This window comes from Argopecten irradians, chromosome 14, assembly GCF_041381155.1.
Source record: "Argopecten irradians isolate NY chromosome 14, Ai_NY, whole genome shotgun sequence".
NCBI classification, from domain to species: Eukaryota; Metazoa; Mollusca; class Bivalvia; order Pectinida; family Pectinidae; genus Argopecten; species Argopecten irradians.
The window spans coordinates 11,566,985-11,639,073 of record NC_091147.1 but is presented as its reverse complement, the minus strand read 5'-3'; the positions used below and the strand labels follow the sequence as shown (position 1 = coordinate 11,639,073).

The window sequence follows — 72,089 nt, the reverse complement described above, 5'->3', positions numbered from 1 at the left end:
CCGGGAAAGGCTTGTGAGATGTTTTTGTTGTGATGGCGACGTCAGACATGTAATATAAGGGCCGAAACGATAACAAAATCTTCTGAGCTGCTAGCTGTTTCGTTTATTTTCATTTTTCTCCACATAAGTAACAAAATAATCGAAACCCGGAGAAACAATTCCGGAAAATGGAGATTGTAAAATTAGAACCAAACATATAACATTTTTATATTCCGGATTAATTTGTATTTTCCTTGACATGTACAAATACACGTATACGACAAGAGATATTAACTCTATCCATAAAACGTCACAATATATATCCACAAGATTTTAAAATTTGTCGTAGATCCGATGGTTTGAAATTTTTCCAATTTTTGTATCCTCGACACTCCAGAGGTTACTATCTCTGTCGTTATTGTGGCTATAACCATAGTGATAGTAAACCTGGGAATATCGAGGATGAAGTTTTGACGCATTGCAGCTTCACACACGCACACATATGTATTTTTATCGTCTCATTCACAAATTAGCCAATGTAAGTAACACTATCATTCCAGTTACATGTACGTCCAGTTCTTCGATATAGTTACATTACGTAGTGATAATTGACCATTACGAATGAAAATGATAAATGTGAGAGAAGCATTTGCTAACTCAGCTATGAAAGTATCGATAGGTCGCACCTGTTATGTTTGTGCTATAAAGATAAAAAGTATTGTGTATACTGAGGCCCCTCCCCATGACCTCCTGCCTAGGTATGTCAACAGTTTTAGCCCTCCGTCAATATCTATATGGTACGTCTCCCTCGACATTGGGGATCGCGTATCGACAGAGACAACGCACACACACTATCCCTTTTCCTCCCTTGCTGGAACACACGTCGAGATTACCTTATTTGTGCAGTTCGACCTTGGCAGCGCGTGCACACCTGTCTACTCGAATGCGCCAAAATACGGGCACTGCAGTACCCTTCTGTATAATACCTTACAAATAAATTACTAGATAAGAACTCATTTAACTAATAATAAAATTCTAATGTAATTTCCTTAGATGCAATTTTAGAAAATGAATTTGTTTTCACGTGGATAGCTATGACGTTATCTCTGAGTATGGAATTTGCATAGTCCAATTATAGATCTGTGGTATCATGTTCCTGTACATCAGTCCTTACACTAACGTCACTTCCGGATTAGAAACATTTTTACGGGTAAAATAGATTTACTCTCTCTAAAGTGATATTATTGAATAATGGCACACACGTGGCATATCATTAAATGTTTACACCCCGTAGCGTATCAATAACACGACTAGATGAGTTTGTCGACGTTTTCATAATTATTCATCGATGCAGATGTTGAAACCAGATCCGATGGAGCGCATGTACCACAACCTGCCTCCCCTCTGTCAGGAGTCGACTTACCCTATATATAGCAGTAGTAAGTACAGGAAAGCTCACGGCATAATAGCATTCCGGCTCACTAGAGGACTTACATTTTCACAGGCGGCAGCAAATCCGACAAACTATTCAAGATGGTGAGTCTTATTTAATACTAACAATGTAGCATCTTAGGGAAAATTTTCTCGGCTTTCTACTTAGTTCTATCTGTTAATTTGTATTTTATATTTCTCATTCTACACCGAGTACTGCATTGTTAGATCAGTTTTAACATTTCTTATTAACTTGTTATACATATATATCAGTTATCTATGCATTGTTTTATGTAGTGCCAGCAAGTCGTTTGTTTAACAGCCCTAGTCAATATTTAATACAAGTTGCGGCCTATTCTAGTTTAGTTCCGAAAGCTTTGCCATTTAGCGACGTAAATTGTCTTGAATATATCATCACAGAAAATAAATAGGCATGCCAAATGAAAGTGTAGATTTTTTCTATCAAGTATATACACATATTCATAGAATCTTAGAAAGGCTTGCTTATTCCAATGTCATTATAGTTTGGACTTGTTATATAAGAACAATGACTGCATTGCAATGTAACATGTACCTAATAATGACGTGATATGAATTGTCTTATTGCAGCCGAAGCTTTCACAAGACGAAATCGACGGTAACCTTTGACCTTTGTAGATGTGCTCCCTCATTTTTCCTTCAAAAGTACTAACTATATTCTATTCCGTCTATTGAACTCCTATAGTACTAGATCCTGGCCCTAACTGTCCCTTAATACAAACTGCCCTTACCAAACCCTCGCTCCCATCCATGATATTGTTGTCATATAACATTGAAATATACAAATGGACAAAGCAATGAAGAGGCTATGATAAAATATATTTTATCCCTAATATCTGTGATCCCGTCATAGGTTTGATTGATAAACCCATTGAGTAGTTATGGAATCCCATCTCGCCTCTCCTTAGTTTGACCGCATGTTCTGACGGGGAATACTCGCCCTCCCTTCCCTTCAGTCGCTGGTCAAGCTTACCCTAGGGGCTGCTGACTGACAATGTGTGGTGTTTTTTGTTTTAATCCTTTCAGCACGTCCTTATCATATTACTTGTGTAAAGTGGATTAGCACGCCAGTGTTTCTATAATGCCTGCTTTGGAATATTAATCATTTATAATGTGTGATGGATTTTATAATTTGGATGATTTTTCTTTTGGATATTGAAAATTAAGATGCATTCCTCTAGGACTTATATATTTATACATTCCTATCGGCAAATGTTAATACCATGGATTATAGCCTGTGATACATGTGATTTGGATTAATCTCGCACGCGCACAGAACTATACGACGTCTGAATATCTCATCGGAAACAATACAGATATAAATATACATTGGAATATGTGAAACATGAAGTCTTGAAGACACTTTTCTACTTTAAACGTGTGTCATTACACGCGTGTAATTACTGCACCAAAGTCTTGGCAGCGGTGCAAACTAATATTTGGCACTGCCAAGGTGGAACTAACAACAAACCGTTTCCTTAGCAACCGGCGCGTGCCAAAACGGAAATACGATACGCCACGGCAGGATTCCAAATACATGAGCGAAAGTTGTAGTGGGAGTAGGGAGGGGGGCATTGCGGAGAAATCAGTGTCAGTTGTCGATAGATTTAATGATAGACAATACTGATAATTACTACAGTCTCTTTAGTTATTACCATCGTATGGAATGTAGTACGCCATCTTGTTTAAAAAAAATCATTATACGATTGATTCTCTTCATTATTCCTTCTGTGTTCGGGTTACATTAATGAAATATCTATATTTATGTAAAAATAAGTTAGCGCACCTCTTAATTATTAATATATTGCTATAATATATAATCAATAATTCAACATTTTCTTTATCTTAACATTTCAAAGGAAATTAATTCGCACATCATAGGAGATCGTATTGAAAGATCATTGAATATAACATCTCGGTATAGTAAACGGTAACATATGTTCGATATAAACCTAATGAGTGATGCGGTTAAATAACTGACCCGCACGGAAAATTATGATTATATCTGCCGACTTTAAAGAAGCTGTAGTTATCAGTAGTATTTACTAGTATATAAAATATTGCTGCTAGTAGCACATTATGGATCGTTACTATATAAACGCCAGTTCTTCGTAAGTCGTATCAAAACCCGCCTTCATATTCGAAAGTTCTTTGTTCTTCGTTGCCCTAAGTCATTGATGCTAGCCATATATCCCTATAAAATATTTTATTTTTATCGGAAAAGTAACTAATATCATAACAAAACCTCAAGAAGTTGAAATAGTTCCAACCTTTCCTGTATCTCGATGATTTTTAGTTTAATTATGTCGCTACGATTTGTCGTTAGTAACATTTATATCAATATTTCAAAAAATTCATTTTGATATGATAAATTTGGAATGTAGTGTTAATTTAGTGACTTGTATATTTTTGCACTATAAGTCGTATGAACAATTGTTTTTAAAAATATAGATGCTATAATTTAACCATGTTGCTGCTACTTTAATATAAACGTTATTGATATGTAAAAAACTTGCAACATCAACTCTCTTCGCTCATGTCAAATGTCACATATGACGATGTGGTCAGGTACAAAAACTCAAATGACATATCAAAATTTCATACAAATAATCTGACTTGGTAACGGTTTTAATGAAAACCCACAGAACTCAAAATTGTTAAAAGCAGTTTATAAAGGAGAAAATAATGACTAGATGATTATTAAAGATAATGACATATTGTTAAAATATTTAATTTTGTAAATAATATTTCATGTGTCAATGTAGTCGTGCAATGAGAAACAAATCAGTTTCATGCGTTTTTGACGTTGCCGTTTGGTATTGTATGGTAGCAACCTATCTATAACATTAGCGTATACGTAGGAGGTGAGTTGTAGACAGACAAGACAGGATAGCGTTTTACTCGCGCGTGCATGATGGGTGCTACACGTGCTAATAATTATACCGACAGTGTTTGTATGTATGTACCTACACAGGGGATGTATGTATACACACACACTGTCATAGCAGCACCACATGCTAGAGTCCTATATCCATAAATGGCCCGGCGCGTTGCAGGCCACTTCACATACACACACGCGTATATATACACATGCGATATGAATCCGCCGAGAAAACATAGTGCACGTTATAAATGACAGATGGCCTAGCGTATCGTGGTTTATGGTGGATGGATGGCATCATTAATTAGCCTCTGTTTTAGATCTACCATAGTACTAGCAACACCAGTAGACAATTCCCAGTACCCTGCTTTCCACTAGAATACATACAGTTATGACAAACTCTAAAATTATAAGCAAACAAAGAGCCTTTAACGTCTGGATAGCGCTAGATTTTTGTTAATCTAATTTCCCGTTGATGTAAGTTTCCGAATAAGAGATGCCACGTTTATAAAAACATTATTGGATCTTATTATTCTTCATTTGACATAGCAAGGTCCTAAAATGTTTTAAAAATTGAGAACATTTTTGTGACATACCTGCTTTAATAATAGTTTTAAAATGTACCGAAAATCTTTATTTTTTCGTCTCTTACAAAACGCGCGTGCTTCTGCCATCCTATAAGCATCTGTTTCACGTAGTAAAATTATTATTATTAATTTTTTGTATTTTTTTTTCAAGTATTTCAGAATTAATATTTTTATCAATGTGAGATCTTCATTAAAATCACGAGTTAACGCCCTTTATTACAATATACCAGCTTAACTAACATGACCAGACCGCTATTGTTAACGTTGATGAGAACTAATGCTGTATCAGAATCCTTTGTTTATTCTCTGACATGTAAATATCTCTAACACCAACACCAGCGCTTTAGAGGTGGTCCTGGCGGAATCCAGTCCCTCACACTGACTATAGACACCTGATATACTTTAATTAATCTATTGGTAATTGGCATCCTATCAATCAAAGCACGTGGTATACTTGATATTATGACATCAACTTTAGATAAGTAAATATATGTATAAAAACTATGAAAGAGAAAATGGTAGACATCGAATAAGTTGTCTAACTGCTTTTTCGAAAACAATTTATATTGATATTCAGTTAATAAAAAGAAAATCAGTTCAATATTTGGTATCAACTTATATTTGAGTATTAAGTTTTGTCATATTCGAGTATGTAAACATTTTTATTGTCTGTGTTTTGGACATGACCAATTATTGGTCGATGATATCAAAATTTGTACAATTCTTATTACAACTCGCCACATAGGATTACTTTTATCGATAATGAAAAGATCGGTTTTTTTAATGTATGATGCAAAATGAAAACTGTAGTAGATATATCATTGCTATACTTTGTATACTTTGACAGACCTGAAGGATGTTTTCGAACTTTTTGACTTCTGGGATGGTCGTGACGGAGCTGTCGACGCCTTCAAGCTCGGTGATGTGTGCAGGTGTTTGGGAATCAACCCCAGGAACGAGGATGTATTCGCCGTAGGAGGCACACACAAAATGGGTACGTCATTGTTTTGTGTCTAGTCACCAAGAATACGTTTGATATTCTCGGGTAAATATAATGTTGATATGTTATGTGCAGTTACCAAGATTACTTTTGATAAATAACATTATCATACATACAGGACAACGTCAATATCAAATAAGAGATTACGTTAGGTAATATAGGATATATATTACATCCTTATATAATAGCGGTTCAAAGGTAATACTATTACCGAATTTGACATATTCAAAATGTTTACAAAATCACAATCAAATGAAACTGATGGCAACAATATTGTAGAAAAATGAAGGTATGAAGGAGTGATGCGATATCGACCATATACTTTCAGGGTTAAATAAATATAGCATCATTTCAGACTTAAGATGCTTAAGGTCCGTGCAACATTTTTCTAGAAAAAAAGGAAACAATTTCTATTTTGAAACAAGAGAATGATACAAATTATATTATAAGGACATTCAGTGTACTGTATATACTGTTCTGATGACAGGCGAGAAGTCCCTTCCCTTCGAAGAATTCCTCCCCGCCTACGAGGGTCTCATGGATTGTGAACAGGGAACATTTGCCGACTACATGGAGGCTTTCAAGACTTTCGACAGGGAAGGACAAGGATTCATCTCCGGAGCCGAACTTAGGCACGTCCTCACCGCCTTGGGTAAGATATCTGTCCATTATTTATTCCATAAAATGACATTATCAATAGTGGTTTGGGCTATGTTATGACTTTCGCCTTTTACAGTGTTCTTGCATTACATGCATAAACACTATATCATTATAAAACTAATTTAATTAATGTTGTGATAGATTATATTTTGAACGTTCTTAAAATTAATTGCAAAGAGAGAAACATTTACCATGAAGCAATAGTGTTAAATCGCTTAATGTTATGATCGGTCACATTTTGAACGGTCTTTCAAGATGATCCACCTCCGGCAAATGGTATTTTTTCACTAGCAAAAACAGGAGAAGACGATTTAGTATTTTTCTTCAGTTACAAAAGTTACTTACTTTACACCATTACCAACATTGAAAAGTATGAGCTTCTAATTTTACTTCAAGTTAAAAATATGAAAAATTAATTGAATTCCGAAAAAAATTCCGTGGCACTATATCCTATATGGAATGAAGTACTGATTGTGCATGCACCAAAGGCAAAATAAATTATTTCATATTATTTTTTGTGTTAATTAGACATATATATATATATACACGGTAATACACAAATTATTATTCAAATAATGAATATCATTTATGCTATATCGGCGGTGGAGCATCTTTAAATTATTTGGAAAGAGAGAAACATTTGTCATAAAGCAATAGTGTTAAATCGCAATGTGTCCAAAGCTGACATTTTCAATATAGACCGAACACAAAGAGCAATTGCTGAGAGCGTAATCAGCTAAATCACTGTATTTCCTAATTCAGGTTTAAGGCAAATATATCCATTTTCATCATATCTATTTTGCTGCTCTCTGTGAAGTTTCCCGTCAATGAGGGGTTGTATTTCGAATAAAGAGGGAAATTTTCTTGAGGCAATAGTTAAGCAAAACATGGTGTACAAAGAGACACACGTCTCGCCAGATATGTAGTTTTCACCCCGAAGTCAGTTAAGCATCGTTTTAATTTGCAGGTGAGAGGTTGTCTGACGAGGACGTAGACGAAATCATCAAACTGACAGACTTACAGGAAGATTTGGAAGGAAACGTGAAATATGAAGGTAGGCACCCTTGATAAAGGTTACACAAGACATCAATAACAGTTAATAATTTAGTTGAATAAATAATTAGTGATCATTGTGAAGGTATGTTTAGCGATATAAATAGTCAATTACCAAATATCTTATTGACAAAATGACTTAAAATGTATCTTAATCCTGACCTTAATTAGGTAAAATAATGATGAAATAGATATAGGACATTAGGTACAAGTACACCTTTAAATCAGGTATTCGGTGTTTCCGTATGTTTTCCGTATACAATTTTCATTTTGTCTAATGAACTTTATTTTTTTTTTCAGACTTCGTGAAGAAAGTGATGGCCGGCCCATACCCAGACAAATAAACAATTGACGCATTCGGAATTCAAATGTGAAGCCGTTTCCAAGATTAAAATTGACATTTTTTGTAAAAAGAATTTCGTTTCATCGATCAGTCAAAAGTCTAAGGGTAGGTCTTACAAAACGCTGCCAGCTTCCGAGTCATCCAAATGCTTAACAACAACGACTAAGAACTACAAAAGAAAATGCCGTCAGCTTTCAGTGCCAGAAATAAGATCATATAATAACATCAGAATGTACACAGCATCCCCGTGTTCTGTAAGACTTCCCCTTCACTTAACATCAATTTTGCCGTGTTAATAATGTTACAAATTTAAATGTTATTAATTTATATTGCATTTATATATATTATATATCAACCTTTAACCGGTACCGGTTAGATATGACATCACTTCCGGGTCACGTGGCCCGATTTTGTACAGTATGTTAAGGTTGTTTATTTGTAAAGAATGAATGAGGTTGAGGACTATGTGAACAGGATATTCCCTTTTGCATCCTCGAAGTGTGAACTAGTGCAATATTTATTATTTTCCCAAATAAAACTGTTTCTTCCTATATCCGTTTTCTGTTCATACCTCTGAAGTATTTTGTATAGTGATATACTAGATATATTCCTCACTTAAGAAATGTACATTTCACGTTCGCCTTTAGACTAGAAGTGTATTATTTCTGTAAGTATAGTCGTACTATGGCCACACTTCAGGAACACTAGACGTCTCATTCTACAGAAAATGTCGGTCTACTATTTAGGAAATGTGATACCAGGAAGGCTTTGGAATACCACCTAATAAAGTACACTTCCTGTCCTAAAATGTCTATCTTTTCTGTCTTCTTTCTACTTCCATATTGTTCTACTATAAAGCCATATTTCTCATGATCTTTAAAAGGCTGTGTATTCTGCCATGCGATTTTTTCATAATTGCAGGCTATAATACTGTAAGGCAAAGTCAACTTAAAGCAACCAAATCTACGAAAATTCAGTGATGGTTGTGGTTAAGAAGCAGTTGAAAATCGAAATTCTTGTACACCAAATTTCTCGAGTTTAAACGAATTTTACCTTTTGAATCATGACAGCCACGTCTGGAAGCGCCTGTTCATGAAACTTCACTGTAAATCGTTCGGAAAATGTTGAAATAATACCAATACATATGCATATTGTTGATGTATTTATCAAGGACAAAGAGAACTAAAATTATATACATCGGAGATGTGGTATACTGTAAACCAATTTTCTTTCGCGCGCAATTTACTTTCGCGAATTTTGCGATCACGATAAATTCGTGAAAGTTCACCTCGCTATCTTTCCCAAACATCATAAATGTTGATCTTCGCAAACTTGTTTTGAAATGCAAATCGCGAAAGTGGGCGTGAGAGATAGTTGGTTTAGAGAATTTACATGAAACGGTGTCTGATGTGCTCTTTACACACCTAAGTCTTATACACCGCCCGTAACACTATGGCTACTCATAGGGAGGAATGCAGTAAGATACAACATAGGCGTTTATCATTTACACATGTGCATTCTATTTTAGTCGGTACAAGAATGTAACCTAGTAAAGTGCTGATATCGAAAGTGGAAGGGTTGTGGCTAACACACCAATCACACGACTATCGCAGTGTACTTGAATATTTAACAAGTGAACTTATATAAAAATAGATATATACATAAAACATTCATGTATTATAAACTTCTTTTTATAAAGCGGAGTTTCCTAACATTCTGCTGATACAGTTAATAAGGGATATAAGTGTTGGTCTCCATCATTGTATCGCTATATTTATAATGTATTTTCACTTTTTTCATTAAGTCGTTCTGCTAATTTATCGTTATTCAACAAGATGATGAATAATCTGTTCTGTATTTTAATTTCTGGATTATGACTCAAGTGATTACATGTGTAAATGAACAGTGTTTTCACGAATTGAGGAAGAGGACAATTATGAAAATGCTGTCATAAAAATGGTACAATAGCTAATGTTCGTTCGGTATGCAAATGTGTATCAATTTTGACAGAAAACAAACAGCGAATAACTGCATATATGTATATGTAGCTGAAAAACGTGCAAATGCATGAAATCTATAGCGAAAAAACAACAGTGACGAATTCTTTAGTTCCTTGACTATAGGTCAAATAATTCCTTTATTTCTTATACGAAATCTAATATTGGTCAAAAGTACGTGTCCCTCAATGGAACAACGATTTAACAAATTTCGAATTACAAGCTAATTAAGTTATATGTACCGTAATTTGTATTCTCGCGAACAAGATGAACTTTTAATGTGTTAAACCAAAAGTGACAACATTTTGAGAATGACAATACTAACAGCAAAATAGGCCTGAGACTGATTTTGACAGTACTGCCAAATATCATTATATTTACATCTAAAGTACAGTGAAATACAGTGCAGCTATAGTGAAGTGAAATGGGTACATACGGTCAGACCATGAAGTCAAGGTGTGGTGTACAATTTCATTTCAGATCTGTATAGGGTTATTAGTAATTGTAAAGTTGTTCCTGTGTGTTTCCATCTCAACAAAGATAAGGCATCAAAATAAGAATTTTACAGTGCGTAAATCATGAGTAATAGATACCGTATTCAGTAACTAGCCAAATGACGTATTATAAACATTGTGATATGTTGTAATTCAGTAACTAGCCAAATGATGTATTATAAAAACCGTGATATGTTGTAATTCAGTAACCACCCAAATGACGTAATATAAAAACTGTGATATGTTGTAATTCAGTAACCACCCAAATGACGTAATATAAACATCGTGATATGTCGTAACTCATGTTTACATGACATCATACCTGTTTGTCTATCCATTTAAATGATTTTCACAGATTAATTCTTGAAATCGTAAGGTTTTCAACAAAATTACTAAAGAAAAATAACATGTCAAAATTTTCGCCACACGGCCCAGTTATGGCTTAACTTTACGTAATAATAACGTATCAAAATTTCCTTTGTTTGATAAGTGTTTAAATCAATTACTGTACAAACAGATGGAGCAGAACAGGGTCAAAGCTATTTCGATAGATATTCACGACACATTTAGAGCTTTTGAATAATTGTACATGATGACATGAAAAGAGAGGGAAAACAATGTCGAATATTCAAACAAGGAGTGAAACGTCAAGTGTAAGTTAGATATACAAATAAACGTATTCTTCATGCATATTGTAAAAATATTCATTCGTCGAGGAGTGTTTCCCTACATTATTCATCATCGGAATTAAGTAACATTAACAATGAATGAGGAGAACGATAAAGATGACTTTTATATTTGTAATCAATTGATTGTAGGTCCGACGATCCTATCTTACTTGAGAGAGATAGTTTTTGTACGAGTTACGTCCCTTCCAAAAACGTAAGGGATACGTTTGATGATATATTTCACTAAGCTTATATATATGCAAATGAGTTTATACCACTGTGATGCAACACATTGTTTGTATAAGACAAATTACTAGGTAGGATGGGAGGGCGGGATATCAGGTAGACATGTATACAAGTTAACCAACTCCAGAACAGTACTAGTGCCAAACTTATGTGAAAACTACTCTGATAATTTCTGTCACTTAGAATTACCATGAGATCATATCACTTCTGAATTTAGTTGAATTAACTCGATAGATATTTGGAAGAATTATATATATAAACCGTCTTTGATTTCATTTTTTCCTTATCATGTAACGAATAACTTGTATTTATACAGGGTGAATTTTTTACACAAAGTCCAGTTTATAATACGGCTCTAAACACAGAGAAGCTGTGGAATACACTAGCAGCTATAGCTTACGGTAACGCAACTCTGAAATTAACAAGGTTTGATGAATTACTTGTAAAAATCTTTCGAATGGACAGACAAACATGTATTATGCAGTATAAACATTACTTACAACACTGAATTTATGCACCGTACTTATTGTTTTAATTATGCCTTATTCAGTCATGTTTAGATTACAAAATGCCTACAGAAGTGACTTATTAATTACAAGTAACACTGTAAATGTTAAATGAAATTGTAGACCACTTGGCTTCATGGTTTGACCCTATGTGCTCCTTTTACTGCATTGTAGACGTAAATGTAATGATTTCTGGCAGTACTGCTCAACTTCATTTGGGGTTTTTCTCTGTACATGTAAAATTAAATCCAATGCATTGTTAGTGCTCCAATTCTCAGAATGTTGGTAACGTGTGGTATTGAATAACATATAAAAAAAACCCTTCTTGATATTCGTGAGTATGAAAATTACGATGCATATAATTTGAGTCTGATTTAAAAGAATGTAAACGTTTGGAGTTATTAACAAGTAAAAAATGAAACTTTGAAGTGGGATGCCGTCGTCGTCGCAGACGTCATGTGAAGATATAGCTCCTTTGACCTGTCAAATGATATACATAAGACGTTGACGTATTGGTGTAAAATGTAACTTTATTTCAAATATCTAATAATGTAACACTACTGCTTAAAACACACAATATAGTGTATAGCTATATAGCACAGCACACTAATACGGCACAATATAAACACCGCGAGGGTATAGACCGGGGTTAAATATCAACAGCTGTGCAGTAAACATACAAAATATACACACAAAATTCATCATACATTAATTCTAATATCCCTCTCCCAGAAAAATTGAAATGCATAAAAGGTTTATAAATGTAGTCCATATCACCGGTATTTATATCGCTCCAAACTTTTATCACCTGTATTTATCGAATAAATTTCAATCTCATTCAATAATAATTTCTAGCTGTTATAGCTCAGGTTCTCTTCTCAATTCATAAATTACATGATGAAGTAGAGACGGGCTTCAATATTGTTTTCTCATATCGATAGGTCGGTTAATTATTGAACCATGTTTATACCTCAATGTAACCAGACGTAGCTAGATTATATACAGCAATAAAAAAATCATTGAGCGTTTACACAACATCCTTTACCGGTATCCACTAGGAATAGTTTCAAACGTTGAAAACGCTTTTAAGATTAACAACATTTTTTATAAACATATAATTGATGTTATACACTAATCTAACAATGTAAAATACATATAACATAGAACATTAAGTATAGTACTACATATGTATATAGTATATAATATGTATGAATTGCGTAAAAGTTTCACCGGTATGACATTATACTGTAGAGTGGTTAAATGTTGCGGGTAGTATATTTACGGTATATTCGCGTTTTCATTAAATCTGTGAATTCTGCACACCAGCGAAATATTCAGATATCCGTTAACGTACCTAAAACAACAGTATCGCATTGATTCACAAATTGCACTAATGATCAGTGAACCACAAATATATCCCTTAAAGGACAAATATTAACCCCACGAATTTAAAGCTCTATAAATACCTCACCGGATAATCATTATAAATATTCCTCTAAAATCAGTGAACACCAGGCTTTATTAAGATTTGGCAGTGTGATAAGCAAGATCGATTAATGTTAGAGTATGTGCAATTCTTCGGAATAGATCTCAACATATAATATTGACCGACTTCAGAAATCATGTTTGTGCAATTCTTCGGAATAGATCTCAACATATAATATTGACCGACTTCAGAAATCTAGATCTCAACATATAATATTGACCGACTTCAGAAATCATGTTTTTGAATAGCTAGAAAATTCATCTTCTGATCAATATGAGTTTTCTCATTATTTACATAATGTTTATTCTATCACCACACTTCGACGATTTCTATATCATCAACAAAACATGCATAGGATATATATGATAGTAAATGACGATACTGTCTGCTCAGTTTAACTTTTATGAGGTGCAGAATTTTGCTGGTTTACGGACAATATCTACCAGATATACAGCTTGGGATTTAAATAGTATCCGATGACGTCAGTACAGCAGGATGATCCGCCGCTAATTATCGCCATGGTACTTCCCGCGTTTATAAATCACCCTCTGATGTGTCGTTAAACAGACCTAATCAGCTGATTCTCATAAGTGCGTTTGCATCGTAAATTGTACGTTTAATATTAAAATTGAGGGTCGAATAAAATAACGATATGGTTTTCCTTAGTGGTGTATATAGCTGGTACACGTACTACTGCCGTTTGTTTAATCAGATTGAGGCCAATTTTAATTTGCAAATGACATTTTTTTGTTCAACATCGCGAAAGAAGCGATTAATATACACATGTACGGAAAATACCACTAGATTTAACAGTGAATATTGCATTATTTTTTTCTTCATTCGCTTCCAGTCAGAAATAATCTCGGGTTTTAGATATCTAGATACGTTTATGAGTTCTACATTTTACAACAATAACGTACAAATTACGGTAACAAGCTAACAATATATGCTATAGTCAATACATAATACAATGTAGTTGCAAAGTGTGATAATGACTAAACAGTCTACCGTTAATTAACAAATGGAGCTACTCTTTGTAAAATAAACGAATGGATATCCTGAGTTCAAGTTCTAATTAGTCTGGAAATTCTCTACATTGTCTGACTGCATAAACGTATAAAAATAACATGAACAAAATTGAGCAGGCCCAGTTTCAGAACACTTATCATTTTTTTGTATAAACTCCCGAACTACATTTTCTTACTCGGAGATGAGAAACTATTTACGTTCATCGACGAAAACTTGTTACATTGTAGTAGTAAAATATTAGCATTCTTAATACTAACTAAGAATTAACATGTACAAAGTTATATATATGAATAATGCATTTGTACGGGCTATCCAAATATCAATATTTAACGGAAAAACATAGATCTCAAATCAGAGTTTGTAGTCTCGTATACTTATAATTTCAAATTCACTTGATAAACAAACGCAACATATCCACATTCCGGGTAAATCATGGAATATTCAGACGATTTTAAAGAGTAGATATGAATGATAAGGAAGAAAACTCATTATTTCGATGCTGTATCCCGCCACATAGTAACTCATATAGGCTATAGACTAAAACTAGAGTCACTAGCTTCTCAACAGGCCACGTGTGGATTGAGGTATTTTTTTCAAAATTGTTGCCTACCAGTAACTGTTAAAAATAAATATTTCACATGAAAAACATGTTTCAACAATAATAAAACATCGGACAGTCTATCAAATCTTTGATATAGACGCGCTTGTAGTTTAGGATGAATGCTTGTGCGGAAACAAGTCAAGTGCGGTTTCTTGTGAAATATGTTTTAAAGCACGAACTACAAATAGAAAGCATGTCACATTATGTGTCAGTATTATCTGTTAATTAAATCTAATTTATCGTTACTATTTGTCGATAAATACATGATATATACTTAAAACAAAACATGTAAAATTGTTTTTTACCAATAAATACAGCATCAATGTAAAACAAATCATTTCAGACTAGAGTGGTTCACATTCTTGTAGAAACGATCTAAAATGCTTGATGGGCTAAATTTAGACTTCCAATGTTTTTCACATTTCAATGCTTTCAAAAAATGATGGAGTTGGAAATACTAGCATACGGTAATTGAAATGGTCCAAATTACATAACAAAAATATGTTAAATGAATGTTAAACTACAAGAGAAAGCAATTATTGCAGATATTTAGTGTACTATAATTCGACGTTCGGAAGAATAAAAGGATTCTAATTTAAGTTATTACGCCTTCCATCAGTGTGAAATGTTAATAATTCCAAAAGCGTGGATTTTCCTATTACTCTGTAAATATGGTATGTTTCAATTACTGACAAAATATTTCGTCAGATATGTTTCTCTTACTGCGCAATCTATTTCATAAATGCAATCTAAATGAAACTTTTTTATCTGTATAACTATTGTTTTCTTCTTTTTAATTCAAACAGTGATATATCAGCATGCTTAGCCTTCTAATCTAATCAAAAGCAGAAACTGCAAGCATATAGTAAAGAATGTGTTCTTAACCTTTACATATGCAAATGAAGCAAATAAAAGCAAAATAAAGCAACAAAAGCAAACGATATCCATATGTTTATTATCACCACATTTGTAATAAGCAAAAGAAAAGAAAACATGCGATATAGGTAAACGGAAGATGTATGTATAATTGCTGGTGTAGTGCGACTAGTAACAGCATTATATAAAGTGTGCCGACATTAAATCAAAAACAGGAAAGAAAATTAAGGTAAACTAAGACAAATGGAAGCTGTGCTAGATAACATATTTCCCCTGAACAAAATGACTTGTTTTACCAATACATGTAGTAAATATAATAATAACAAGTACTTTGGATCTTCTGCATCCCGCAAAGATTCGTGGAAATAGACTTCATGAGCCCCATGAGGCAGACTACAGAATGTATATGACAATTTGGAGCTAACCCAAAACATGAGCTGTACGTTGCCTAATTCTATTCCGTTTTTGCATAAAACGAAGTTATCTCCCTTGCAGGTAGGTACATTATATCACATTGGTGTTATTACTCTGTGAACAAAAATCATATCGTTTTCTCTGAAAAATATGACATTAGAAACATTAAAGTATAACGCAATGGTCAGTTCCTACCTACCAACAAGGACAGATGACTCTGCAATATGCAAATATAGAATACATCTAATCAAATACTCATTATGGGTATATCGAAAGCACAATTAAACTTATAAAAAATGCTTTCAGATAAGTAGTTTTAAGTACGGGCGAAATATAGCAAATGACAATCATTATTATGGGAAAATACACGCACCTATATCCGAACAACTTATGCATTAATTTGAAATAACGTAAGATATAATACGGGTTACTATAAGTTTATAGATAGAGCTACATCTAATATAAATAAACCGGCCACTTATGAAGCAGGATTCATTATAATGAAATACTTGACCAAGAGTACTATGACAAGAATAACCACACGAAAGACAACATCAGAGAAAGATGAGAATATTCTGAGGTAGATAATTTTCATGTTTCAGACGTACATTGTTAGCCTGAATGATGTTCATGCAAGCAAGCGTGCAAATGATTTATGGAAATCAGTATAAAATGTCTATGGCACATGAGTGCCCTCAATGGAGTACTTAATAGTGTTACACAGTATATAGCTCTGATGAATACTGATAGAAATATTGAAGTTATCATCTATGACATGTTTATTCATAAAATAAAATGAAACACATCACTTTCGGTTTCTTTATCTTTCCCTTCCTTTATACTTTTTGCGAAGAAAGGATATTTTATGGCATTTAAAGGAACTCTTTTGTACGTTTTCTGTATATTGAATCAATATTACCGCTAAGTCTACCATATGTGGATTGCACATTGGATATTAAAATCACCTACAGTTGTACATTTTAATGAAATACTACATCACACCAAAGTATGACTTAATTAACATTGATGAAATATGAAGATAAGCAATGTGCGATACATGTTTTGTGCGAAATATTTTTTATCTAAGCAGATACATATGTTACAACATTTCCATTCTAATGCCGTACAGTAAAGAAGAAAGAACAATAGTTTGAAAATCTAATCATTCAGCTACGTATATCTACCTCACAATATGCACTAACGAACAATGAAAGATGGTTGAATCGGACTTAAAAGATAAACAAAAAGAATGAAATGGTTTGATATTTTAAAAACTAGAACAAACATTTTTGCATCTGATATTGAATGTTTCACTCTATCAGGATTTCTAATAATGTTTTACAATTACACCAACTATATAGTACTATATATATTCGCGATGAACATTGACATGGTCGTCAAAATCGATATGTGAAATGTATTCTTTCAGTTAGACTGCTATATTTTGAATTACTTTAAATTCAATTTCATCAATTACATTTGAAATCCGAAAATTTGAGCCGTGACAATAACAGATAAACATTTGTTACGGGCCCCACAAAAACTAAGCCCACGATTCATTCTCACTAACTTGTGTATATCGATGTAGTACATTGCTACTCTATTTTTAATACGAGTAAACTACTTCAAAGTATTGGATTATCCCTAGAACAAGTATAAAAGCTATAATAGACTGTCAAGCTACTAAATGATGACCAGGTACTGGACCGACCACACATTACTACAGACATGTGTACTGCACTTTGTGAATGTGACGCCTACGGGTAATGGTTTATTTCAAACATTATAAAGACACTGTTTTTTTTTTAAATGGAATGAAAATAGATAATGAGGTATCTTTAGCTACCCTCTCTATGCTCGACCAACCCTCTCACTACCCACATCAACTACGTACACAAAGTATTTTGTAATTTAATTTTTTATAGGATATTTTTATGTATTTCAATTTTTATGTTATTACGTAAACCGAAATAGTTTCCATATTTATATTACATATAGAGTCTAGCATTACAAATGATTTGACACTGATTTTGAATATATCCTTTTCAGCATTACCCCAGAACAATTGGGAATGCCATCCTTAATATATAGTTCTGATATCAATCTGTTAATAAAACGTCTGCAATCTCAGTTAACAGGGAAATAAATAGTCTGTTAAATATTTAGAGTTATGTACCCTTATCCAAAGTTATGTACTCTTTATCATTTTTTTTTGTCCTCATGCAGAGGTTAACATCTTTGTGTGAGTAGGAATTAATTGTAATGTCATCACCGCGACAGACATATCAAAGTCATTAAAGTCAGTCCCCCTCAGAAATAAAATTATCTGATAAAAATTACATTAAGCACAAGAGAATTCCACGCAGTCGTAATGTCAGAATAAAATGGGATATCTGCCAAAGTGATGATAGATGCAGCTAATAACGAGTGTATAGCAAACATGAAATAACAAACATAACTGCCTCTAAATAAAGATCTAGATATCCAATATTTCAATAATTGACAATGTGGCTACGTACTAGTTCTCTGGTTCTTACATATGGTAAAATCTATCTCACACAACCAAGCAGAGAGTTGTATGTAAGTTTTTTTCTAAAACAAAACGTCTATCTTATATGGGTACCTAATTAAGTTGGTGTTAGAGTGAGAGGGCGGCATGAGGTACAATTGAAGGTCCAGACTGAAATGGTTTTGAGGTATATCGTTTACACGTTATAGAGCACTTTGATTCTCCACTGTTTGAATGTGTATTGTGTATACAATATGTGCATAATATTAGTCGTGACCATTCAAAACATCCATCTGCAAAGTAATGATGACAGTGAAATATTCAAAACTTTTATGAAATGAAACATTTTTTCAGATACGATGAAATTTAGTATTTCAATTAAAAAAGAAAGTCAGTACGTACAATGTCTGAATTTGTTCTATATAAAATGGCGGAGTGTAGAAATTGTTAAGGGATTCATAACCGTAATAATGTTTCAGTTCATGTGTTAAGGGTATAAAATCTTCATCAAAATCAGTTGAAAGTCATTAGAAATGAAGCCGTTTACATTTGGTCAAATGAACTTTGATAGATTGAACTTCTCACAACAAAATATTTAAACTCATCTAAAACGGATAGATTGTGATACAAAACATTTCTTAAACAAAATCAAAAATGTTCTTGACATCAACAAATTAGAATGTGAGACACCATGTATGTAGGTAGATACTGTCGGATTACCATGTGTCTATGGGCAGTATGTCAGACAGTAGATAACTTAGATCATTGTTATACCAACATTGGCAGTTATATTATACAATTATACATCATTATATAGTGTGTGATTGTACGACTGTGCATGAAATTATACATCATGTATAGCTTAAGAAAGAAAAAATAAACATAATTCTGTAACGATAAAGCATATGGATTTTTAACAGTTTGACATATACACATAACTACACAGCAAACTCACCAATGCTGCAATTATATAGAGAAAATCCTACATAACAATATGTTGTGAAGCTACAGAGAACGGTTTAATGTAACATAGTGAACATTGGAGTCATTCTATCTTACAATCTGGTTTAAACAAGATTTTTGTTCTCACTTCGTCACATAGAGGATCTGACAATATCCTATTACGGTTCACTTTCTGGTGACCTTTGTGCAACATATGTGTCAGTTCAAATGCATTTTTCTCCATCAGGATGTATCATACCATATGTAATATCGTCCCAGCATCAATATGGAATTGTTTTGTATAGGCGAAATGACTACCTACATGAAGATGACTTTGCAAGCTCTGTGAACTATTTCGACCTATGGAATTTAGCGTCGGTAAGATTTCGGAGGTAGTTATAGTGTATTTGATTGGCTTATCGAAAAGGTCACCAGAACAAAATGGAGTGAGAATTCGGATCTGTATTTTAATCAGATTGAATAGTGTAATGAAAACCGTTCAATGTTCTCAGGTATAGAACATACATATCACCATTGCATTAATGATGCTGTTCATAGTATACTAATAACAAATTGTCATAAATAGTATCTTACCAGTCAAACATTTGGGAATATAAAATTTATCATTTGATGTCTTAAGTTTTGCACAGACATCTCCAAATGTTTCAACTGGGCTAATGCATTTTGCAGGAATAATGGATCCAAAAATTAAAAACTACTAAACAAGAATTTGTAAAATTAATCATTAGATATCCTTTGAAGTTAACAGATAACATGAACATCAATATACCTTTAAGTGTTTTATACATATAGATTGTGGTTTTTTTTTAAATTTGTAACTTTAAACCCACCTTCATAAGTCAAGATATAAATAAATTGCTTGATCAGATTGTTCAGATATATAATATATACAATTTTATTTAACTATGACCAAAATATCATTTACAATTTCGTATTAAAAACTTTTACATGTATTTCAAATTATGAATTTTTCCTCTTTTTTTTAAATTTAGATAATGATGCCCATAGAGAATTTTTATAGCAAAAACTACAAGGGAAACATAAATTTGCCATACGATTATCATTTGGTTTTCTTGAAAAACAGCAGTATGGTAAGATATTGACATTGTTGAGAATGCAACTGTGATGCATTCTATACTATAGTAAACTTCGGTTATGTAAAATGTGAACAACAAGAAAGCTTCACATAACATTTAAATGTGTGGCACTTGATTCACATAACATGTGAATAGATACTTAACTTTCCATTAATACATTGTATAACATGAAAACACCGGTGACTGTTAATTGACATCAGGCTTGAATCTACAGTTAATTGACATCAGGCTTGAACCTACAGTTAACTGACATCAGGCTTGAACCAACAGTTTATTGATATCAGGCTTGAACCAACAGTTTATTGACATCAGGCTTGAACATACAGTCTACTGATATCAGGCTTAAACCTACAGTTTATTGACATCAGGCTTGAACCTACAGTTAATTACCATCAGGCTTGAACCTACAGATTATTGACATCAGGCTTGAACCTACAGTTCATTGACATCAGGCTTGAACCTACAGTTAACTGCTATCAGGCTTGAACCTACAGTTAATTACCATCAGGCTTGAACCAACAGTTCATTGACATCAGGCTTGAACCTACAGTTAACTGATATCAGGCTTGAACCTACAGTTAACTGCTATCAGGCTTGAACCTACAGTTAATTACCATCAGGCTTGAATCTAGCACATTGTAGATGAGAAACTCATTAACGAATGAACATGGTTTAGTTATTTGTCAGTTGATTATCAGGGTTTCCCTTATTTGCTGTAAGGTCTTGGAACTCCAAGCTCTAGTATAGAGACCCTAAACTAAAACGTCCATTTCATCAATATATGCTCCTGATTTTTCTAACTTCAGGTACATATATTGAAATATTACTTTTGGAATATGTGTAACATTAGAACAAAATTTTACTTTTGTTTTTGTTTTCCTTTTCTATGACTGCATGATTTTAGTAACAATAGTTTAAAAGGGAAACTCTGGTAAATACAGGAAACAATTATCTTTCCTTTAAATGTGTATAACTAGTAGTAACAGTAACGTGTGTGCAGGGTTGAATGAGTTATAGAAACTCTTTTAGGTAAAATTTCCCAGATAGTTTTTAAATCTTAAAGCTGGAGTGGGGCAGGATGTGACAGGACATGAGCTGGACATAAAGAAGACAATCTAGTCTAATTATTTTCCTTTTATTCTGTAGGGGACAGATTTGATTTGAGGAATTTACACAATTGATGTAGTTAATGTCGGAACACTCAAGCCTGATGAGGGATCACACAGTACATAATCAGTATGAAATTGCATCACAATTGACTTACCAACCTCCATGTTGATTTCTTAATTAGAAATAAATTAATACATTTGTTTACATTTGTATATATATATATATATATATATCACATAATGTAATATAATAGGGAGGAAACAAAGATAAACCATTAACATGTATACATCTGATAACAGTGAACATCTACAATGAACAATATAACAATATCTGTACATTTTCCCTGTAGCAAACCTGCATGGCACATATCTCAGCACTATTTCAACCCAGGATAACAACAGTTACCTCCCCTTCTTTGTTTCCTTTGTAATTCATAACAATAACTAGAATTAACAGTAAATTGATGATACTCAATTGTTTTTATATAAGGAAATTTTGGAAATTTTGTCATCCCAGAGTCAACAAACATGGATGGACAGGACCGACTTTCTATGAAAAAATTAGGAAGAAATTATTGGATTTTATTAGCATATAATCCAAATATATTTTTATACTTTACCTAGAAAAAGAACATTTACCATTTTGAAAAATATTTCCAAATATTAGTCTTGGGTTTTTCCCCCCAGCATTTTTGAATGCCTTATCCTTTCAAAAGCTTGCAAACTCAGACGTAATTCAAAGTTATAAAACGGACATGAATTGAAATTAATATGAAGAATCTTAATTTGTAACAATTCCTGAACAACATGAATGACCTCTACTTGTCCTTCAGGAAAGTTTTACAGACCTTTTCATTATCATAATTCACATGTAATACAGTACAGATAGCAGACGTGAGGTTCATACGCTGGGGGGCTTTAGCATGCTTCATCCAGTCGTCCACTTCGGGGTCGTAGATCCAGATCTCATCCTCAGTAGCGTTGTGATGTTCATGTCCCAACGACAAAATCTGTCCTTCAAATGTCATATAGTGTCCAACAGAACGTCCACTGAGCGTGGACGATAACATTGTCCACTGATTGGTGGAGAAGTTGAAGCACTCGATTGGTATCTGTCCATGAAGTGGAGCACCCTGTCTTGGGATGCCACCCACCACATAAATCTTCTGCTGAAATGACACCATGTCGTGAAGGCGACGGGCATAAAACATGCCTGGCAGTGATTCGTAGTGCCGCGTGGATGGGTGGTAGCACATAAAAGTGTTGGTCGCCTGTCGGTCCTGACTGGACACGCCGCCCGAGAGGTAGATGCGATCACCTTCCACGGTGGAGGCTAGCGAATGGAGGGGTGTAGGAAGTGGAGGTAGATCACCCCAAATGTTTGTGGTAACATTGTAAAACTCCACAGAGTCCAAGATTGCAAACTGCTCCGTTGAACCACCAAATACATACAGACAGCATTTGTGGGCCACAAGAGCAAAATCCATCCGTAATCGTCTCATAGGACGTAGTTCCTGACTAACCAGGTGACGGGGATCAAAGCGTACCAGTGAGCTCATCAAGGTTCCACCTCCAAAGTCAACCACACGACAAATGTAACCGAAATTGTCAACAACTACAAGTCTACAATCCCTACTTCCATTAACATCTGAGAAAAGACGGTAAAAAAGCCCTGAGATATGATTGTGTGCAGTTATTTGAAATGGCATATAGGATGACCCATGGTGAACTAATACTAGAGAAGGGATTTCACTTCGAATTGTGGAGATTTCTTCAATATTTGGATGTCCTTCTTTGCAGTCAATGTGGTACTTGAACCCTCGCGCCACATACTGGATAGCCCCCGGACACCGTTTAATGATCTCGTTCTCCTGGACAGAGGCTAGCTCTGCCTCAGTCATCAGAGGAAACCTGACATGACTCAGCACATCGGGTCCATCATTCTGAAATCGACCGGGACTGTACCGAAACCACTTCTCCAGGCACTGAAACAGTTTGTACTCTGAGGACGTCCTGAGTGCATTTTGTGAGAGGTACTTTGTAAGTGAAGAGGCATCAAGTTTTAGAAATATCTGCGTCTGACTGAACTCGTAGAAACTGTTCAGGATCATATTGTCCCAGTGGTACTGGACCTTTTCCAGTGAGTAGGTGTCTGCTATGGTTAGAAATTCATCAGCATTTTCGAAGGTCATGAGTGACTTTATGTATGTACTACAGAGCTCTATGGCCGAGGAGACCTGGAGATGACTGGCTGTGTTGATAATTTCAGTGAGGTTATCGTAATGGAGGGACATCTCTCCACTGTATATAAACTCCACGATCTGTTGTAGACCATCAGCTGTCACTCCCTTCAGATCTACCGAGTTCTGTTTGCTTTCGGCCATGACCCCTCCAAACATGACCTTGAAGTAGTCACTGGTGGCCGCCAGAAGGACCTTATGGACCTGTTCCAACAAAACATATCACAGTGATAAACATCATATTTAACAAATTATCTCTTTATACAATGTAACTGGAAGTAGCCAAGTAAACATATTTTGACTTATTACCTATTAGACCCATCCTGCTCCATTATCCTTCATTTCGAGAACATTAATCTTGAATACAATTACAAATGCAGATTGAAACTAATACCATCCTGACCAACCCATTTTAGACAAACAAATGACAGGTTGTTGTTGGAAATAGGACCAAATAGCCATATAATGAATAATGGTTGCCCCCCTTTCAATATGTATCTGAAGTGTAATTCTGTATATGTGTATATATACGAAATGTACATGTATAACATATACCGGTATTGTAAATATCTCTCCTAGTAGACATGGACAGGTAGACACAAGATACAAAAAACTTCACTTATCGTGGAATGTGTTAACAATGAACATTAGCTCCAAAGAGTTTGTATTTCCACATAGATATAATTTTGATATAAGAAACACCGTTAGTGTCTTCATATCAATACCTTTTTGACTGAGCAGTGGTTTTTATATTTAACAAGGACATAGTCATTCAGATCCCCCGCCAATGGAGATATCAAAGCTGAAGTAAGTTTGATTGTGGAGACTTATGTGTATGAAAAAAAAAACAGGAAAAAGGAAGTTGAGCTAAAGAAAGATGGAGTATAATTCAAGTAGAGCGGGGCTGCAATTGTTGAATCAGGTATACAGCCTTGACATTTATATTAGACTATATGCACAAAGATGGGTGGAGTTTTGCAAAGTAACATTTACCATTTACCAAGATATTTTCAGCAATGTTTCCATGGTAACGGAAAATATGCAAAAAATGAAAACCTAAAAATAGCAAAAGGTACTACTAGACTATAAAAAGAATGTGTCTATGAAGTTTCGTGGAAATATCTATGCTGGTTTTAGAGTTATGCTCCGGAAATGAACCTGCTACAAAAATATGATATTTTCAGCAATGTTTCTATGGTTACAGAAAAAAGCACAAAAAGTGAAAACCTAAAAATAGCAAAAGGCACTACTAGACCATAAGAACAATGTGTCTATGAAGTTTCGTGGAAATATCTCTTCTGGTTTTAGAGTTATGCTTCGGAAACGAACCTGGTACAAAAATATGATATATTCAGCAATGTTTCCATGGTTACGGAAAATATGCAAAAAATGAAAACCTAAAAATAGCAAAAGGCACTACTAGACCATAAGGCCAATGTGTGTATGAAGTTTCGTGGAAATATCTCTACTAGTTTTAGAGTTATGCTACGGAAACCATTCGTACGGACGGACGGAACCCATTTGTATATCCCCCGCCAACTTCGTTGGGCGGTGGATAATAATATCAGAGGCATATGCCTTTTGAATCAGGAAAATATTAAAAAAAAAAAAAAATTTATGTGATAAGAGATTTTTCCTTTAATTGGCAAAATATCCACATGAAATTTGGAAAAGGCAGGCAAATTTGTGTGTGGGAATGATCTTTATTCAGCCTCTAAATGTACCATACAGGTCAGCTGTCCTTTCCTTAAAACATCTATATATATATATCTAATTATATGACAGATAACGAAATAAACACAGTACCACAACCAAGGGGAAGCAGGGGAGATAATCTCATTGTATGAAAGATGTAGACTGGCTCTATACCTACAATGTACTTTTACATGGACACTGACCACATAAAAATCAATAGAGAGAAGATAGTAAAACCCATGCTGTCTACAACAATTCTACTGACTCTCTGTAGGCCATAGGTACCGAAAGGAGAGACTTGTGTTATCACTGCTCGAACTCGTTGTTATGAGCTTTAGATATTCTACACCTACATGTGTATCATTCTGATGTAATTAGTATAATTTTATAATAAAAAGACCCAATGGGCCTGTATACATGTCTGATGATCATGATGATTAATAAGGCCCGTGACGTGTCCATGACTGACCAGAGTGACTTTTAGTGAACGTCAATTTAATTCAATCGATCCCCATCAACTCATGAGATCAGCACACTACAATTCAGGTAACTTAAATCCTTCTAGATAAAGACTAGAAGTCATATAAAGGTTTAAACTTAAATGACCTTATGATCTTGCATGGAGGTCAATGTCATGTAAAAAACTCATGTTAAACTTCATCCCAGCATGCCACATGCAAACTTAGTAGCCATTCACCTCAGAATATCCCAAGCCAAATATCAGGCTTCTTGGATATTGACAGGAAATCATTCATAGTTGTAGCTTTTTCCATTCCTGTGACCTCGCATGAAGGTCAAGGTCTTCATTTAAATAAACTTTTTCATCCCAACATATAACAGGCATAATATCATCTATGGTGTTCATGTCTTTGAGTAGAAGTAGAAGAAGATGAACAGACAACCGTAACCTTTGAACAAGTAAGCTAATAACCGAATATCAATTAAAACATCTTCTCCATTGTTATGGATACAGTACTTTTAATGGCTTTATTATCTAATTTTATATGCTATCACAAGCTGGATGGATTGAATGCATTGCCTAAGAAATGGAAACAGAAAATATATTTTCTTATACCATTAAAATAAACTTTACTTATTTTACATTCATTGCAAAACAAGTTATAAAAACTTATGCAAATCACTCTCGATGGTCCTGATGTAAGCAAATGAGGGGTCTTACTGTGGGAGGAAACCAGAGTACCCATTTATCAGACAGGTGACCCCTGACCTTTTCATGTTCATGCTGGGGATGGAACCCCGGCCATCTAAGTGAAAGGGGAGTGGCTTAACCACTTCACCACCCGATCACATTCTGATATCTAATATCTTATATCTAATATCATAATACGGATGTATTTGTACATGGGTTCGGATTAACAGCCAGATTTATAGGAACACACTCAGTTGAGGATGTGAAGGAAAGCCAGAATACCTGGAGGAAAACACATTTACTTACATCAATGTCCATCCCTGTCCGCCATCACATATTTACTTACATCAAAAGTCCATCACTGTCCGCCATCACGTATTTACTTACAGCAAAAGTCCATCACTGTCCGCCATCATATATTTACTTACATCAAAAGTCCATCACTGTCCGCCATCACGTATTTACTTACATCAAAAGTCCATCACTGTCCGCCATCACGTATTTACTTCCATCAAATGTCTATCCCAGTCCGCCGTCACATATTTATTTACATCAAAAGTCCATCACTGTCCGCCATCATATATTTAATTACATCAAATGTCTGTCCCTGTCCGCCCATCACATATTTACTTACATCAAATGTCCATCTCTTTCCCCTCATCACATATCCTTTCGACGGCCGGCAGGATTCGAACTTGACTCATTTGATAGTAGGTTATAACAAATGCCATCTATGAAAGCAGTTTGCATCTAGATTTCGGTTTGATGCCATTTTCACGATGATAACAAACAGTACATACTACAAACAAGCAAAAACAGTCACCGGAAGTCTCCTAAAGGTCACCACGCACAGGTCATGGGAGGCAGAAACCTGCGCGTGTGATTTTTTTTTATTTTTTTTAAATTGGTGCTATTTTCCCCTTCCTTTTCCCTTTCTCTCTATTTTCTCTTACTTTAATATCTCTTCTATCGTTTAAGACCATCTGCATGTCTGTATCTTGATAATTAAGCTCACAACGACAGGTTTCCGGGCACACACTAAAATCCAGATTTCAGACCTCAATTTTTTACTTATTTGGGCATGTTCAAAGGTGATTTGTGACGTCAATAATGCAATGACCGAATCGATATTGACATGCTATATAGGATTGAACATCTCCTTTTCAAAAAACTAGTATTTAGTTTTTAACGGTCTCAGTGGGGCTCCAGAAGGGTGCATGAAATGGGGCAAATGAATAATTACGCATAAATACGTTACGACCGTCCAAAGGATATAAACTTACATCAAATGTCTGACCCTGTCTGCCCATCACATATTTATTTACATCAAATGTCTGTCCCTTTTCACCCATCACATATTTACTTACATCAAAGGTCCGTATCTGCCACCCATCATATATTTACTTACATCAAATGTCTGTCACTGTCTGCCCATCATATATTTATTAACATCAAATGTCTGTCCCTATCCACCCATCACATATTTACTTACATCAAAGGTCCGTATCTGCCACCCATCATATATTTACTTATATCAAATGTCTGTCCCTGTTCACCCATCATATATTTACTTATATCAAATGTCTGTCCCTGTTCACCCATCACATATTTACTTTCATCAAATATCCATCCCTTTCTGCCCATCACATATTTACTTACATTAAATGTCCTTCCATGTCCGTGAATGACATATTTACTTACATTAAATGTCTGTCCCTGTCCACACATCACATATTTACTTACATCAAATGTCCGTCCCTGTCTGCGAATCACATATTTACTTACATCAAATGTCCGTCCCTGTCTGCGAATCACATATTTACTTACATCAAATGTCCGTCCCTCGGCTGACACTTTGAAGTCACACAACTCATTGTTGGTGCGGAGATTTTTCATCTGTGTCACCACGGAGTCTCCATATCCCTCAGCCTGCACACGCTGGTGCTCTGCCGTCATATTGGTAACATTATTGACATGGCTTGATCTGTAAAGGAGAAATCAACTCTAAATATATTTCATCACTATTGTGTATGAGTGTGTGTTTTTACATCCTTTATATTTTATGATGAAACATTACACAAGTAGCAAAATTGAAAGAAGAAAACACCTTTCTTGATAACTTGAGAATTTTTGTCTTCAGTGTTTAAATGAGGTATATTGGTCACTCTTAACCCATAAGTAGTGAAGTAGCTGGCAACAACTGAGTCCTTTTTCTCATATGACCTAACATTAACAGTCCTTACAAGTTATAAATGAACTACATGTAAGAGGTTATGTGATCACTTGAAGGGAGACAACTCTAACTAATTTTCAAAGATAGAAGTGGATTAAGGGAAAATCTTATGATACAGAGTTTTCCTTAAAATCTGTATTAATTTGAAGAATTTTAAGTTAAAGAATTCTTTAAAGTTACGATATGTTCATTAAACTGGCTCCACGTAGTATACCAAGCTTTCTGAATTTATACCAGTGACTGAAATATTTCTATAGCCTATTAATCATAATGTAGGAGGAACGGATATGAGACGAACTGGCTGAACAAAAAAGGTGGACATGGATAAGATAAGTTTATGAATCAACATTGTTCAGGTTTTTATATTTGGTTGATAGTAGCATTCCCAGCTAAATCCTATCAACCAACAATTCTAAAAAGCCAAACACAAGTTACCCAGAGGTGGAGGACTGTTATAGTCTGGTAGTTAATATTATATATTATATTTATATTTTTTATATATTGTCCTTCCCCAATGATGTTTCACACCAAATATGGATGGAATCAATCCAAGGATGAAGGAGGAGTAGGATTTTAAAGCTTAAAACAAGAAAATTTGCCCTTTTGGGGCCCCACCCCTTAGCCCCTAGAGGTCGGACCAGGCTCATTTATAAAATATATGATTGTCCTTCCCCGATGATGTTTCACACCAAATATGGATGTAATCCACTCAAGGGTTAAGGAGGAATAGGCTTTTGTATAAATAGTCTTACGCATGACATACGACGCACGACGGACGGCGATGGACAAAACATGATGACAATAGGTCATCCTGACCTTTGGTCAAATGACCTAAAAATACATATGCCTTTTAAAGATGCTCTATCTTCGACACAGCAAAACTAGCATTCATCATTAGAACAATAATTGGTGTTTAATCTTGTATGTATAGTCTAATTAACACAAAAACTAATATACCGGTAAGATAATTTATTTCGCCTTTGGTGCATGTGCAATCAGTACTTCATTCCATATAGGATATAGTGCCACGGATTTTCGACATGCAATTAATCATTTTTTATATTTTCAACTTGAAGTAAAATTAGAAGCTCAAACTTTTCAATGTTGGTAATAGTGTAAAGAAAGTAACTTTTGTAACTGAAGAAAAATATGAAATCGTCTGCTCCTGTTTTTGATAGTGAAAAAATATCGATTGTCAGCGGTGGAGCATCTTTAAACTTTGAGACACATTATTATGTTGCAATTCAAATGTAAAAGATTTGCTAGTTCATGTAATATTGAATACAAGGCTCATTTTAGACCCATCACACAGTTGTATGAGGCGAGTGGGCACTTATAAGGGAAGGAGCACTTATTACAGCAAATATGGTATACATTTTTCTTCTTCTTTTTCATTCTTTTAGTATTTTTATAATCAATAATTCATAAGTCCTAATAAAGAGAATTATGAATGTACATGAACAATGTAAGTATAGAAATTACATGATAAATACAGCCTTCAGGAAAATCTTTACCACAAAAGTACATCTGCTCCTCAATGTTCTAGAGTTCACACAGATTTATTATAGAAATGTTCATCAAACTTTTAATGCAGATTATAATACAGTTGACATTTCCATTGCAACAAAACTATCCTTATATGCAGACACAGATGTAACTTTATAATATGAAATTAAGTTCTATGCCTGCAGATTGATATTTAGACTTGCCACAAGTCTATGGAATATTAAAACTCGGTACTGAAATCTGGCTGATAATGTTCGTCTCAATCTAGCAAAGAATTTATGTTCTGGTGGCCTGTCTATGCTACTTTTTTAGCATGGTTTTTTTTTTCTTTTCATTATTGAAGCAATGGTTTAAAACGATGAAGAAACATGAAAATAAAGAAAGTAAAAACTTGTGATCTTCTTATTTAATAACTCATTCACCTCTGAAAATTCACAATGAACTATTCCAGCATTTGAATAGGGAAAAATGTGTCTTCAGGGGTAAATAAGTAATAATCACAGTGTTCAACTGTTAAGAAATGGTCTTTCAACAAGAGGCCCAAGGGCCTTAACGTTCATCTGATATAGGAAATTAACTAGATATAGTGTCATGGTAGCCATCTTCGATTTGGGATCAACCAGAGATGTAACAACACATTGTAGGGACCATGTCGGATCATTTCATGCAAGTTTCAGCCAAATTGGATCGGTAGAACTTGAGAAGAAGTTCAAAATGTTTTCTCAAGATAGCGGCTGCGGGGGCCATCTTGGATTTCCGATTGACCCGAAAATACCAACACTTTGTCAGGATCATCTCAGGATAATTTCATTCAAGTTTCAGCCAAATCGCACTGGTAGAACTTGAGAAGAAGTTCAAAATATGTTTTCAATATGGCGGCTGAGGCGGCCATCTTTTATTTCGGATTGACCCGAAAAATAAAAGCACTTTGTCCGGATCATGTCAGGATCGTTTCATGCAAGTTTTAGCCAAATTACACTGGTAGAACTTGAGAAGGAGTTCAAAATGTGTTTACAAGATGGCAGCTATGCCATCTTGGATTTCAAATCACCCGAAAAATAACAACACTATGACTGGACCATGTCAGGATTGTTTCATGCAAGTTTCAGCCAAATCGCAATGGTATAACTTGAGAAGAAGTTCAAAATGTGTTCTCAAGATGGCGGCTGTGGCAGCCATCTTGGATTTCAGAACGAATGGAAAAATAACAACACCTTGTCTGGACCATGTCAAGATCATTTCATGCAAGTTTCAGCCATATCGCACCCGTAAAACTTGAGAAGTTCAAATTGTATTTTCAAAATGGCTGCTGTGGCGGCCATCTTGGATTTCGGATCGACCCAAATAATAACAACACTTTGTCTGGACCATGTCAAGATCATTTCATGCAAGTTTCAGCCAAATCACGCCAGTAGAACTTGAGAAGAAGTTCAAAATGTGTTTTCAAGATGGCGGCTGTGGCGGACATCTTGGATTTCGGTTCGACCCGAAAAATAACAACACTTTGTTGGGATCATGTCAGGATCATTTCAGCTAAATCGTGCTGGTAGAACTTGAGAAGAAGTTCAAAATGTGAAAAGTTAACGCACGGCGGATGGCGGAGGACGACGGACGAAACATGACGACTATAGATCATCCTGACCCTTCGAGTCAGATGACCTAATAAAACTACTACAAATTAACATAAAAAGATATGTAGATTGATATGCTGAGAATTTTTTTAATATTCCAAATAATGAAAATGCAAAGAAGTTGATAATGACTACAAACTTCGAAAACCATTTTTTTCTTTTTTCTGTTTAAAAACAGCTGTACCTTAACACCACCTGTTCTACAGCAGCAATTTAAAAGTCTAAAAGAGATCATGTAAGATAACTCAAGTACATTATAATTAGTGTTGGAACATTTTAGATTTTACTTGATAAATATGATTAATCTAAATACTGAAGACTGCCAATTATGATTTAAGGTAATACTTGGTTATTAAGTGGGACAGAAATGATATTTTCCTTAAACTGCTTTGAATCTTTATTATATATGTAATATTTATGCCAAAACCACATTGAAAAATGTTTTCCACTATACAGTAAAAATTCAAGATTTACTTTGTCATACTGCTGGTTCATCTGTCTAAACTTCTTCTAGTGAATTAAAACAGAGGAAGTGGTAACCGATTATAAAGTCGATCATTAATTAGTACGTTGTCCTCAACTTTTAAATCATCAATTATGATTTTGCAACTGATTCCAAACACAAATTACAACAGAACCAATAATCAATAACAAAGCAGACATTGCTAAAGTTGAAAAAAATGGCTGAACATTCAGACTAGCAAGGACTGTGAGTAAGCCGGATCGAACAAGATTTTGATGGACCGAACATTAATTTTAATTTTGGAAGTAAATAAAACTTCCTGCTATTAGTATCCAGGCAGCTGTTTTCATAATTATCTTATGCAGTTTAAGTTTTGCAAGATTCGTCACTAGCTTAATACTAATCAGAGAAGACATTTCTAATAATTTTTAATAATTGCCAGACAGTTGGTCCAGCCATATTTTAAAAAAGGGGGTCCGTGTCAAATTTTGCTGGACATGTCCATCGGACCTGCAAATTTTGCCAAGTCTGACAAAGGTTATGGTGAATATAAGCTGTATATTAATTACGTAATCGATACAAATATTCTTTTTCAAAATTTCCAGGCAATCTACTCAATGTAAGGGGCAGATCACATGGAAAATTCAAAATCGCATGAAGCGACCTGCAATGAGAAAATGACTTTGGAGACAAAGAAACCTCCCTCACGGCTGGAGGTGGTCAATCTGATTAAAATGCAGATCCTTATACCCACTCCGTTATATAAAGGATCTGACAATATCCCATAGGGGGTCACGTCCAGATGACCTTTATACCACGTGATCTTCATATCAAATACATTTTCTACACCTTGTCACATCCATTGAAAACGATATATTTCGTCCAAGTATACATTATTCATATACAATTAGTTTTATTGTGCTCTTTGGGCGAGATGACTACGTAAACCAAAATAATTCTGACAGTTTTTTCAAACTATTTCGTCCCTGAAATTCACTGTCAAAATTTTGCAAGTAGCAATTTGATTGGCTATTTTCAAAGGTCACCTGGACATGACCCCTAATGGGATTTTCTCAGATTCTCTTATCGAACGTAGTGATAATAAGGATCTGTATTTTAATCAGATTGGGAGGTGGTGGACCACGACCGTGCTTGGATGGCCTTTGGGGCTTTGATTTTTTCCTTTCTAATGTCATTCCATGCTTACTTCACCTACACTGCTGGTGTTCCCAATGTTGCCTTACTGGCCAGGTTTTAAGTTCAAATCTAAATTCATTTTATTTCTCTTTTTCATAATATATGCATCTAGAGAAAACATAATATATACAATATTATATTTACATTATGATGGAAACAAACATTTGCCTATGAAAACACTAGTTATGAATACACTATAAATACAATGATTCTCGTGCATCGATCAGCTAATTTCAAACATCGCACCAGTTTCATATCAATTTAAAATAGTCCCCCGCAGTATTTTATGTATAATCTTTAATGTGTTGTTTCTTGATATAGAATCAACTAAGTTTTACTGTAATAAGTTAATCAAATCTTATTCTAACTATATTTCTTGTTTATTGTTTGTTATTTGCAAAAAAAGGTCGACCCAAAGGCGGAAGCTTGAAAAACGCGACATTATGGAACGACTTTGTCCTCCAGCTGTTCCATTAATCTCGTTTCTCGTCGTATACGGGTGTCATAATTTTAAATGTGATATAATACCCTTTCAATAATTTTTATTTTCATAAATTATTCTAATGTAAATATATGGATTGAATGTGAAATTAATCTTTGTCTATATAGTGGTGGATATCTTTTCCAAGTTATGATAATAAAAGAATAAAATTGAAAGCATGTTTTAAAAAATATTTTGAAGACTTGAATGTAACAGGTGTGACTGTAGTTCTTTTCTCCAAAATGAAACCGTGAAATTATTTAATTTTCATAGCGTCTATGAATAGCAGAAGCTATCTACATATCTTCCGAGGAGCACTAACACGCTCCACGGGATATCTATAGCTTCTGCTATTCATAGCCGCTGTGAAAATTAGAAAAATACATTCAATCCCAATATATACAATCATTAGTATTCAATAGAGGTATATATGGGTATAATTGTTTATATGAATAAGCAAAAAATACTGGCCCGGTTTGAAGACAACGTGGCCTTTACTGCTCTTGTCGGGTCTGCATGTTTGCCAGTCTCCTCAGCCTAACAGGTATGTTCAATTTCTAACAAAGATTATAACTATAAATCTCTCTAGTGACTAAAACAGACCTCATTCTCTAAGTACATCCTAATATGGCTATTCATGATCATCAGTTATATTCTCTAATGTGATATGGAAGAAAACTCATCATCAAACATAAAAAAATTGTTATTAAGTTAATTGAGTGTTTTAACTTTATTTTTTTCATGATAATCTTGGTTAAAAGATCAAACATTTTTAAGAAAGGAGTGATCAACATCTACCTAATTCAGTGATCAATCTACATGCGCATCCCGAGTCCTGGACTCACAGAATTTTAAAAGGACCCATGAAATTTCTGGTAATGGGTATCTATAACACTGTGGGACCCATTGTTTTCACAAAAACCATTGAAAAGGACCCATGAAAAATAATCGTAGAGGTTATAAAAAATCAAAGTACTATGACAAGGACCTGAATACAAATAAGGCTGGCCAAATATAACATATGTTTGTTTGGTGTAACCTTTTTTAAGACTAATCAATGTACATAGCATTGTTTTTAAAGGGGAAGTTGTTTAGGTAGGTATTCCCCCACCCTTGAAATTGATATGTCTAAGTACACTGTATATACCATGAAAATTAGTGGTGGGCTGATTCTCTATAATAATCAAAACTCAGTTGATATTTCTTTTCCAATGCAGTGATAAATCTATGTGCGCATCCCGAGTCCTGGACTTACAGAATTTTAAAAGGACCCATGAAATTTCTGGGAATGGGTATCTATAGCACTGTGGGACCCATTGTTTTCACAAAAACCATTGATCAGTGATCAATCTACGAAAAAGGACCCACGCAAAAAAATTGTGGATTGAACACTGCAATGCCGATTATCAATTTTGAAAATTTAAAATTGAAAGGGTCACTTATCATATTGGTGCAATGTATGTAGAAGGCTAACTTCTTTCTGTAGTTGAAAGATATCTTTTCAATCGTAACGGGGTTGCTGTTAAATCTACTCCCTATTCTCAACAGGAACAGTATATGAGGATATCAATTAATACTAAATAAGCTTTTGTGTGAATATACCATATCAAATAAAATAATACTTTAAAAAAAACCCAGCGATTTGCCAAATTTTAATTTCCAAAATATTATTTACTAAAAACAGTTTTTTTTTAAAAGATAATCGATTATAGATTATTCATGATTTCCAATTACAAACTGATAATTGATTATGATTTCAAACCGATTGCCAATCACTCAATGAACATTAATCATGCATCGGCATGTATGTTGTATTTCAAGATTTTCTAAATCATACATATAATTACATCAACTACAAAAAGTGCTTTAATATACGGTATATAAACTATGTTATGTTTGTTTGTAATATATTGAAAGAAACCACCTTGTATTTGACATGAGAAAGAGTCATTGCTATGAAATTTGAATGCTAATACCTTTTATAGCGAGGGTTCACGATGGGGGATAGGAGTGGGTGGTGGAGGGGACATCCTCGTCCACATATTGGAAGTGTTAATTTTATACCAAATTAATGGTCATATTTAAGATGAGTCACAACTCGCAGAAGATGCTTCAGACATCGCTGACGAAAAATTAAAAAGATAAATAGGAGGAATAAGATGTGTCACCTGTATGACAAACAGATAGGAAGTATCAGTTACAGATGTGTAGGGATATTAGTAAGGAAATTTAGACATTTCCTATCACATTTACTATCATTGTTGATCTGGAATGGTGGTCTGGACAGCATTCGAAGATGGTGTCATGATACTGACAAATTGGACAAAAGTGACCCCCCAAAAAAGACAACAAATGTCCAACAACAGAACTCCACAAATGTTATTGAAAACATACATTTTATGAATTTCTTTGACATATATAATATCAGATTAGAGAATTTTTAATGGACTTCTAGAAATTCAAATAAAATGGACACTTGGAAATGAATTATTGTGTATAATAATCATATTAATTATATTTATCATACACAATCTAATGACTAATTTTTTTTGTTGACGCCGAGAAATCAAATGCCAATTTTGTTACAAATCTTAAATCCTGTATACAATGTATCTCATGATCAAGATATGAAGTACATGCATGCACTTAAAAAAACCATTAATAGCTGCATTGTACATGTCTTTAATTTGATCACTGTTTGTCATCTAATGACTTATTCTTTCAGACTTTGCTGTTTATTATTACGTTTGTCCAATAACATGTGGAAGAACAGGGAAAATACACATTCCTGTCGAGTGCCCCGACCAGGAATCGAACCCGGTTCTCCGGCGTGGAAACCTATGGCTCTACTGACTGAGCCAAGGCAAAGAAGCATGCTCTGTCAGCTGAGTGACAGAGACCATATTTAACACTATTTGCAAACCACACTTACCCGCTCCTTTTACAAACATAATTCAATTATATTTCTATCATGTACAATTTGTCAATTTAAGTGCCAGGTCATGATGACATGATAAAAAATTCTCGGGCCTCATTTGACCTATAAATTGATTATATAAGCCTACCACAGTTAGGTCCCTTCAGAGGACAAGTGATATTAGCCTCCTTTAAACACAAATTCAATTATAATTAAGTTGACCTGCAGTGTCATTAAAACGCTCATAATTTTCTCATTTTATTTTTCTTTCTTTAAAAATTCAAGTTACATTTTTACATTTTCAGCATTTGTTATTTCCCAAACGATTTATAGACAGTGAGATTTTATATGTGGATCTATGCCAAAAATATATCATTAACATGAAAAAGAAGTTTGACCTCAAAATCATCTGTACCGAAATCCATTTTTTTGTTGAAAACACCACATTTTATTGTAATAAAGTCTTTTCATAAGGAAACTAGTCGATTTCAACCTTAACACACAATCATAACAAACCATGTGTAAGCACGTGCAGTGCTGTCATTTAATGAGGAAAAAAACGAAACACCAAACACATTAGTATACAGACGCTCTACGGAGTCTAGTAATCAGCTGTTCGATACCTACACACAATTCACAAGTAGTCCGCATGCGCAAAATCGCATGCACAGTGCAATACACACGCACCATCAACAGGTTGTTGGAAACGCGACTAACAGAAATAAACAAACAACACGTGTTAATACCTACCTTCAAATGTGCATCTCCTGACTGTCCCAGCATACCATCCAACAAACAGTTAAATATTCACCGTGGATAGTCTCGCCTACCACTCGCCACAACACTAGGCCAAGGTCACATGAGCTCACTCGAAACTAGGTCATTGATTTTTTTTCACTCCAGTCCAGCTCACGTGCTGTTGACAGCTTACGCACGACGAGGATTTGTTACCCAGTAGTATTTAACAGCATTAGGGTCACTAGACAGATTGATATGTAATTTCATTTCATCACACCGACACAAGACTAACCCGTTTTTCTCGTTCATCCATAGCGTAACTCGTCTGGTGTTCGGCTGCCATATTTAAAATTATTTACGAAATTCCTTACCTTCTTTCACTGAAGAGCGCTTCAGGTCGCTGCATTACTCAGCACTGAGACGACAGTTTACCCCGCTAATTTCAACTGGTGGTGTCTGGAATACTATAATAAAAGAAAATGTAGCTATATAATAGTAATACAATAATAATAAATATGTTTTATTTGTTGATTAATTGTATTATTATTGACATTCTTATGTCTGTGCACAGTGTGTATTTTTTTTCTATATTGCTACATTCTTCGGAGAGATACATGTAGGCCTCGTTCTACACCATCCTTTCCGCTTCAACATCCACTACTACATTCTAGTGCAGTAAATTTTGAGGACATTTTTCAATTGAAGTAATTTAGTGAAAAGATATTGTAGCCAGTAGAATAATAATAATAAAAAAAAAAAAAACCTGCACCTTCACAATGACTGTAAATAACTTCACTCTTTTTTCCCCACAATCACGCCCCTGCCAATCCACACAATATAATCATTCTCATCGATGGATATGTCTCATAAGAAGAGGAAAAATATGTATATGTCATATCAGAAACATATATTATATGTATATATGTTTCTGATCAGAGTTGTCCATATTTGTTACGAATGAAAAAGAATAAATGATTGTTCAAAGTCTTTTTTTTTTCAAACTACAAATAAAATAAATCAATGCACACATTATTTTCAGTACTTCAGTCTGTGTTTTACCCTTTGTTTTTACGCTTTAATCAGTACACGTGAGTCACAAAAATACATAAGATCATATAGGTCTCAACACATCTGTGTATCTATTAGTCTTAATTTCATTATGGGACAAAGAAGTAATTCAAACCGTGTGGACAAAAAAATGTCAAAATTTCAAGGCGATCTGCCCCTTTATCAAGACGCGATTACTTGTGCATAATATGACACGAACAGTAAAAAGCGCAATTAACTTTTTGACAAGTGGCAATTACACAATGTACATACAATTATTTAATTATTTATGATGTTTTTAATAATTTAAAATGAAACTGTCACTTTTACATGTATTTTACACATTGATCTACAGAACGTGGATAAAAGTACTTTTACATCTCATACATGTATTTTTTACTATATTTTGTATGTTTTTCAATATTTTTACCTTTTTCTTTGAAGTGAAACAACTATACATGTAGCATACACGTGTACTTATAGAAAATTACCTCCAATTTCAGCTGATGATATTTGCGTAATTTTCGGATGCTTCGTACTATATTACTATTTTTGTGCACCGCTTGAACTTTTTAAGTCATTTCCTTCATTATAATATCTTATCATAATGACAACGAAAAAAACCTATAAGTATACCAATTAATTTGGTTGAAATTCGTTAATAAATAAATGGGAAAGGAATATTTAAAGAAAACAGTAAAAATATATGAAATATATAGTAAAAACATGAAGTGTCCATTTACATTTTCACTGTAACCTTACCAAGAGTAGTTAGCATCCATTAGTTTATGAACTACAAGTCGCTTATTATGACGTCATTATCATTATATTGTGTCGTCACAACGCTGTTCAAATGGCTCTTCCGTCTGTGACGATAATTAATTTATCTATAATAATGCAAAAAATATCTTGGAATTTTATCATAAAATTGTTATTAAATGTAAATATCAGCATTGAACGTCTTTCATTTGGTATTTATTGCCAATATGAATGCCAACTGAAAGAAGTTCAATGCATAAATAGACTGCCATCCATTTATTATGACGTCATGATCATGATGACGTCACAATTGCCGTCTTTGACGATAATGAAAATTATCTAGATATTTCATCATTAAAATTGTGACCAAATATAAATGTAAGCATTAAAAGGTGCATTCAATTGGCAATTATGGGAGTATCATTGAATTTCAACTGGACTGCGGCAAATTTAATGAAGCGCGCTAGCTGTTCGATACTTAAGTATGTTCGCTTTGTAAATTTTTGTTAAACAGTTGAAACCTTGTTGGCAGATCTAGAGCGCCATGCGGGGAGCGATGTATGTGTTTTTCGCATGGCGTATTAATTGTCACTCAGCGCATAACAAGGCGGGATAAAGTGACAGTGGAACATAGCTGAAATCAGCCATGGCGGGATGGCCAACGTGACCGCAGTGGGACATGGCTGAAATCTGTCATTCCGGATTGGCCAATGTGACAGTAGGACATGGCTGAAATCAGCCATGGCGGGATGACCAATGTGACATTGTGACATGGCTGAAATCAGTCATGGCGGGATGGCCTATGTGACATTGTGACATGGCTGAAATCAGTCATGGCGGGATGGCCAATGTGACAATGGGATATGGCTGAAATCAGTCATGGCGGGATGGCCAATAGGGCAGTGTGACATGGCTGAAATCAGTCATGGCGGGATGGCCTATGTGACATTGTGACATGTCTGAAATCTGTCATGGCGGGATGACCTATGTGACATGGCTATAATCTGTCATGGCGGGATGGCCTATGTGACAGTGTGACATGGCTGAAATCAGTCATTACGGGATGGCCAATGTGACAGTGGGATATGGCTATAATCAGTCATGGCGGGATGACCAATGTGACAGTGGGATATGGCTGAAATCAGTCATGGCGGGATGGCCAATGTGACATTGTGACATGGCTGAAATCAGTCATGGCGGGATGGCCAATGTGACATTGTGACATGGCTGAAATCAGTCATGGCGGGATGGCCAGTAGGGCAGTGTGACATGGCTGAAATCAGCCATGGCGGGATGGCAAATGTGACAGTGGGATATGGCTGAAATAAGCCATGGCGGGATGGCCAATGTCACAGTGGGATATGGCTGAAGTAAGCTAGATCGATATACATCTGTACATGTATGTGCGTCAGATTTTTCATCTTTTTTTTTCTTCTTTCATTTGTTTCAGGTTTAAGATGATTTTATTATTTAAAATACAAGGATATACACTACTATGCCCTCCCATAGGCGCAGTTCCATTCAAGACACAACATTCATGTCTTGAAACAATTGACTTCAGTCCAAAGTAGTAATATAAGTTGCATAAGGAGAAAAACTTAAGTTTTGGCTTAAGTCTGCACTTTTGTTTCGAGACATCGGAGCCACTGGACTTATATTTAGTATTTTACCACAGACGTATACTATGATGTAATAGAATTATCAACATCGTATAATAGAGAATGGACACACATACTGTAAATGTACAGATACCTCTCAGATACAGTGTAGAGTCCAGACAATATATTGACTGAGGAAACCTCGTTTGATCATCAGTCGGATGCCTTGAGGGAAAGCTTTGTAGTCTACCAAGGGTCGGTCATTACCATACACACTACACACCGCATACATGGGAGATCGTCCTTACATGACCCTGGCTGTTAATAGGACGTTAATTAATCAAACAGAAAAACAAAAGTACTGCATGTGGATATTGCAGAAAGAAGCTTAAACTATAGTGTGACATACATTTGTATATTCCGTGTTCTACAATAAACTATACCGTACATATGTAGACCTTTGTATTAATATTTTATTTTGGTCGATGCCAATATTGAAAGAATGCTTTTATGCACATGTCATAGACATTTATTTTATTCACATTTAAATCACATTGATTGGCCATACTACAGAGCCTTTATCATTCACTTCCATGTTTACTCGTAGTAATCTACACACCGAGATTAATTAACTATTCCATTTTTATCGCATTAACCAGTTGACTTGTCCCACTAAATCCTTAGCGCGTGCCATGGTAAATAGCAGATTTAATGACCTGCTGGCGAGCCATATTCCGAGTCAAGATTTCAAGCCCTGGTAGGATACTGATCTGATGCTACCATAGGGCACCATCTACGTCTGTCTTGAGTCATCTCGGCTTCGAAATGACCACCAAAAATCGTTTCATTAGAAATTAATGAAAAATTATCCCGCAATTTGGTTATAACATGATACACGTAACCATGCAAGTTAAGTTTGTAAAGTTAGAATTTTTACATTTAATACCATATTGTGTTTTATGTATTTTTAAAATGAACTGTTAATAGGACGTTAATTAATCAAACAAACAAACAAACAAATTAAAATGAACATTATGTATGTATATGCGTGTGACGTATATTATCCATTTCCCTTAAATTCTTGATAAGGTGTGATATTTAGATGCACCTATACAGGTTAACGTTATAATACAAACACAAGTCATGGACCTTTCTACCAGACTACACTAGTTTAAAATGGTCATTTGGCCAGCATGATAAAATACACAGTACGACAATGTCAGGTGTAAGGTAAATCAGACTGGCGATCCTAGAAAATAAACAGCGTTGTAAATCTGACAAATGAATCCCAACAATTTTATAAGATATCGCTACTAATCACAAAGCATAACACAGGGATTGATTTAATCGGTCAAAGCGGCCACATTGAGCATTATTTGGTGTCTATCTAGTCACGTACACATCGCATGGCGTTAGGATTCGAATATGGAACCCCAAAATAATTTACAAACCTGACCGTTAATACTGTCGCGACTTTTACCCAACGTTTAGCTCCTCGATACGACAATAAGATGTCATCCTCAAGAATCTGCGTATCCTTGCTGCTCACCTTTTATTGGGCTATTCAGCCGATACAGTTGATTAGAAAAAGGAAAAGACAGAGGTTTACTTGTTTTACGATATTACAGAATAGTTTAATGTCGTTTAATTTCCCCCTCATTTGAAAGATATTCTCTCTTTTAACCTGCCTGTGGTTGTTCTCATCTACTACTGATGCGCAGTGTATCGACACACAAGGACACAATCTGTGTACAGCCTACTAGGGGTCAGTGTAGTCCGCTAAACCTGCCTATATTATTAGGCTTTTTTTTTTTTTTTTTTTTTTTTGCCTAATATATAGTCAGCTCGCGGTACCTCTTAAAAATGTGAAATCGTAGGCCAGATTTGGCCTACGCTACGTCAGCGGCATATTTCTAATATATCGTCCATGCAATGCCGGGAAAACGTACACATACCTTTATATTAGGATCTTATGTACTCCTTTGCCCCCATGTTACATCCCATTTATGAAATTAAACAACTGTGTACAATGAAATACTTCCGAGACCCTTCTATTTCACACATTTGTAATGGCCGCCGTATACACATTTAGTAGAGCAAACGGCAGCCAATCAACTTCGCTTCCGGTTTTATTTTTAAAAAACCACGTGTAGTTGAAAGATAAACAAAATTCTACCGTGTATATGCTACATGTATATGCAACGTGAATATCGCGAAAGTGATGCGGTACTAGCAATAGTCGTGTTCAATTTGAATATTTGACAACATGTCGTGTATGTCGACCATGATTTTACTTTAAAAACTCTAACTGGCTAGCATTTTGTTTATCTTTCAACTACACGTGGTTTTTTAAAAATAAAACCGGAAGCGAAGTTGATTGGCTGCCGTTTGCTCTACTAAATGTGTATACGGCGGCCATTACAAATGTGTGAAATAGAAAGGTCTCAGAAGTATTTCATTGTACACAGTTGTTTAATTTCATAAATGGGATGTAACATGGGGGCAAAGGAGTACATAAGATCCTAATATAAAGGTATGTGTACGTTTTCCCGGCATTGCATGGACGATATATTAGAAATATGCCGCTGACGTAGCGTAGGCCAAATCTGGCCTACGATTTCACATTTTTAAGAGGTACCGCGAGCTGACTATATATTAGGCAAAAAAAAAAAAAAGCCTAATAATATAGGCAGGTTTAGCGGACTAGGGTCAGTGTAGCATACAACTCTAAAATTATAAATGGTCAATCGCATCCTGAACTGGACTCATAAACAATTACGTCATTTCAAGTGTATTTCTAAGGGGGGTTACCTATGAATTAAAAATATATATATGTAAAAACATGCGGTTATTAAATCTATTCGTGCAGACACGTTGTACATTGTATAATGCTACCCAGAGACCCAGACCAGAGCTCAATAATGTCTTTCTGCGTTAATGACCAAACGCTCTTAAACGTAAGATATGGAATTACCATGGAAGTATTATTGCTGGGAAGAAACAAACAAAACAAAAACAGTTGGCTACAAAGCAACGTAAATGTTTTCAAGAAAACGAAAAAAACACCAACACTTCATTTAGTTTATACCAGTTTTATATATGTCAGTTTCCTTGGAAGAATGTTTAAACCAGTCAAGCATTCTACATTATATATCACCTTGTATTAATGGTTGTATAGTCATTTCAACTTTTAATCAAAATTTTATTTTTCCTACTAAGGCTATTTTTTGTTAAAATTAGATACATGTGAGCATGTATTCTGCTAAATGTTTATGGCATTTCTTAGTACAGTAATTCGCTATTCTATGTGTTACGACAAATTTGTATGCCGGAGGCTCCCTTGTTTTAGGTACTCAATGAGATGTACAGTAATCAGCTGGTCTGATATAGATATATTCAGGTTTTCGACTATTGATTCGGAGCTACTTTATGTCTTCCTTTCCACGCCTGTATTGTCTAATTGGTTTAAAGAAAAGATAAAATTCCTACAGAAGCACAATAAGACTTTGGACTTCAGGACATGGCACAAACAACAAAAACATACTGACCTACTGACAAAATGACGCTCTCAACCCGACAGGGTAGATACGACATAGAGGGAGGATAAAGATAAATGAATTGAACATGTGCTTTGAAAATGTTAACAACGTTTCCACTTTGTAGCGATACATGAATTACAAAGACAACCTATGACATATAGTTAAAGAAAATCATACCAGGTATTGAGAAAGAGAACCATGGGGGACTTACAGCCACATTATTGAATCAAAATGATCCGAACGATTCATAAAAAGGGTTTTAGTGCTTCTTTAAATTTCTTGTCAGGCAGTACTTCCCGCCTAGTTTCCCATTTGAAATGATAACTTACTCAAGATTTGGTTGATATTTGTATTGTATAACGGTCGGCCTTGTTGACACATTTACTTTTCCATAGTGTGTTGTATACGTCACCCATATTTTACAGTTTTCGATTATGGATGGCAATTCCGGTGATGCAATGTATGACGTTAATCAATATATAGTTCACACAAAGACTCGTTTTCTTTACAGAAGAATGTAGACGCTTATATTTTTCGCGAAACATTTTTTATATGAAAAATATAGTAAAAAACGATCATTACAACGATTTTAGAAAATGTGTTTAGATATATCAGATTGCATTTGGGAATTTCGATTATCACTCACTATTCTGTTTAAATGATATCCGATTCTACCACCAATCCACATTTGTTTGTTTCAGGAAAAGCTGTGTATGTTGCACAGAAACCTAGACCGAGAATTACTAGTATTATGTTCTTTTATTGCATTGACTAAAGTCATGGACAAGGAATAAGTTATATCTAAGAACAGGATAGAGAATTAGTTAATTTGCTGTCATAAAGGATTCCATAATTTCAGTAAGCAGAAATTTAATAGACCTGTGTCAATAAAACAGAATAAAGACGTAACGGACAGTCTGGGGTTTGTATGGGAGGGCTAGAGACATTTGGTTCATTTTTTTAACATTAGCCCAATTTTCGCCACGTAATCAATGAGTATTTTGATATAGACCTCACGCAAATTGTGATCCTTTTAAAACAAAATGAAAAGAATCTGTCGCTACCGTATGAGATGAATCAATTTCCAGTTACATGGAAATTTCAAGAGGGGGATTTCCGCTAATAACTTGAAGGTCGCTATATTGCGAAAAATGTCTCCTGCGCGAAATATTTTTAAACATATAAACTTTATTACTGAAGTATTCAGGTCGCAAAATTAATCACTCGTAAAAATATCCATATTTATAGAGATAGATACTAGAAAACGCAGAAAGAAATACTCGCTGAGTTGCATAAACGGCTCGTTTCATAATGACACAAAAACACAAAAATAGATCTACATTTAAATTTACGAACGGAAAACGTATGGTACCGAATTGTGTAACTTCACGCCGACTACACAGACTAAAATTAGATTTAACAACCTTCACCAAATAAGTTGATCACGAAAAAATATAAATATGACTTATGGTATATTTATATTTTAACCCACAGTCTGGCACTTTTGAGAACCCAGACATAATCGCTGATAAAATCCCACAAACAGGACCATATGATAGCAATGTCGCCGAACGGCTTGGTTTTCGATATTCAATCGAATTACACTGACACGCACTAGTCTTTTTTCAGATATAAAATGTACATCCTGCTTAATACAACGTTTCTTTTATTGAAAAACATGTTTGAAAAATTCAATTAGATTCAGTATTAGAATCAATGTCTAATATGCACATAATTTCATATAAGATATTCTACTGTTCAAAATAACAACATAAAAACCTGCACTAGTTAGAAAGGCTTCAGTGACTCATCCTCGGTATATTTTACATATCGTGGATAAAACCAGGTCCGGGTTACAGTTGAAGTCTGAGTAAGGGGAGTATAAAACGAGATAAAAACATGTCCTTCTCGATAAGTGACATATATAGCGTGTACACCGTCCTGATCGATGTGAACAGAAGACACATGCAGCATGGTGCCGTGTCAAGCCAATCTCGAGTCCCTTTCCATACCAGGTCAAGATGGTCCTTATCATGCCTCCCGTATTAATTGATTAATTACTTTCACGTTCTGTTTTCAACGATCAATGCCGTTAATTGAACATATTGATTGTGTGTTAACATTTGTTCTGACTCATTAATCCGCTTATATCCTATGTTGTTTTATCTGTGTGGCCTTGGTGTATATCTACTAACGTGTGTAAGTCCCTTTAATGACACTGGTGATTGGTCTGTCAATCAAATAGACAAAGGGACGCAAAAACATTCAAAGAGCACAGCACATCCGAGATGATGTGTAGTTCAAGTCCATGTATGCAAAGCATATGGTGAATGTATTGGCCATCTTATATGAATACGTTCAATGTTTCTTTAAAGTTGCTCCATCGTTGACAAACGGTAATTTTTCTCTATCAAATACAGGCGCAGGCGATTTAATATTTTTCCTCAGTTACAAAAGTTATACTTACTTTACACAATTACAACCATTGAAAAGTTTGAGCTTCTAATTTTATTTCAAGATATAAATACTTAAACTTATTAATTGCATCCCGAAAAAATTTCGTGGCACTATATGTCCTATATGGAATGAAGTACTGATTGCGTATGCACCAAAGAAAAAAAGAATTATTTCAAATAATTTTTGTGTTAATTAAACATATATATATTCGATTAATCACCAATAATAGTTCAAAGGATGAGTATCGTTTATGGCCTGTCGGTGGTGGAGCATCTTTAATTTAATATTTCATAAAAAAAAAAATAAAATACAATATGTGTTCTAATCCAGTTAAGACCTGTAAGTTATAAATCCCCTTAAGGGTGTATTCTTCCGAGGTTTCAGTCCCGTTGAAATCTCGTTTCGACATAGATAATTTTTTTTTATGAGATTATCAAATACAATTCATCAGTATCTGTGGCATGTGGGCATCTGCATACTTTAGAAAACAATTATAACTTAAATATTGAAAAATGGAGATCTAGGAATCGTTATTGAATTGAAAGGTTGTGTAAAGTATGTAATGCTAATGCTATTGAAAATGAGTTTCACTTTTTATTGTAATTGTTACTCTGACTTAAGAAAAAAATCAGACACCTTAGTGTTTTTAAATTGGTACTTTTATTATCAACCCAGAATATAGGGGATTTAAACAGATTAGGAAAATACATAGATTCGGCTTTAAAGCGACCAAATAAGGTTTTGAAATGTGCATTATGAAACTATTTTCGTTCATTGATATTATGTCTGATGAAATGTTATATATATAGGGATTGAATGTATTTTAGCTATCCTGGCCCGAAAGGCCGATGAGCTTATTGTCATGGCTCGGTGTTAATCGTCGTCCATCCATTCGTAAACATTTCCTTTAAATCGCTACTAGTCATAGATTTCTGTATGGATTGTAACCAAATTTGCCCACAAACAGAAGTGGGTGAAGGGGAACAGAACTTGTAAAACTTTTGGCTCTGACCCCCGGGGGCAGGAGGGGCGGGGCCCAATAGGGGAAATAGAGATAGATCCTACTTATCCTAGAGTTCTGCATGGATTGTAATCAAATTTGGTCACAAACATCCTCTGTATATATTTATATTTTTATATATTATATATTTCTGTGTTGAAATATTTACACTTTACCAAATCATTAATTTAATATCGATCAAACATATTGTTATTACATGTCGTGTTACCTTTGAAACATCACATACAAAGTCACAGCCAATAGTATACTGTATTACAAGGGTACAGGAGGTTACTAGCTGTTTTCTAAATGCTTTCGCAAATTCACGTAGACCGCGAAATTTTCGAAAGTAAATCACACGCGAAAGAAAGATGGTTTACAGTAAAGGCAACAGGTCCGAATGATCACCTGAAAAATTCGTTAAAGGAATGAGTCGAAAGTGTCTAATTTTAGCTTAAACTCCAGAAAATCTACGTTTCATGTAGATTTTCTAGTAATATAGCAGTCTGATATGGGTAGCCCTAACATCCGAATTCAACAGTAGATCTCAAAGCTTTATGTAAAAAGCGTAAGTAGAATATTGTCCAGTAGAGATATTCAAAGCAAATTGTTATGGGAGGGGACTTCACTCTCTTGCATCTATCAGATAACCCTTACACGACATGTTTATCAAAACACATGTTATGAAAAATGTTTCATTCAAACCGAACTATAGCGTGGTTGTATTTTTTTCATTTTGACTCATGAAGTCCTCCGAATTCCCCATTACCCGCCACAATACTTTTCACTTGTCCCCGTAAGTTAGTCGTGCGTGGTTCCGATTAATTTGTCACATGTATAATCCAGCAATTGAGGGAACAAAAGAATGGTTATTCCAAGTGAAATAACGAAATGAAATAATGAAATTTTACACCGATAGTCTTCTATTTCATATTGATGACATCCTCTCTCCTCACCAATACAATACAGGTAATATTCTTTAACAGAATAACCCTATAGATATACAGACTCATAAGAAAATCTTATTTATTGTATGGATGGTAACGACAAATAAACGCCTTCTTATATACCGAAAATGTCATATAATTGTACATAGAACGACTGCGTCTTGATATGACATTCTTCGATCATATAAAATGCAATAAATATCTTATTTTGCTACAGATTAATTGGACACAAGAACAGGTTTTAAACATGTCAATATACTATGTGCTATGTGGAAATTTATAAGATTAAGACGTTGTAATATTTAATGATGATTAGATTGCGCTCGATTACCGACCGAAGTCAGCTTTACTTCACAAACCAAACACTGCCATGCCCAGATATTCAAAGTACATCCATGTATCTTTACATTTTATGAATATACATTTATTCATATACACTGAGCGCCGATGAAAACGCAACACTTTTTAATTGAATATTTTTCATTTAAAATTTTTGTTCATATTAAAAAAAAATAATAATGTAAAAGTTTGAACACCTTACCAATGTATACAATAATGATTTGCATGACTGAACTTGCTCTCGGGCCGTGAAGCGGTCGATTGTTGAAAAAGTACCTATCTGCACGTGCACTCGGTATCAATGCGCGCTTGGTCTACCCATTACACGTGTACAGTCCTTGGGGTATGTTGGCAGGCGGACTTCCGCAGCGTGAAATTGCACGTAGAATGGGATGTTCGCCTTCTACTATTGTGAGACTTCATCAGGTACGTTCAAACGGGTTCTCTGAATGATAGACCGCGCCCCGGGAGGCAACGAGTGACGTCGGATCGACAGGACCGTTACAATCGGGTCACCCATCTCCGCGACTGCTTCCAAACCGCCTCACAAACGGCCAGAACAACGATAGGTATCAATGGAAGACAAATTTCGGTTTCTACTGTCCGCCGACGTTTGCGTAGCGCCAGTTTGAAAGCCTGTAGACCCTTCCGTTGGAACATGTTGACACAACGTCGACGTCAAAATCGGATGACGTGGACCCGAAAGAATCGACGTTGGCTCATGCGCTAATAGAGACGCGTACTGTTCACGGATGAATCCAGCTTCCATTTCCGTAATAGTGACGGTAGAATTCGTGTGTGGAGACGACGGGGAGAGCGTTACGTCAATCCGAGCGTCCACGAATGTGACCGTTAGGGTAATGGCAGTGTCATGGTGTGGGTAGGGATATCCTTCGACCGCAGGACGCCCCTTGTTATCGTGGACGGTAATCTGACGGCACGGCGTTACATCGACGAAGTCCTACAAACGACCGTTGTACCGTTCTTTCGTAATCATCCCGACGTCGACATTCTACAGCAAGACAATTCTCGTGCGCACTCAGCAAGGTTGACCACAGACTTCCTTGATCAACAGAACTTCAAACACTGCCCTGGCCTGCCTTCTCCCCTGCCCTCAGTCCGATTAAACACTTGTGGGACCAGTTAGGTAAAGCTGTGAAACACGTCAGCCACGACCGCAAAATCGACCTGAACTTGAAATTGCCCTTCAGGAGGAGTGGAGACACATTCAGCCAGTTAGAATTCAGCGTCTGGTTTGGTCCATGCCATGTAGGTGTCGTGTTTGTGTGGAGGCAAAGGGTGGCCACATCAGATATTGAAAGTATGAAAATGAATTTGGGGGTAGCGTTGAAACGTTTGTCTCATCCCAATTCACGGGCAATCTTTGACTAACTCACTGGTAGGAAACGACTCGCGAAATATATACCTTTGTAATGAAATAAAAAAAAATTCTGTAAAATGTTTGTTACCATTAAATTTTGCATATTATAACAGTGTTGCGATTTCATTCTATTATTAAGTTAAATAAAAAATAAGAATGATTTGTAGAAGAATGCTTATGGAGAGGATTTAAAAAAATAGTTTTCGCCAAAAATAATTGATGACGTGAGTTTGTCCCTTCCTATTGCCTAAACACAACTGTGGTAATTTAAAGGAATATTGACAGTATCTTTAACAAGAAATATATAATACATAATATATGTTTCTACATTAACTCTTTCCGATACTGTTTTAAGAGGTCAGGCTATTTAGTTATACAAAGAAGTTGTTTTTGATTTCACAACAACATTTCCCTATCGACTATGCATTTACAATTGACCAGCTTTACATATGTAAGTGTTCTGTTAGAAATGTTGTATTATTTGTGCGTTTTTAGGAATGCATCCTTCTCATTTCGTCTTCGTTTACACATTCAAATATGTTATTAAGAATTCATAGGTCTATTTGTATCTTGAGTAAAGGATGTAGAAAGCAACGTATGTTGTAGGCATGCCTTTGTTTATCAAAACAGTTGGATTTAGGCATTCCAGTTTTTTTTTTGGAACATCGCCACATACTTATTAGCATCGGAGACTCCATGGGGACGGCGCTAATACCGATCGATACACAGATCAACAAGTCAGAGGTCATGAGGTCACGAGGTCAGGAGGGCAAAGGTAAGAACGATTTTTAATCCGGAAATGTAGGTCTACAGAAGCCATTTAACAGAAGCTTTAAATAACGGTGCCAAGTCAGTCCGCGCCCGCGTAGCTACGCTGTGTGATTGTACATGTAATGGCAATAGGTTGATAGATCGATCGTCGCTAAAATCAAGGTCAGATACTTCATTATACTACAGTCTTAAATACCTGCTATAAGACTATACGGTTGAATAATAAGTAGTGATTTAATTATAGTGTAAGAAGTGAAAGTTCACTGTAAAACGTAAACCCTACAGCAGCAAACTGTATCGCAAATATACTGTTATTTTGTCTAACTGTAGACAGTTTATGGTTTTTATTAGTTATACGTCCTATTGAAAGTCAAGGTCATGTAAGGGCATGCCAGGTTTGCTAATGGAGAAAAACCGGAGTAACCGGAGAAAAACCTCTGACTAGTGGTCAGGCCTGGCAACTGCCCCACATGGTATTCGCGACCCAGAGGTGAAGGCATTGTGGTATAATGTCAATCCATCTTAACCACTCAACTATCGAGGCAGCTGCATACAATACTGTTATTTTTAGAAAGGTCAATGTATTTCCTCAATATTTGTTGATGATTAGGATAAGTTCACGGATTTAAGTAAAACGCGACACTATAGCAAAATAAACCACCCCAGAAGTTTAGCGACTCAGTAATGCAACCATTTTCTTAAAATTCCGAAAACATTTAATATTCATAACGGTTAATATCTTGTGCATGACATTTCAACATCTACCACAGCAGTACAAAAACAATAGTATCGCAAGTATCCGAAACTAGTGCAAAATAGTGACAAAGAACATTATAATAATAACTCGGTAATTTAAGTGTAAAAAGTTGAGGAGATACAAGAATTAGCGAAGTGATACTACGCAACCAAACGAATTAAAGATATTTCCATTGTAAAACATGCATAGATATGAGATATATCAACATGAACACATTTTTATATTATACAAATAGCACATACTTTTGACTTGAGAATAATTATTTTCCAAATACAAGTCATGTTATAGTCTTGTATTCTGCATTTGCATATTTCATATTATCTACTCTTGCAGGAAGGTATTTATTGTGACGTCATGTGTTTGCGAGCGTAATGTCATACTTTTCGAAGAAAACGACGTGAATTGCGCCCACAAAATAATGACGTCACAATGGATACACCTACCTACAATGTACCCGCAAAGGAGCTATCTCTGTTATATGCAAAGACAGATTAGTCAAATACGCTGAAGGTGTCAATTTGAATGAATACTTTGTTACACTTACGGTCGATGACACGATATCAGTTTCATAATTTAGTCAGTTTTTAGTGCCTTTGTTCCTGGTATTTGTTTTGAATATTCCATTAATTTGTAATGGGCATAAATAAATGCCGTATCATTATAAAAGGTGTACCATTCAGAGGACATATCCTTAATGCATTACATAAGCTGTTTAAATGAAGACAAGTATACGAGATTCACATCACCAGGTTTGTTAAGATTTTTAGTGCTGACGTGTGATGAGAAAAACGTAATCATTCACATGTTATAGTATAGTGACTATGCATTCTATATATGCTTAAAGATGCAATAAGTTGATTTATTTGAATCGTTAAATCCCAAATAAAAAGCTGGAGATGCTGAGGAAAATTAATCTATATGTCATCACAACAACGTGCTCATTGGTTTAAAAAGAAGATTAATTTTCAGAATAGACATAGTTTCGAAGCTCATGCAAACAAAACCATGTTTTATGTCCATGTGTCAGTTACAGTCTCAAAAAATATGTTGATAAATTGAACGAAAATCCTGAAATGCTGAAAGGAATATAATACAACTCCCTTTTCAAAGTGAAAAAGTCATTTTGAAATCTCATCAAAGGATATAAAAAATTTCATCAAAACATGTTTGAGTAAGACGCTCATAGTCTGGGAAAAGATTATTGGAAGTGAATCGATTTGAAAGAAGAGATGGAACTAATATCAGTGCAGTATGACTGTAAATAGTAATTGGAATTAGGTTTAGCAGATGCATGGAGTAGCTAGAGCTGTATAGCTACATGATAATGTATCTGTAAAAACATGTCAGTGTTAAAATGAATGTACGAATAACTGTTCCAATTAATTACAATATACATTTGTGTTCCATCAAAAATATAATTTCATATGGGTCCTTTTTTCGTGGTTTGCAAATTTTAAAATAATTCTTAAATATCCATGGCTGGCCTAGGGGATAGCGATTCAAACAATATATAAACCAAATGTCGTGGGTTTAATGTTATTTAATAGCACCAACAACGAAATCTACACAACGAGCAGTTCACGGTATACAACACGCTATATGATCATCGCTAAAGAAACACTGGCAATGTCGGAGGCAGATGTATATATGTAACATATTAATTTTAATGGCTATAATAAATCAACGAATGCCTCTGATATCTACAGTCACCCGAATATTCTTTTTTTTTCTGTCGCACATCCTGTCCATAGTTCATTTACTAGTTGGCTTCTTTGAATTTTAATTCCTATTTTATATTTCGTAAACTAAGTAAAATCAATATGTATACAGACTTATACTACCTAACAGGACATTTGCCTTAGGTCCTCTGCTTTAATTACAAACATAGAAATGAAACTGAGGCACTGAGGGAAAAGAAAGCTAGTAAAGACTTATCGGACCTGACAACGTAAATCCCGTCTTTTTATGAGTCTGTAAGTCTTCCTTCCCAGCTCTATTTAGACCACACATTAAATAATAAATTGAAATAAGACTATTCAATATTCAAAAAAAGACATTTGCATTAAATTCACATAATTTTTCAACAATATCTAACATTTTCAGTATGTTTGAACACGTAAATGACGCAGTTGTTTAACGGCGGCTGAATGGCTTAGTGTTAATCGTGCTATATATTTGAAGACGAAAATACGAAGTATCGAAGGATTGGTACTGTCATCTCTGATATTGTTTACTGAAAATAAAAATAATCTGTTACAATATAGCCGACAATCATCTTTCGTTGGATTTAGGGATGATATGATGAAGATTTTTATTGCTTATGCATACATGTTTCATGCACTTAAAAGAGCAATATGGTAAATAGAAATCATGGTGTATTTTTACTAATGCCATTGATATTTGTTTTTAAAATGCAAACTACATTTACAACGCACTCCACATAAATGTTATTGCGTTGATCATTATCTAATATTGTAAGAAAAGAATGATATCTCGCCGAGCCATCGAGATAAAACGGTAGTTGATTTTGGCTTATCTTGGTAACTAAGTCGTAATCGATGCCATTAATTTTTATTATTGTGACGTCACTGTTCAGAAAGCTTTACTGTGTACCAATCACAGGACAGGGTTTACATCGGATGTTCACACGAGGATAGACTAATACATTCAGGAGACTATCTCATGATCCGGAATCACACCATGAGTATACATAGGTAAACGTGATGTAAATACGTTTGGAAGTTGTACACTATTTCAGATTGTGATTTCAACATCTGAATATAGATTGAACAACGATCTGCCTGTGACGAAGTAATGAACTATATATACATTATTCTATCAATTTACTTTACTTGTAAATGTACACCTTTCATTCGGTTTAATTTCAGGAATTCCACCATGTCAGCAAAGGAACTGACATGCTCATTAACTAATAAAATGAAGAAGATAATTGCAAACTTATACAATTGTGCAACTAGCCATTGAAAGGAAAATTCTAAACACATATTTCATTAACTGTATCGAAAATGTGCATAGCGTGGTGTGAAATATTTCAGAGTACATTTACCAGTGTGTTACTGTGAAGCAATATGATTAATATTTGTAGCCCAAATGACAAACTGGTATGAATAATGTCTTACATACAATATGACTTATTTTTATCAAACCAGGAATTATACAGCTTTATGCCAATCCCTCTATCTATCACTAAATATCAATGATTATGACTAATGTGGCAGCACACAGGTGTGTATATTTTTTTGTTCTTTGTCGGGTTTTCCTTTCTCACCAGGTCCTATTTGTTAATATATCATTTTAGACATTGTCGCCATTCAATGGTTTCTTTCAATGTGATGTTATAATTATCATCTCCAATACCACCAATAATCACAAAATGAGGTTGAGGTTTGACAGAAAATGAATAGAAAACCAATCTGATTGGTCTATGTAAAATCCGCCATTTGCTTGGTTTCTGGTTAAGCTGTCTCGCCTGAATAAAAATGTCTGTATGATCTTAAACATAACCGAAATATAACTGGATGAAAAATAAACGTATTCGTCTACTACATGTATACGTATTTTTGGATTTCATTGAATTATTTTTCATTAAAACTTTTTGCAGTATTGAGGTATTTCTATAATAATTATTATTCAAACAAATATTTATTATCGGGGAAAAGTTGGAATTCCAAAAAATAATAAATACTAGAAAAATAAAATGTAAACGTTATATTATCGTAACTATATAATCGATTTTTTCGTACATTTAGGTAGTGACAATTCTGACTGAATGCATTATTTTCGAACAACTTGCTCTTTAAAGATATCTCAATTAATCTGGATTGATGTGGGTGAATTTATGTAAGATTTATTCGAGGCAAATGCTAACCCAAAATCGCATTTCATTATTTTATGAAATTTGATTACTTCAGAATCATTCTGTAATGAAACAATACAAACCGTAAAATAAATTACAAAATTCAATGAATTTCTGTTTAAGGATTGATTCGGATTTTCACCTTAACGTTACACTGTTTTTATGCCTCAAATATAAATAAAACAACTACTAAGTTGTAGTATAATTCCCCATAATATTATGTTTTAACAATAATAATCGAAGTAACAGATTACACTATAATGTGCCAATTTAGAATAAGCAAACTGTCAAAATAGAATTAAAATGACAAAAAGTGTGTTGATGAAAGTTTGGATATAATCTGAACATAGCTTTGTTTCCTTGATAAAAAATTATTCGTTATGATTCAAAGAATGCATTCAAAATTTTGAACAAAATGACTTACAATATATCCCTTTAACGACACTCTATATTTGACGATTATTATTTCAATCCTTAAACAATAATTGAAAAACAAAATATTCATGCAAATTTCCAATGTTGTTAAGATCGTAATACATGGCAATCTGATTAAAATACAGATCCTTATTATCACTACGTTTGATATGAGGATCTGACAACATCCCATTAGGGGTCACATCAGGATGACCTTTGGAAATGACCAATCAAATTGGCATTGCCAAAATCTTGACTTGGGACGAACTAGTTTGAAAACGCTGCCCGAATTATTTTCGTGTACGTCTCGCCCAAAGTGCATTTATGCTTACTGGGACGAAATAGCGTTATCAATTGACGAAGAAATGTGTAGAAAATTTATTTGATCTAGAGTACACGTGGTAAAAGGTCATCCGAACGTGAACCCATATGGGATATTGTCAGATCCTATATTGAACGGAGTGGTAATAAGGATCTGTATTTTAATCAGATTGTATACATGGTTACATGATAGTCAAGATAATCAAGACAAAGATGTCACTTGATGCTAACCATTAAAACAATGTCATACAATACATGGTCACATGGTAGTCTGAACTACCATTAACATAACGTCATACATGGTCGGATGGTAGTCAGGCCAACCATAAAAACAATGTCATAAATGGTCACGTGGTAGTCGGGACAACCATTACAATAACGTCATACGTGGTCACGTGGTAATCAGGACAATTATTATAACAACATAAATGGAATACACGGCAAGTATTATAACAACGTTGTATATGGAGTCATGGTAACCAATACAACCAAATCGTAAATGGCTATATGGTAGTCACATATCAATAAAATATGCCATATGTCAGTCACAAGGTTATTGACAAGTTAACTTCATTGAAGACCATATGTGAGCTCTATCGATACAATCCACGTAAATTACAATAAACAAATTAAGGTCTTGATACAATCCACGTAAATTACAATAAACAAATTAAGGTCTTGATACGAGGCACATAGAAAGATATTATCCCGAATAATACGTGATTTATTCAAGGTCAGTGATCACTGACCAGAAATGTTGAAATGTTTGTAATGCGAAATCAGAAATGTCAAAGTGAGACAAAATTGTGACTGCTCATGTTTTGTGTTACCATCGCCCTTGCCATAGAAGTCCCAAGGGAAATTTCATCTTCATTCGTATCAAGTGTAAAGCAATCATTTCCTCCTCAAAGATAACTTTTTATGTCATTATTATTGATTAATCGCAATTGGCCTATTTGTGAGAGCCGTAAAAGATCATTGTACTCGTTTTTACTTTTTCACAGCCTTGGATATATGATAACTTCAGACAAAATAATTCTAATTCGTATATGCTATTTTACACCCATAGATATTGCAAAAAAACACAACATAAATAATGTACACTGTATCGAAGTGTTATCGTATATCAGGTGATATTGTTTTCATGAATTATATCGGCAATATCATCAGTGCTGAAAAGTGGACAATGGGTTTTCGACGGGGTCATTCGGTAATATCCGTAAAGAAAAGTATCGATATTTATTTTCACAAATTCTATTCATTCAACGACTTTCAATGGTGACCAAGCTATGCACTTCATTAAGTGTTCATTTAAGACAATAGCGCAATGAAATCAACAGGTATCCCATATTATGTTGGTATATTTTAGAATATTATCGGTCAATTACTTGATGTGGACACTAATTGGCACAGCCTACAATATCATTTTTCTTTTTGGCAATACTTTAATATTGTATGTCCGCTTACAAAGAAACTCTTTCGAGTTTTGTATGTTTTAAAATTGTCGGAAAACGGAACTTTTTACATTACTAAATACAACATAGAAATCTTTAAAAAAATGAACTAATTTCTGATTATAACCAAATGCAAATTAAACAGTGCACTCACATGGCATCGTGTCATCTTTATAAAGATTTTCTGCTTCATTACAACTATGATGATAATAACCGTACGACTAACAAAATATTTCATTTCCCACAACGTACATAAAATACTAAGCATATGCATTCCATGTGAAAATGTTGGGTTCTATTACGAAGACGTCCGAAGAGTTCCGAATAAATAATATACGGAACTGAACTAGCGTATGTCAGCCTCATATGCTTAATGTTCCGAGTTTCAGAATTAATTTGAAAACAAAGGTTGATATTCTTCCGCTAAATAAAATGTTTTCAGCTGTAATGACATTGATGATTTCATACACTGCGAGTGCATATGACGGAGAAATATCAAATATGAAGGTCGAATAATTTCTGTGAAGCAAAGTTGGTCTACATATTTTCATTGTTTCGAAGCCTAAAGAATGGAATCAGTATCAACTGAGTTTGAGTTAAGGCTCATATACTCTACTATTGTTAAAACTAATGACAAGCTATATTGCTTGCGATTATGCGTATTGACTGAGGCCTATTTCTTTGATGCATTGAACATAAGTTTCCATTGTTGTAATGATGCCAGTGGCGACTCAAGATAAAGTAACATTAACTTCAGCATCTTATATTTCTGCTGAGGATTCTCTACAATGTGAGTTTACTTACATCATAGACTGTTTTCACCAGAGAAGTTGCTTTGACGAATTATTGCATAGTTAAGCCAACTATAAAACTTTTGTCTTCGTATTTGAAATTGTGTTTATGATGGTGAACTTTGCAGATTTCCAGCTGCAACGCTACCTTACAGATACGCAAATGTACACTGAATTTTTTACCAGGTAGTCGCCGAAAAAAAAGTGTATTGTTCAATTTTTTACCGCCATTGTTAAAGTTCTATGGAATAAATAGAACGCTGTAGTATTTATTTGTATCAGTTTTCGCAAGGTGAATAAAATCATAAAGATCAAGTAAACTTATCCTTAAGCAGGTATCATCCATGTCATCAGTTTGTACCCGTAAATTAATAACATAGGGAGAATATGTCAAAGCATGATGTATTATTTCCTTGACAATAAAACATACTGGTAATTGAAGTGAAAATTTATATTGTAGGCGTTTGATACATACATTTTCAATCCATGTATTTATTAGCAAATCGATGAAACATTAATGTATTATACATTTATCGTTAGAATAGTTGCAGATATGTATCACTATAATACGTTAAATTGCAAAATCACACACAATTGAATTTATGTAAATGAACATATTACGTATTGACATAATGCATCTTGTTGAAAGATTGTATGTCGGAAATGTTCACAAACTTTTATCTGTAAGTAAAATGTTTCTGTGATATATGGCGATATCGCGCCAAACGCAAAAGAAAACAATGATAAAACCAGATATGGATTGATCTCTCAATTTCAGTTGAAATTAGTGTATGCTAAAAGCATTTTCTAACAATGATTTCTGTTGCACTACTGGCAATTTATATCAAAATAAACCGTGTATCTTGGACAACAGCGTTACTCTCATTGAAATCAATGGCCTACAAGATTTATTGGATGGTATTCAAAGCTTTCGGTCAAGTACGGGTTGTTATCTTGTCTACCAATGCTAAAACATTATACAGGTATTACCCACATTTATCTGCCCAAAATGCATAAAAATATCTTCAGATTTAAAGAAGTCAACTATATTTACTTATATATGCTATTCCCATGATTTGAATGCCTACACCTACACTACAGCGGTAGTATTTTGTGTACTGATTACCGCCCACGACAAAGCTTAGTTTGTTTACTGAGGTGTGTCTCAGGTTACCGATTTATAGGAGTGGAAATACAATGATCAGAAAGTACAGGTTTTCAAGTCTTTAAAAGAAAAAAACCCAAATGCAATTACCTAAAACGTCATTCATCTCTCATTATTGCTCATGCATTTGTAGGCCCATCCGAAATTCTGGTGTGATATTTCTAATTAATTTATCATTTAATACCTGTGTAATCGGATATAGTGATATATGCAAATCATTTAAAATATTTTATTATTTTATGCATGCTATTATATTTTATAATTTTACATATATATGGAAACCCTTTATATCTGCTTTTGTGTGCATCGTGCATTGTAGAGTATGTAGCTGCCGTTTCATTAAAATATAGAAACAGTGTATAGAATCTGATATGTATTGAAAATATTTGTATAATTGGGGGCCGCGGTGGCCGAGTGGTTAAGATGTCCCGACATATTACCACAAGCCCTCCACCTCTGGAATGCGGGTTCGAATCCCATGTGGGGCAGTTGCCAGGTACTGACCGCTGGCCGGTGGTTTTTCTCCGGGTACTCCGGCTTTCCTCCACCAACAAACCTGGCACGTCCTTACATGACCCTGGCTGTTAATAGGACGTAAAACTAAACAAACCAAACCAAAAAAGTATAATTGTAAAATAAATGTAACAATATAACACGATTGCAGATACGTGTTGTTTTTTTGTTGGCTTTCGCCATATGGCAAATATTTATTTTTGTAGAATGTTTTGTGAAGGATTTTAAGAAATGATTGATTTAGCGGCAATTTTGAAAATGTGCAATTTATTTGTTGGTGCGGCATCATTTATACTACATATATTTCATTTGTACTGTAAATGTTTGTGATAAGGTTATTTGTCATATAATTTTGGAATTAAAACCAAAAGCGCTGAATCTGTGAAAAGTGGTGAAAAACAGATTTTCAAAGTTTCGAAGGCGGAAGCAACATCTGCAGTTCGATTCTGAGCAACTGTTACGAATTGTACATTACTATTGTTGTTTTTACAGCAAACTATTTTGGATTCTATTACTTTATTTTGTCTGTTGTATTCCGTCATATCACACATAATCTCATATTTATGTAGCTATGTTTGATTCACAATAGTAAAAAATCAAACACAGAGACATAACAGTTTTTATCACACAATCCGCCTGATATCCAGTGACTTCGCCCGTGTAATATTTTTGCGTATGTCACTAGTGTAATATGACCTGAAGAGATTTTCGAGACTTGTTTCATAAAATCTCATATGAAATGAACACTCATGTTTGATCCTATACTTGAATGTGAACTGCCAACATTTATGCTACAACCCAAAAACGATATCAGAAAAAAGTAATTCATTGGAATATTTTGAATTCTTCTCAGCAGAGAATATCCTTAAAGATGCTCCACCGCCGACAGAGCATAAATGATATTCATCATTCGAACAATAATTTGTGTTTAATCATGTATATATATGCCTAATTAACACAAAAAATAACATAAAATAATTTATTTCGCCTTTGGTGCATGCGCAATCAGTACTTCATTTCATATAGAATATAGTGCCACGGAATTTTTTCGGGATGCAATTAATTATTTTTTTTTTATATTTTTAACTTGAAGTAAAATTAGAAGCTCAAACTTTTCAATGGTGGTAATGGTGTAAAGTAAGTAACTTTTGAAACAGAAGAAAAATACTAAATCGTCTGCTCCTGGTTTTTATTGTGAAAAAAAAACCATTTGTCAGCGGTGGAGCATCTTTAAATAGTTTGTTTGATTATCATAAATTTGACTTTAACATAATCTAACAATCATGACTATTACTTTGATACCATGCATTTGAATGCTGTAAGATATCCATTTATCTTATCATTTTTTTTATTTTAGAACATCAAACGATTTGACTTTACCTGCTGATTACAAATCATAACATCCATTACATCATTGGTTAACTTATCATAACACTGCACTGATTATTATGAATACAATAATGACGAGATATCCAAGTTGAATTCATGAAATTTACCTTAATAAAGATGAAAAAGCAAAGTCAGTAATACAAAAATACCTCATTGTTTTTATCATAAGGTCCGATTCGTAGTTGTCTAAATTTTTTTTTTTCATTTCTACACTCAATGTCAAAAGGTAAGATTCGCACTGTATATAGTTTCAATGTTGCATTTCCATCGTAACATTACCCTTATCCATTGTATACATGTTTTAAAAATTTGCTTAATGTACGATTCTATCATGTTAACCAGCTATTAGATCATTTGAATGTTTGAACTTAGTTTACATGTTAATAATTTTCATACATAACAAAGTCTAAATTATCGCAAAATGAAGAATACAGTATGTGCATTCCATTGCAATTACTATTGTTTATTTATTCCAGGTAGAATTAAATCATTAAAGAGAATAATTGCATGTTAAAATGCATGCTTTACATCGAAATGTTATTCTTTATTCATCAATTATTTTACGATTAAAAATCAATTAACTTTGAATGAATGCGAAACCCCCATCCACCTTTCTTTAGGTGTTAAGTTTAATATTAAAAGCAGACGCACTTGAAGAGTTGCTTGAATTTTACGCAATATATTCATCATTAACAAGGAAAAGGCAAATTAACACTTAAATTTTTTTTATGTATTTTCCCATATATTTTAAAGTAAATTCTTCAAACAATATAAAACCAAAATAAAGTTCTAAATCAATATTACCTCATTTATCTTGTAAAGACACGGGTTTTCGCGTTTTTCATAAACCTGATATATGTTAGGCTGATTTTACCATGTCTTTAGAGAATTGACTATACTTAATTATTTAATATTTATAATCGACTTTAAATAACAAATAATACTTTATCGATAAATTCAACAAGTGACACAATGCGTTTTCAAAATCCAAGATAGAAGCAATAATTAGTTTACTTTGCTCTGTTTTGATTTTAACAAGCGAAACATATCACGTCGAGATGACCATGAAAACAATGATATCAAAACGAGTGCACTTGATACTTATTACATTATATGATTAAAATGATTGACTAAAATAAAAAAAAATAAAAAAAACACGGTTAAGGATCTTTTCTGGTGGGCTTTAGTCTCGTTAAAGTTTCGTTTTAACTTTAATCAAAGATTTTTGTAATAAACAAAAATGATTATCTTTATTTGTAGGAAGTTGTCAAATAAAAAATGTTACAAAACTGATTTGTAATATCATATTGATTTTTTATGACTATTTATTGTTGATTTGAGTAATCATTAATTGTTTTATAATAATATAAAGTATAAATATAATACTTATTGAAATGAAATGATTGGCGAAGTTAATGAAAACATTTAAACTAATATAAGTGCAATTTTCATTTCGTTTATTGACATGAATTTAGATATATATAATATTTCTTTGTCGCATACATTGTTAAAGAAAACCATATATTTGATATTTTTCATTGATAAAAGAAATCACTTACGAATTTTTTAATGAACGAATTATTATTTCAAACTAAGTGCATTTTATATTTCGCTTTTTGATCTGATTTAAGATGGATATTACAAATTATTAATTCGCCAATTCTACATTTTTTAGTTCTAAGTACATACATTGTTTAAATAACGTGATAATCAACATTTCGTAATAGTACCTTATTCCCAATACATCTGCCAAAACGATATATGGATAAATGAACTGCTATTTAGAATTAGGTTTCGCTCTGTCGTGTGCATTGCAGCCAAGATTTAAGTCATATAATATAGAAGATGTGTTGCTTGTCTGAATAAATCGCGAATGCCTTACACTGTGAAGCTTTATGTCTGGTAATTCAACAGCTTCGTATATAGGCTAGCATGATTGTGCACTTTTTACAATCATGTAGGTTTTATTGTTTCTTTATTACGATAGTTTGGTTTATACACACAAGCGAATAAAGAACTAATATTGTTTGATATATATAACACGTTTAGCCAACCACTATAGTATCTGTCTATACTAATAACTCGCATCGCTATTTATAAGTATTTTGAGATGAAAAAATGTATATATTTTGTTTTTATATTAAGGATTGATTTCACGGATAATAATGCACTTAGATACTTGTTTCATTCAATAATTAATCGGAATCATTTTCCCATTTGAAGGTATCAACATTTGATAATATCAGCCCACGTCATATAGATTGCAATCTGGAATAATAATATTGAAAGGCATAAAGCGATTTAGATTAAGCTCCACACACATGATATTGTATCTATGATTTCCTACTCCATTTCCATTATTTTTATGTTGATATAAGTTATCGTTGTTAATTAGGTATTCTAAAATATTTATATTAGGCACAATTATTACTTCAACACATACGTTTACTATAAAGTATCACAGTGCTTGAGTAGTCTCACATACATTGATTATCATTTAACAATGAACGAATTGACAAAGGACATTTTAGTATCATTTCATGATTTTATGTTAGCATTTTAATTCGTAAATGCATACAAAGTTATTAAAGATGCTTCTGGTAATATACTAATATTAAAACTACCAATTATTTGAATCTAGCGAGCTTCTCTTAATATAAATATTTTTTCTAGTGAGCTTTTATAAGATAAAATATGATTTTTATTTCTTACGAGCATTGACTTAAATACTATTTTTTCCCAACAAACTTTTACTACATGTAATTTTTTAAAATATTTTCATATGTTGCCAAATATGGCTTTTACAGTAGCAAATTTTTGTTTAACTGTTTTAAGATATCAATAATCCTCATAAGTATCTGTAATCTTAAAGTATATTATAATTGATGTTAAATTCTACACTAACCTTCCATCTAAACATCAGTATTGAATATTTGGTATAACTTTAAATATCAAAACTGTAAAAAAAAAACCATGACCTTCAATACCACAAAATTTTAGAATATTCAGATATGGAAATTGTACGTTATCGGATTAGATTTTCCTTTGATGATCAATTTGTTGTTCGCTTTGTCTATATCTTTCAGCTGGTAACTGGTCAATATCGTAAATGATTATCGATATATACAAGCAGGTTATAGAAACAAAAACTTTATTTAAAAAAATTATCTCACAATTCAATATTTCAATGAATTTAAATTATGTATTTCATATAAAGTAATATTTATTGGCTGTTCATGTATTTTTGTTCTGAATTACAACCTCAATAATTAGAAAAATAAATAATGGCAACAACATTGTTAACGATACATGTATTTCCAAAAAGGTTGATATCTATAAATATGCCGTTTAAATAATAAAACGTATCACTAATTTTAATTATTAAATAATTAACACATATTATACATTGTATAGAAGATATATACGTATCAGACTAAGTATCATATAGTTATAATGTTAATGGTGTTTTATTAATCATATAGTTATTAGAATTTCTTAATGGATGGAGTTTAATTAAATATATATACCAACAGTACCTCATTTAGAAATTCTTGATGGATGCAAAAGATAATGTATAGAGGCCTATTGTTTTCAAATGCTGTATTTCTTATTTTGATATCAGGCAAACATGCATATTTTATCAGCTTTGGAACTTTTGTATTGAACAATAGATTTCTTGTACAGAAATCCCTCAATTCCGACACAGACATTGTCATATTTGAAAATTCTTTGCTATAATCATTTTTGTAAAGCGGATTTATAATATTTTATAACAAATATCTTGCATTTCGTACCTTGTTTTTATTAACACAACTGCGGTAAACATTGTTCGCTTTTGTAATATTTGGTATCGGAAGTTTGAGAGATGATATATTCAATATGAAATATTGTAATCTAAGAGAAAATGATATTCAGCATATGTTAACATCCTCGAGAAAATAATATTTCAGTACAAAGTATCAAGCATGATGGGAATATCATACGGAGTTTAGTTGATAAATAATTAATTTATTTTATGAATTGACAATTATTATTTGACGCACCCTATCCTAATATTCAGATGTAAAATCCTACAAATTCGACCGATGATGCTAATTAATGGATTTGCGTAGGATAGCGCTGATGTACGAGTAAATATACAAATTAAGTTATCTAGTTTGCAGATGCGATACTGTACATGTCTTGGTTAGTGAACCCATCAACATTAGTGTAAGCAAAACGAGGAAAAAGTCTAGTACATGCTGACAGATTATTCCGGTATGCTTGTTGAATATGACTCGATAATTGAAATAACCATTACTCCACAAAACGTGTAAATTTATTTATTATTACCATAATAAATTCAGTTATTTTTTTCTTTTTCTTTTCTTAACGTTTTTATACGTCCTAATATTGTTGATATTAGTAAACACGAATGATGTTTTATATCAATTTAAGAACACATCTGACATTGCCACTCTTAAACACTGTGGTAAAGTAGTATACAATTCCAAACGAACAACCCAATATTAAATATAGTCATTTAAGATTCTATAGACGTGTTCGATTTAAACATTATTTGTCATTGTGAATATATCTGGTTAAAATCAAATTTACTTCAATCGATAGTGTGTTAATATTTGTGCTTGTTGTACAATTATATAATATCAAGTGCACTATAAAGGGCTTTTGCTGATCAAACATCTTATAACGATGCACTAGGGAGGGCTCAACGAAAATCCCATTCAGTGTACAACCATATTATAAACCCACGTATTGCCCGAGTCCGTTTGCCATTTTCATAACCGAATGATTGCAATATTTACCTTTTCTTTATACAAACCTTAAAACTGTCCTTGAGTTCTGGAGCCCACGTTGGTTATGAGATATGGATATCTGCAATTTAAATGAGCCTCGCTGTGTGCAGTGGATCCTGGGATATGCTTTTTACAATTGACGGAAACTTACGACAGTTACCGATACTGCTTCGTACTATGTGAACTTTCTCACGTTTCATTCATAACATTTTATCTGTAAAAACCCTATACGTGTGGGAGTGTTGTGCAAAAAAGGGGAGACAATCTTAGTTGACCGATTTTCGTTAAGTGAAACTAAAATGTGTTTTTCTTTGTGTCGTTGAAATAAAATGATTTGTACATTCCAAGGCGAATTATACGACAATGAAAAAATATACACGTCTAGTCGACACACTAAGTCCAAACTACGTCAGTACTTAAATATTTAACAATAAACTTCTAGACACGCATTGTTTTGTCAAGGTCAGACTATCGCCTTGAGATACCGTGAGGCAGGATTATTTAAAGTACAACACTGTTTACTTCGATAGAAACTACCTGTAGAGATAATGTAAAGTTCAGGAAAAGGTTGTCTTGTGTTATTACAAATCCATGATTCCGGTTTGATAATAATTTAATATAGGTTAAATTGAACATGTTCAGATATCAATAACAATCTGCCTTTTTCATGAATTATATAATGATTATAGAAGTGAATATAATGCATAGAATTTATTTTGAAATGACTGAAAACACAAACGCATCTATAATAAAAATTACTTTGTTTTCCTTATATTAATAGTATCGTAACTGTTTCTTGTTTCCTGTATTGCTGTAACTTTTCAGCAGCCTTTTTGCACTTAATCTATTTAACAAACATTTATGGAAGCAATACCACATGTCTAGTGCCCTGCTGCACGGTATTACCACCACCACCACCACATATATCTCATTTCTCAAATGTAAGTAGAATGTGCACACTTAATGGAAATATATTGTATACACATTGTGGCCCTTGTCCTCATGGTGATCGAAGTAGGTCACTGCATTGTATATTCTATAATATATTATACGGATGAACTATGCAGGTGAATGTGTGTTCAGTAAACAGTGAAAGCATTGGCAAAAGAAACGTGTGAAAATGTTTTTACTCATTAGAGTTATGAGAAAAAATGCTTTAAAAATTGATATAGATTTTAATTCGTGTATTGTGTTTACTTTTTTACATTTATAATTAGAAAGTTGATCTTATGCAAAACATTTCTAATTATTTATGTCTAACAAGGGCCCTTTATTTAATATGATCCAAACAAAATGACATAGAAACCCCTTTTCGAACATACATATGGTAAAATACATCATAAAATTGCTGGAAATAGTTAACTTGAAACATAGACAGTATCTAACATTAGTCATATCAATGAAGATTGCTAAAAATTCAAACTGAACTAGGCAACTGTATACTCTACTGTATACCTACCTGTTGAATAGTTACATCCATGTAAAATCCATTTGAATAAATGATAACATCCACAAACAAAGAATTATTTTATTACATCACATTTTATGATGATTTTCTACTCCATTTCGAAGAAGCAGCATGCACTAGATTGAAACTCTGAAGCTCCATGTGTAAATATGTTTTACAATAAGTAATCCTTTGATACCACAAGTATTTCTGAGTATACATTTACCGCTTCGCAAAAGACTAACACAAACGGACACTCTCTGTAATGATTAAAAACATTCCTTTCACGTCTTTCCCATGAAAGATCAAATTACTTTGTGTTTACATTTTAAAATAAGTAAAAGAAATTAAATAAATAGTGAAACTGTTACAAAAATAAATTGTTATTTCCAGTAAAACAGATACAATTTATTCACCGGCAATGCCTTTATTGAAGATAGATACACGCGTTTCAATGGCGAGCGTGGCAGGGTTTCTACAGTCTTTGGAAAGCGGCAGAGGCGGGCGATCTGTAAAACAAACAAATTGATAACTGATCATAAAAAGTAGTCGTTTGCATGTAATTATTGATTACGTAAAGAATTAAATATATTAATTTAATTTCTTAATGTAGGTGTAGTAAAGCATAATTTTCATTGAAGGTTTATATAGTTTCGTTGCGAACTTTAGATCCTTAAATTCCATTTTAATAGTGGTAATATTCTGGAAGAAAAAAATAAACGCATATTATATTTAAAATAAACAATATTTGTTTTTGAATATGGTGTGAGAAATAGGGTCTACAATGTATAAATTATTATATCTTTGTAATAATTTAATACTGTACATCAGAAATAATATAAGCAGTATGTACCTAATATTATTACTATAGAAGAATTTTTTTCAAGACATAATACATACAACATTTTAAAATGTTCAACCTTTGTATATGGGAGTAGTTAATTTACACAACGTTGACTGAGCCATACGGAAAGTGAGCAAAATTAATTACAAATTAATGAAAAATAAAAATAAAGACAAATTATTGTATTAGAATTAATGCACAGAGCTCATCAAAAAACATTGGTTTTACCATATTGATAACTGCAAGCTCACTCAAAAATATCAAATTTCATTTAAGACAAATATCTACCTTACATCGTCAGAGAATATGTAAATGACAGATTTGGCCGATAGGAGTATGTATGCGTAATTTTAAAAGTAAGTGTAGATTGTCGCGATCATGATAAGACCTTGTTAACATCGTTAATTTAGGGACTCCTTGGTACCGGAGTTTGTTATGTAATAGGTGGAGTGCTGTTGATAATGCCCCTAACATTAGACCACACATGCACAGCGTCGTTATCCCAGCCTTGTTGTTTGTGCACGTACATTTGACGTGTAGAATTTTTAATGTTACTAACAGGGCCTATTTTGATTTTGTTTCATCGCAATATCAAACATAGCCATCGTTATGTCGTTGAAAATATGTTTGATGTATATTTTAGAAGAAACAAAATTCCAAAATGAACCGTGTTTGGGATGACAAATTAAAGTCAAGATGACAGATCATTTGATAATTCGGGCCACCAGGGTAGGACGTTAATTTTGCTGCGCTTTTACGCAATAAGGATGCACATTGTAATGTTTTTATTACCCACACCCTGTGATGTTACTTCATTGCCCCTAAGTGCAGGTTTAATCTGTTCACAGTGCATAGCAAACAGTAGACTTAAGGTCTCTACTGGAGAGCCGCGATAAACATCGTCTGTTTCCCCTATTCAGACAGTCGGAACCCTATTCTCTAAGGCTTATTCAAACAATGAAGTTTACACCTTTGTCACGTCGATTTTGTGATCTGTCGTATTACGTAAAACTTCATGTTAGAATAGAAGAGTGCGAGGTTTACAAATCAATCTTTTAAATAAACCATTTGTTTCTTATTCAAAGTTTCTGTGGTAATCGTTAGAAATCATTAACTTTATTGTAAAAAATGAATGTTTGCGGTCTTAACTGCCATGTTTCATTTTGATCTATTCGCTAAAAGAATAAATCAATACATATGACAGAAAAAAACCTACTTTTGACATCACTCCTCTAAGGACCTAACAGAGTGGTTATGTGACAGTGTGACTCTACTCCGTCACGTTGTTCTAATATCTTGCATGGCGTTTGTAAAATCGTGTCACACACACATCGTGTCACACACAGAGTTTTTTTTATGTAAACAAGTATTTTATATGAATTAAAAGTGCACGCATGTTTGTTTTTCAACTAAAACTACCTATTGGGTATCCGTTGGTTGGAATACGTAATAGCAATACATACTTAAGCCTTGAGAAACGACAAATATAAAAAATGAAAACATTTGTGAATATATTACGTTACAGATATCAAATTCATATTTAAGATATGCCCCAGGTGTGTCACAGGTAAGCCACAAAATTCCCTTTTATCTCTGTATAACAGCGTTAACATAATAATTATAAATGTTGCTACAGTTATGATAAAACAGACTCACCTTATGAATATCTGACAGTCTAGGTGCGAGACATTGTCAATTACGAAAATAAATAAGGCGGTCTACATAGCCACACCACAAACCCCAGAAACTACGCAGTTTGAGCGTATGTACGTCACCCTTACACTGGATTGGAGGAAAACTTTTTCCTTGACCTCTTTATTTCAGTTTTATCGAGAAAACAGACATGTGGTATTACCTAAGGCATTGACAGCTTCATCAATGTACTCACGTATCACACATCTGGCTACCCAATGGACATGTACCGAATTATTGTATTGTATCCTCATCATATTAACACTTTATTCGCCCTTTCATGAGCAGCTATGACAGGTATGCTGGTCAGAAGTAAAGGAAGGCAAGGGTAGACTAACCGGCCTTCTGTTGACGTAAGACTCGTCGTAAAATGCGGATGTGAGAGAAAATAGTGACAACGTGTTTACATTGTAGGATTTAGGTTTGTAGGCCACGCCAGGCATACATAAATAACACAAGTACATTTGATAGTAATTGTCACTGCTGTGACGTAGCTATGGTGTAATAAATGTGTCTGTGTAGTTCTAAAGTGATATAATTATTGATGACTTTTTTCATAACAAAAGTAAAAT

General features: G+C 34.0%; 2 protein-coding genes across 6 annotated transcripts; one reads left to right on the top strand and one right to left on the bottom strand.

Moving 5' to 3' along the window:
• The first annotated feature begins 1,383 nt into the window (after positions 1–1,383).
• LOC138307226 (myosin essential light chain, striated adductor muscle) lies at positions 1,384–8,524 on the top strand. Its single transcript, XM_069247863.1, has 6 exons — positions 1,384–1,515; positions 2,020–2,047; positions 5,765–5,911; positions 6,405–6,569; positions 7,545–7,631; positions 7,931–8,524. The coding sequence occupies exons 1-6, from the start codon at positions 1,513–1,515 to the stop codon at positions 7,972–7,974; spliced, it is 474 nt and encodes a 157-aa protein (XP_069103964.1). The 5' UTR covers positions 1,384–1,512; the 3' UTR covers positions 7,975–8,524.
• Positions 8,525–15,936: 7,412 nt separating this feature from the next.
• On the bottom strand, positions 15,937–71,871 carry LOC138307225 (kelch-like protein 26). Of its 5 annotated transcripts, none has more exons than XM_069247859.1 (5): positions 71,714–71,871; positions 67,561–69,490; positions 38,591–38,683; positions 28,881–29,037; positions 15,937–24,412 (listed from the first exon to the last, which is right to left on the bottom strand). In XM_069247859.1, exons 3-5 carry the CDS (start codon positions 38,623–38,625, stop codon positions 22,787–22,789), a joined length of 1,818 nt encoding a protein of 605 aa, XP_069103960.1. In that variant the 5' UTR covers positions 38,626–38,683; positions 67,561–69,490; positions 71,714–71,871; the 3' UTR covers positions 15,937–22,786. The 5 variants fall into 5 exon arrangements, with proteins under 5 accessions (XP_069103960.1, XP_069103958.1, XP_069103959.1 ...); XM_069247857.1 differs by lacking the exon at positions 71,714–71,871 and adding an exon at positions 71,482–71,695; XM_069247858.1 differs by lacking the exon at positions 71,714–71,871 and adding an exon at positions 71,482–71,684 and having other exon boundaries at positions 68,994–69,490.
• Positions 71,872–72,089: the final 218 nt, after the last annotated feature.

Excerpts from the sequence above, each read along its gene's own strand:
- LOC138307226 (XM_069247863.1), top strand. Across the intron at positions 2,048-5,764 it reads TTCACAAGACGAAATCGACG|ACCTGAAGGATGTTTTCGAA; the intron begins GTAACCTTTGAC and ends ATACTTTGACAG. Across the intron at positions 6,570-7,544 it reads GCACGTCCTCACCGCCTTGG|GTGAGAGGTTGTCTGACGAG; the intron begins GTAAGATATCTG and ends TTTAATTTGCAG.
- LOC138307225 (XM_069247859.1), bottom strand. The coding sequence starts at position 38,625 with ATGCAGCGACCTGAAGCGCTCTTCAGTGAAAGAAG. Across the intron at positions 29,038-38,590 it reads GCGCTCTTCAGTGAAAGAAG|ATCAAGCCATGTCAATAATG; the intron begins GTAAGGAATTTC and ends TCTCCTTTACAG. Across the intron at positions 24,413-28,880 it reads CCGAGGGACGGACATTTGAT|GTCCATAAGGTCCTTCTGGC; the intron begins GTAAGTAAATAT and ends TTGTTGGAACAG.